This window comes from Sparus aurata, chromosome 3 (assembly GCF_900880675.1).
Source record: "Sparus aurata chromosome 3, fSpaAur1.1, whole genome shotgun sequence".
Taxonomy (NCBI): domain Eukaryota; kingdom Metazoa; phylum Chordata; class Actinopteri; order Spariformes; family Sparidae; genus Sparus; species Sparus aurata.
In genome coordinates, this window is record NC_044189.1 from 15,482,393 (window position 1) to 15,532,942 (window position 50,550).

The following is a 50,550-nucleotide window of genomic DNA, read 5'->3' on the forward strand; positions in this document are numbered from 1 at the left end:
CTGACTCCTTTTTCCTACCTTCACCAACCTTTTTCCCCACTCATTTTAATTCTTTCCTCCTCATGTCCCTCTTTCACATCCCTTTCCTCTAATCAATCTCCCCCTCTCTCTCTTTTACTTACAGGGCAGGAAACACTGAACCATGTTGCTCTGAGTGGTGACCTGTGGTGAAAGGAGGAGGAGGAGGAGGAGGAGGAGGAGGAAGGCACAGGGGGAGGAAGGCACAGGGGGAGGAGGGCACAGGGGGAGGAGGAAGGCACAGGCCGGCAGGCAGACAGGCATCTGCCGCAGCTCCCTTTAGGCGGCCCTTAGTGAGCTTGACACCATGGGCAACACAGCCACCAAGTTCCGCAAGGCCCTGGTGGGTGGCGACGAGGCCCTGGCCTGGCAGCTGTATGAGGGGAACCCTCAGTTCAGGGACGGCCTGGACCCCAACGCATCATACGGAGAGCAGTACCAGCACAACACGCCCCTGCACTACGTCTGCCGCCACGCCATGACACGTTTGCTCAGGTAAAAAAAAAAAGAAAAGGCGGGAAAAAAAACACTTTATTGTTCTACATGGTCTGTTTGTTGGTGGTTGGTTGGTTTGTCTGCAGGATGACCTAACAACTCCAGAACTGATTACCACAAAACTTGGATGGCAGATCAGTGTCAGTCCAGAATAGGCCCCATTAACTTTTGGTGCTGATCCAGGAATTTTTTTCTGACTTTCTTTAACCATCTGACATTTTTGTTAATTTCTCAGGGAATAATGCATGGATCTTGATGAAAAAAATCAGGTGTATTTAGGTTGCTGGTCTTTACGAGACAGTATAAAAGGGGATTGTTGGAACATGGCGGAGGTGTGTGCTCTACTTGGATTTGGTTGAGGATGAAAGAGGTGTTGATTGAATTCTACAGTATTTTTTTGTGGCCGATTGTAATGCCGTTAAGCAGTCGTCCAATACAGTTACAAACGCAGCTTTGCCAGGGAGTCAATTTAAATGGAATAACAATTAGCAGTCTGTCAGCAGCAGCAGATTTCTCAGTGTCAGCATTTTCGACATTTTGTTTGTCAAGGCAAGACTTATTGTAGTCCAACGATGCCAGTCACACAAAAAGGGTGTTATAAGGTAAAAGGTGTCAAATGTCATGTTGACACAGTCACACGTTAAGTGCAGTAGCCATGTGGAACGGAAAATAGGATACGATGAGAACCATACCAACACTGATTAGAAAATCGCAAACTATAGCATCAGAAAAGAAAACAAAGAAAAAACAATTACCTGAGAAACTGAGAGTCTCAACAAAAAAACAAATATAAAAAGGGCACTTGACTGATTTTCACCCGTGAGATTAAGTGTACTCATCATGAGGAGTACTACTCAGCCTGTCTGAACAGCTTAATGATGGTCTTCTGTAGTTCTGGAGGAGGCTCTATAACCTCGATAAACGACCTCTAATGATTTCATCAGCATCATCTCAAACTGGGCTTCAAATGTATATGAAAAATATGCGTGACAAACTTGTTACATAGATCCTGAATGCCTATTATGGAAGCTGAGATAGTCTGAACGCTTATGCTCCCATTGCGAGTCAATCGATAGATACTTCCCTGTGTCCTTTACGTTGGCATGGATGTTAAGCAATGCAACCACTAGAGGCTGCCGCTCAAAGTCAAATTTGTTGCGTATGGTCCTCCATTTTTCCTTCACCAACGTCCAGTCTCCTCCCAGCTGTTCTGTAGTAGCTGTTTGTGTCTGTGCCCGGGTGAAGTAACATCATACAGATGTTTAAAACTTCTTCCTCTTGTCCTGTGGTCGTGTCTCGCTCGAACAATTGGCTAAACTGCTTCACTGCCCCTCATGACTCCGTGAGACACTGCTCTATTGGTCCACATCCCTACAGAAATATGGACGACATGAACACATTATGGACAAAAAGGCCCCAACCGTATCTGTACGTGTATCTAATGTTGACTTTAAATGAGCCCTAACTATAAACACCAGTTGCATTGGAGCTTACTCTGCTAGAGACTGCTGTGTAAATGCAGCGAGTATTCTCTTTTAAACCGAACTTAATGAAAGTAAAATCCTAATTCGCTGCAGTGCACCCTAAAGAGTGACCACAGATTTGAATAAACAGCACGGTTGTTTTGCTTTGAGTTTCCTTGCAAGCTTGAAACAGGTGTCCACACACACCCTCCCTTGGATAATGTCTTAAGAGACGGCAAGTCACTGAGTCTGACACGACCGAAAGAAAAAGGGGTCAAACTGAAAAACATACGGCGAGCAAGACACCAGTGTGCCTTTTTACCCCCAGCAGGGATAATCGGGGTGCTGGCCATGACTGAGTCAGCTGATACATTGACTCAATAGCCGTCTTTACCACCTCCTCCTCCTCCTGCACTTTTCCTCCCTCTTGCCCTTTCTTTCCATGATTAGGGGGGTGAGGGGGTCAGAGGAAGCTGTTTGAAAAGGCCAGTCAATTATCTGTGCATCTGCATGTGTGCACACGTGCATGTGTGCTTTTTTTAGGCGGGTGAAACTGTGACTACACAACTGCTTAAAGTGTCCGAGTCTGTGAATGTAACACAGTGAATCATGGTGTGCTATTTGTGTCCCTTCAGTTCCTACTAACCTATAATGGGCCAGAGAGGCGTGCTGAACGCAGCGCTCTGCTCCTGATAAGTATCAGAGGAAATGCTCCTTTGTTCCAGGAGCTCGATTGGACAGGGGCAGGCAGATAGACGGCAGAGAAATCTCAGACAAAATAAAGACTCGGAGAGGACAAGCGTGGGCTGGTGGATTTTTTTTAGATTATTTTTAACATGTATCTGCTCTCTTCTGGTTGTCTCAGTGGGTCGGTTTGGCTTGTAATCTCTTGATATGTGTGATCTCGCATAGATCTATTACTGGAAAAATGGGTGTAGTTCAGGAAGTGTAACCCTTCCTTCACAACACAGTCTTGGATATATGTAAATAACAAATGTGACCTGGTATGTTTACTGTGAACAATTGACTTCCTGTTGTTTGAAGAAGGCCAAGACATGCAGCAACTTCCCAACTGCTTCCCTTTTAATTTTTGTGTGATATGTTTGGTCCCTTTCCAGTCCCCCACTGCAAACTCGCTCCTAATTTCAGTATGAATTGCACCATTTTAACTCTCCCTGAGGTTTCCCACTCACTGTATGGTTCGAACGTCTTTGTCGCTCGACAAGTTCACCAAAACGTGACTTCCCTCAAGCCTGTTGGTTCTAGTAGACTGATATTATGGCCATCCATCCTGGGCTTTGTGTTTGTAGAGTTAGTGGTGGTGGGGGGAATTGGATTTTAGTTGAGAGGGGAATAATTAGTGATTATTGCTGTGTGGGTGAATTGGCAGTGCACTGTCATTAGGGGGAGGCTGCAGGGGCTTATGGCTGACAGGACAAGAAGGTCAAAAGGGGGAAGAGCAGGGCAGCATTGGAAGAAAAGGCTCCACAAGAAGGAAACATTCAAACACTAATCTAATAGCGGATTCTGCTGCTGGCAATGTCTACATTTGTCTTCCACAGCACAGAAGGAGAGGGTTTGCAACATTTTTTTGCAACTCCAGTGATTGTTTTCTTTATTAAATTGAATTTGTAACACTGAGAAGACAAGTTTAAGTGTAATGGTATTCATGTTCTACCACTGATGTAAAGGAAACAGGGGTTTCTCTACAGTTCAACACACAGCTGCCATGGGATAATATGGAAGAGGATGTCAAATAATAGGATAAAAAAAAAAAAAAGCGATGGAAGTTTTGAAAGTGAGAGAAGAAAGAAGCAGGTGGTGCCAAATGAAGGCGTGGAAAGCTAATCAGTAAATGGAGGTTTAGACAGCAGAAAAAAATACTATTTACTAAACAGAACTGCAACCGCAGCCGGGCTCCGAGTGCAACTGGCACATCCATCACTGTGTGTGTGTGTGTGTGTGTGTGTGTGTGTGTGTGTGTGTGTGTGTGTGTGTGTGTGTGTGTGTGAGTGAGTGCGTGCTCTTCTCAGCCAGCATGTCCATTATCTCTGAGATGTTAAACAGAAATAGTCGATATTCTGACATCTTTACATCTCCTCCATCTATCTGCTGCCCCTCTTACCTACCAACACTCTTCTTACAGTATATCTGCTTATCATATACAATATCCTCATGCGATCTCCTTCCAGGAAGGGGGCATATGTAGGGATGAGCAGAAGTTCCTTCACATAGGCTTTGTGTTTTCCTGTTTCAAGTCGATTCTTTCCTCCCCTTCCACAATTCTGATCACCTCCTCTTCAACTATTGACTGCCTCACATAGGTCCTTCCTGTTCAGTAAAGAGGGGAACCCCAACAAGCGTAATGTACACAATGAGACGTGCCTCCACGTGCTGTGCCAAGGCCCACAGATCCTGCTGCTTGCAGAGGGAGCACTGTCACCGCGACTGGCCCGACCCCAGAGGGACGAGCAGCGTCGTGCTGACTGCCTGCAGGTACAAACTCACTGACAAAGTATAGTTCAGTGTACAAATATTGGCGTGATTGTGTTGAATCATCGCTGTCGACAGCATACAAATAATGTCATGTGCATATTCGTGGTTTCTCTGCTGCCAGATGATCCTGAGCTGGACCGGAGCCAGGCTGGAGGGAGGCCAGTACGAGAAGGCCAATGTCAACGCCACCGACAATCACCACAGCACCTGTCTGCACTATGCTGCCTCTGCGGGTATGAAAAGCTGCGTGGAGGTGAGAGAAACGGCGTGACCCGCTGATCTTGCTGGAGAATGAGCTTTATTTTCTGTGCTGCAGATCTGTCTGTGCTCCATGTGATTGGACCTGACAAAGATTTTATAGCCAGTAAAATGTGTCTGACAGTACTGTGCCAGTCCCTGCAGTCAGGAGCATCTGCTTTGTGTTTCATTACTGTCAGTTCCAAGAAGTACTTCCTTCTTTGTTTTTCCAAGAGCTTTACAGCGTATGAATTACGTGGAAAACCTACTTTCTGTAATGAAAGCAAATTAAGCTCAACTCTGATAGGAAGCCTGGGGAGAAAGAACCCAGATATAATTCTTTAAAGATATAAAGTTTGAACACATTTATTCACCTCTTTTCTAAACTGTGTTTGCTCCCTTTCCCTTTGAACCTTTTCTCTCCCCGTTGTTTTTCTTTTTTCTCTGCCTCTGCCTTTATCTTATTGGCCATTACCCTTTTATTTAAATTTTTTTTCTTCTGTTTTCTACCATCACATCTTTATTTTCTCCATCCCGTTTTCTCTTTGTCTGCTTCACTTGCTGTCGCCTCTCGCTGCCTTTGTTCTCCTTTGTTGCGAGTCCCTTCAATTTCTTCTTCCTCTCCATTATCCACTTCTCTCCTTTTCCTCCCATTCCTTTTGTTCTCTCTTCTCTCCCTCCCTCATAGTTGTTAATCCAGAGCGAGGCGGACCTTTTTGTGGAGGATGAGGACAAGTTGACGCCATGCGACCATGCCGAGCGGCATCACCACACCGAGCTGGCCCTCAGCCTGGAGTCACAGATGGTTTTCTCCTCCTCTTCAGCTCAGCAGTCAAACACAGACGCACATGGTGAAACCAACCTGCTGCAATACAAGGAGGTGAGACCACAGTTACGAGAGCTGGGAGTTTCCTGCTGGCTCATTTTACATAGATTGTGTTGTTTAATACTATTCAAGGTCACAGATTTTAGTAAGTAAGTTTTGGAACTTCAATAAATTTACATCACAGAGAAGAGTGCTTAGTGGCAGTGCTAATACTGGGGATTGTGACCTGTATTTTCCTCAGTAAATACACCACTCTCTTCAGCTGTTGCAGTGTGAATGGCTGGCTGCTGCTCTTCTAGGGTTTTACTTAGCCGAAGACATTAGATTGTTTACTCTGCAGGCACAGGTGGTCCTTAAGTCACCACCGGCAACACAGAAACACCAACTCTGCGTAAAGCCTACATGCAACCATAAACCAGCCTTTACATTTAAGAAGCTGTAACCGGCAAATGTTTGATTTCTGCTTGAACAATTTAACATTTTAATCGATAATCATTAGTTGGCAACACATTTTCTTTGGATTGACTAGTTGTCGTAGTTCTAATGTTCGCCCTTTGTATTGTCGAATAAACTTAACTTAAAACTTTGTCCGGTGCTCGCAGCCTCATCTAGGAAAGGCCAGGTTCTAATTCGATTTAACATTTTTACTTGTATGATCATGGAATGTATCGTAAATAGTTATGACAATGTTGCGTGTGTACATCAGCTTATGTTTACAGGTGTAAATGTGACTAAAATTATCATTGATAAACACAATTAGCAATATTACGTTCTTAGAAATACATACAGAGAAGTAGAAGGAAATATCATGTGAAGATAAACAGGTCCATGGTAACACTTCCCCCCCTCTTCCCAAAAGTGCAATGATTTAGCGAGTGCTTGTAACTTCTAAGGTCAAATATTATAACAGCCAGGGTTTGGGGGTACAGACTGACGACTTTTTTGCAAATCTATGTACATAAGAGCACATCAGAGACTGACTCTGCGATCAGTATTTTGAAAAAAGTTTTGCATTATTCTACGCATTCATCTTCATCCAACATGGAATTTACTTTTGCTGAGTCTAGCCAAAAAATGTGGACCAGTACATTAACCTGAGTGGCAGCTGGTCCAGGCTGTTTTAGTGCTCTGGATGCATCTTAGTGTTTACATTGTTGGTCAGATTAAATCTGCATTTAACAGCTCCATCTTGGCACTCACTTTCAAATTTACCCAAAATGTCTTCTTTTACTGACGAAGTTCTCTTCTCATAGGTCACGGCTTACACCAGCTTTTACAAGTCTAGTAACATAAGTGTTCACTTGCACACACCTCGCCTCGTGTTTCTCAGGGTCCCAGTTGAACAGAGGGCAGCGGCACAGTCTTCTAGCAGCAGCTGCTGCCAACTGATAGCAGTTTGATCTTCCTTCCCGCAGCCAAATCTATGCAAATACATAATCTCTTTTTCCCACCAACCACGCTGTCCCACATCCCCGTCCTTTTCATTTTTTTCTCACACTTATCTTTTTCACTTCTTTAAACATATCTAAATCTCAGACTTTTCTTGTTTTTGTTCAAAAACTTTCTACACACTCTCCTTCCCTTTCTCCCCATCACTTCCTCTGTCTGTCTTTTTCATTTCTCCTTTCTCTTACTTTATTTCTCTTTGCATCTAACATGTCTCCTGCTCTGTCCTTTCAGCCCTACGAGGGACTGAAGCTTCAGGACCTGCGCAGGCTGAAGGACATGCTGATCGTGGAGACGGCAGACATGCTGCAAGCCCCCCTCTTCACTGCTGAGGCCCTGCTCCGAGCACATGGTGCGTGTTTGTCTGTTTAGAGAAAGCTGACATTCATCAGACCTTCACCAACCCGCACAGTATGTCATTCTGATATTCAGAGGAAATTGCATAGATATTCCCTCTAAAACTTTGTATGTAACCTCTCTCAGACTGGGACAGAGAAAAGCTTCTGGAAGCCTGGATGTCGGATGCTGAGGGCTGCTGCCAGCGCTCAGGTGTGGCCATGCCCACCCCACCACCCAGCGGATACAACGCCTGGGACACCCTGCCCTCACCTCGCACCCCCAGGACCCCGCGCTCACCCCTCACACTAACCCTCACATCCCCCACCGACAGCTGCCTCACACCTGGAGAGGAGGGCCTGTCTACGGTGAGTACATTTTTTTTTTTATTATTAACTCTTGAGATGCATCAGATCTTTGGTTTTGTGAAGGCTACTTTTTGTTAAATGAAATTATTGAGTATATTAATGAGGGATTAGGACAGGCTAACTAAAAATCACAATGATACTGCTCATTATTGAGTTTTTTTGAATGATGCTTCAATTGTCTGTCGTCGTATTTTATGACTTCAAAAGAAATCCTCAAGCAAAATCCTAAATTTGACTAAAGTGATTCGTCAGATTAAATGGAGCGCTGAGATCCAATTGAATTTAGATGCATTATATGATCCCTTTTGTAAACGACTTAAGTAATCTGCTGTTGTAATGTTGGGGTGGAAAGAAATTGTTTTGATATTATGCTCATATAAATGTAATAAAGGGTGCTGTTGGAGTAGGCTACATTAAGAGTAAAAAGAATGTATCAAGTAAACACAAAGTTGCTTGAATGATAAACTAAATAACACAAAAATATTTGCCCAAAATTCAGCTGATATTGACACTACTAAATGGCTAGAATGTAAAAAAAAAATAACATTTTGTATTTATTGTATTTATATTTTATTTTGACAATAAATTATTTGTAATTTGTAACAAGATGCTTTTTGATGTATTTGTACCCATTTCCAATTGTGTATTAATACATTTTTATTCCATTAGATTATTAATCGATTAATGATTTATTATAAACATCCCTAGCTGGAAACAATGCTACGCAGCCACAGCTGAAATCTAAATCTACTAATACTACTAATATTACTGTAGACTAATCTTTGTCCGCAACTTTGCAGAAATATCAGATTTGATTTAGATTCAAGTGTCAATATTACAAATGAAGCTTTGAACGTTTGTACTATTCGGTGCAGCCGTACAGCAAAGTTTTCAATCCATCCAATTGTAAAACCTTTTTAAATATCCTCTGTTTTTAAAAATTGCGGCCAAGTGTACATGGACAACATGAATGAGTGGACTGTAATGTGTAAACTGCATACCAAAAAGGGGGACTTCTAGTTGAACATTCGACAGACTCTCAAGTGTTTCATTTGTTTGATTATAGCAGGTTAATGTCTAATCTTACTAGAACAATGGTGGTCACAGTCCGACTTTCTAGCAATGATTCCTCTTCCTGCTCTTTGTGGTTGCACATAAGCATCAGCCTCTTGTCTTCTGTGGCTGATGAAGCAAGTATGATAACACATCCAGTACTTACAGCCTACAAGTTAAACCTCAGCTAGGATTTGCAATGTTCAGACCATAGTATCACAACATGATGGTGATAACATCTAATACAATGATTTAACTGGACATTTTTGCGTCAAAATTGGATCCAATTATCTGTGACACAAATCAAAATCAGAGCAGGAAGTCTTCAATCTCAAGTTAATGGCAATTTAAGTAATTTGTGTCTTCTGTTCCCCTGCAGTGTGGGATCTGTCTCTGCTCTATCTCAGTGTTTGAGGATCCAGTGGACATGTCCTGTGGACACGAGTTCTGCAGAGCGTGCTGGGAAGGGTAGGGCACCTCTCTTTTAATGTGTGTAAATGTTTTTGCATACTTCAGTGTGTTTGAACAGTCGCGTACGCTTGTCTCTCAGGTTTCTCAATGTAAAGATTCAGGAAGGTGACGCACACAATATCTTCTGTCCGGCCTATGAGTGCTACCAGTTGGTGCCTGTGCACGTGATCGAGAGCGTGGTTTCCAGAGAGATGGATCAGCGTTATCTGCAGTTTGACATCAAGGTAGAAAACACAAACACGCACACTAATTTAGCTTTAACTATGAATTTATGTTGTGTGTCTTTGCACATGCACAGGCACTAATTCTTGTCTTGCTGCATATTTGTATGAAATGTTCTTTCTTTTTCTGTGCCCTCTCCTTCCCTGTTGAAGGCGTTTGTTGAGAACAATCCTGCTATCCGCTGGTGTCCCGCAGCACGGTGTGAGCGAGCGGTGCGGCTCACCCGACCAGGCCCCGGGGACAGTGACCCTCAGAGTTTCCCCCTGCTGCCCTCCCCCGCTGTTGATTGTGGCAAGGGTCACCTCTTCTGCTGGTACACATCATGATTTATTTTCTCTGTACACACACAAACACACACACAATGATGCAATTTTCACAGTATGAATACAAATTTACCAAATGTTTTATTGACATTTTTGCAGGCAGCGTTAAGCAAACACGGCTAAAGTTTCTCAGAAACAAATCTCTTTTGTTCTCTCCAGTGTTGTGCTTAAAACCAAACAATTTCCCTTCCAACAGCTGGAAGAAGAAGCCAACGTTATTGTTCACTCAGGGCTTTAACCGATCTTGTTGATAAATATGCTTTAAATGCCAGTTTTCTTAATTACACTGCAGTCTGCCAGTACGTGTAGTCTTTGCCAGGCCAATAAAATACTAATTTCCTTGAGTCACAGGTTGTCACGCTGTTTTAGTCCCGTTGTCTTGTAATCCACCTAATATTCTCTGATTCTCTGTTCATCGCCCTCCCTGTCTGCAGGGAGTGCCTTGGCGAGGCCCATGAGCCCTGCGACTGTCAGATGTGGAGAAACTGGCTCCAGAAAGTCACAGAGATGAAACCTGAGGAGTGTAAGTCTGCCCCTGTGTTGTTTCCAGGATTTTTTTTTTAAGTGTTACTGGGGATCACTTGAAGTGAGCTGGCACCACAGTGAGCCAGATAACTGCAGCTGTCATGACGGCCTACCAGGATGTGTCTCATTTATTTTTATAACCTAGTGGCAGGTGTTCAGGACACTGATATCTGCTGAATGTGTGTGCTGGAGAGGTGTGGCTACAGGGCAGGTGTTGGACAATTGACGTGTTGCTCATGTGAGTGCGTTTGTGTGTTTTCCAAAGTGGCAGGTGTGAGTGAGGCCTACGAGGATGCTGCTAACTGCCTGTGGCTGCTGACCAACTCCAAACCGTGTGCCAACTGCAAGTCGCCCATTCAGAAGAATGAGGGCTGCAACCATATGCAGTGTGCCAAGGTATTAATCTCTCTGTCAGCTGTGTGTCATTGTCTGATAATGGCTTCTGGTCATTGTTATTAATTGTACATTTTTTATTTCAGTATGAACACTGTTCTCTCTGTCTCTCCGTAGTGTAAGTATGACTTCTGCTGGATCTGTCTGGAGGAGTGGAAGAAGCACAGCTCGTCAACAGGAGGCTACTATCGCTGCACTCGCTATGAGGTCATCCAACAGCTAGAGGAGCAGTCCAAGGAGATGACTGTCGAGGTATAAACACACTCAAAACATACAGAATAGGCACTCAGTGAATCTCACACAAGCCCTCGCTGATATGAGCATTCACACAACGTGTCTTTACACAAAATCCATCTGAATGAGTCGAATTTTGTTTACAGGCAGAAAAGAAGCACAAAAGCTTTCAGGAGCTGGACCGTTTCATGCACTACTATACTCGTTTTAAGAACCATGAACACAGCTATAAGGTGAGACTTCCTCGACACGTGGACACACTTTCATGATGGTGAAAAGCTGGCCTCGATTGCTAAAGTGCCTCTTGAGACCTGCGTGATCATGTGTATTGTCTCCTCTCGTCTGTCAGTTGGAGCAGAAACTGCTGAAGACGGCGAAAGAGAAGATGGAGCAGCTGAGCAGAGCCTTCATTTGTCGTAAGTCTCTCTCATACTGAGCTCTGCCTGTCGCTGCAGAGGTATGGAATTGTGTGCTCTTATTCTACAATATATCTGGACAGTCATTTACTGGGGCAAGACGAAAATGTACTGAAGATAATAGCAGCTGTAGTTCAATAATAGCAACAGACCAAACCTCCAACAGACTGACTTATAGATATTGTGACCACTGTTCAAGGGAAGGAGAGAATAACTTTTGGCTTCATCTCCCGCATAACATCTGCATGATACACTGGTGACCAACCATTTGGTTCTGTGTTGTGCTGTATTTTAATGTTTCCTTGAAGAGATTAAATCTAAAAACTAAAAGAATGGAATTTGAGTTATTCAGCAGCAAAGGTATGTTCCTTTCAGCTGATATTAGGAGCATTTTTTTCTAACTAACTACAAACAAGTGCGAGGGTGAAATAGACTGCACCAGTGTCTTACCATTCTATAGAAAACAAGAGTTTAAGATTAACATTGAAATAAAAATATTACAATTCTTTGCTCAGCTGCATTTGTGTGTGTGTGTGTGTGTGTGTGTGTGTGTGTGTGTGCGGGCGCGTGTTTGTGTGTGTGTGTGTCCCAGGTGAAGGCACTTCTCCAGACACGCGGTTCATCGAGGACGGTGTTTGTGAGCTGCTGAAGACGCGACGCGTCCTGAAGTGCTCTTACCCGTACGGCTTCTTCCTGCAGCAAGGCAGCACCCAGAAAGAGATATTTGAGCTCATGCAGGTAGGTCAAAACGTTTATGTGACATTTGTCTGTCCTCTCTGCAAGAACAAGATCAACAACTTCAAAGCAAGTGATCTCTGAAGACAACCACACCAGGCTAAACTGGTTAGAGCAAAGCACAGTTAGGAAATTCCTAATCTGTTCATTTGGGTTTGGATTTCTGAAAAACAAACGCGTGTTTCGGCCTGATGGTGATGCTAGATGGCAGCTCATCCTCTAAGGACAATCAGTATTCATCCAGATATGTAGTTTTTGAAGTGACGTATATTGGAACCACTTTGTCTCTCTTCAGCCTCTTGAACAGGCTTAAAATTGGTCTCCTGTTAGATAAAGAGTACTCAGAATATACTCAGATCATGTCTTATCTGTAGTAGTAGGAGTTAATATGAGTTGTAAATCTCTTTTATAGATTAGACTTTCCTGTCTCTAAGCAGATGTGTTGTCTTCTGTTTCCCCCCAGACGGACCTGGAGATGGTTGTGGAGGATCTGGCCCAGAAGGTCAATCGGCCGTACCTGAGGACGCCCTGCCACAAGATTATCAGCGCCGCCCGTCTTGTGCAGCAGAAGAGGCAAGAATTCCTGGCATCAGTGGCCCGTGGCGTTGCGCCCAACGATTCTCCCGAGCCTCCCCGCAGGAAGTAAGGACAAACACACTATCTGTACATAGTTTTGGTTGCTTCTTCGCCTCTCTGCCGGCAGGGATGAATAAGAAGTAGAAACATCTGATTACAAACATGAATGTTGTACCACTGTTGGCAAACGTTTTTTGTTTGTTTCAGTTACCCTGGAGGATCATGGGACTGGGAGTACCTCGGCTTTGCCTCCCCTGAGGTAAACGGAAACACCTCCTGTAACACTGTAACACTAACGTTTGGCTAATGTTTTGGTTCATGCCCAGCTAATGCTGTTCCCTAAACCTGCACTTAGAGACCTTAGTCATCTAAATGCATGACTGCATCTGACCGAGTTTGCTTGTGTGTTAAGATGGGGAGTCGTCACTCTGTACTGGGAGCAGGTGATCGAGAGAGACAGTCGCAGGTAACGTACCGTAGTTCCTGGCATTATTTCTGTGCGTATGCATGAGCTCAATTCTGTTTTTCTGCGCCTGAGATTTTGAAGCTGCTCCACACAAAATAGACTTACAGCACAGCTTTTAGAGTTAGCGTGGTAATAACCCAGCTTTAATCGCTCTTCGCAGGATTATGCTGACATCCAGTACCGCCGCAGACACAGGCCACGGCGCAGAGGAGACATGCTGAGTCTGCACAACCTCCGCAGCAGCAGCAACACACCAGAGACCAGCAGGAGGAGTGACAACACAGGTCTGCAAATTTTTTAATGTGCAATATATAAAGCTGCACTGCACACGCACCCTTTTGACTTGAGTACCGTATACAATAGAACACATTTTTATAGTAATATACTGGGACAAACTCTGGGTCCTAATCCAGCTCCATTCTTTGCCTCCTTCAATAAATCTAGATATGTCACTACACCAGACAACCAGCAAATGGGATTTAAAGTTATTGCTCCATGAATCTGCTCAGGTCTCAGCACACAGAGGCATCGGCCACTGGGATCAATTTACAATCAAACCTTTCAAATCAGCCCTTGTTTTAATGCGTCATTTTGTGTTCCAGAAGCTCCAGAGAGAGTTGAAGGCCGCAGGAGAGCGCTGGGCTCGCTGGATGAAGACGACCCAAACATCCTGCTGGCCATCCAACTGTCCCTTCAGGAGTCCCGCAGAGAGCGGGGCCTGGAGGGAGGGCTGGAGGGGAGAGTGGATCTGGAGCGTGGACTGGACAGAGGACAGGAGAGAAGGCCGGGTCCTCCCAGCGACCTGGATGATGTCGCTTTGCACTCTCTCAACATGGACGGGCCTCCGGGAGCCAGAGGCTCCTCCTTCCCCGCTTCTCTCCTGGACCCTCCTCGCCCCCCTAACAGGACAGACTCCACTTCCCAGCCTCCCACTTCCAGCTCCATCCCCCTCCCTCCCCCGCCTCCCTCCCTCAGTGCAGAGCTGCTGGAGCTGGGAGATAGCCTTATGAAGCTGGGGAACATAACCACTCCTTACGACCTGGACACACACACACAGGAGCAGCTCTGCTCCCACCACACATACAGCCACAGCACACTCACCGCGCCCTACACCATTGAACCTGCCTACAGCGACTGCAGCCATAGACAAGACCAGAATGCACTGAGCGCTCCATACATGCTTGACCATATCACCATCACAGATTCTCGCTATGACAGCAAAGAGCAGACTTACTGCCACTCTGCTGCTTATTTGGCTGAGGCTGAACACACTGCCTCCTGCGCACTTGAACGCACCCAGAACCCGGCCCATCCTAGTTCATACAACCGGGAACATGCAGCCACGTACGACAGTACCCCAAAACCAGACAGCTCTTACACCCCCTGCCCAGAACACAGTAGCTCTTACACTCAGGAGCGTCCTGCCACCTACGCTCTCGAACGCCCGCCCAAATCAGACCCTCAGCCCCCTGCCCAGTTGTGCCTCCCGTCTCCAGAGCTCGAGCCGGAGCTGCTGCTTTCACCCGTGATCCCTCCTGGGGGCCCTTTTACCCCCAGCGATCCTCAGAGTCTGGAGGCCCTGGACCCCACAGCCAGTGCCCAGCTGCTGGACAACATCATGGCCTGGTTTAACAACAACATCAACCCGCAGAACAACCCCCAGAGCCTGGCCCTCATCCCCTCCCCTCCCACCACAGAAAGCGACTCCTCCCCTGACACACACACTGAGACTGAGTCAGAGAGCCAGACCTCCAGGGACGCGACCCCAGCCCCTATCTGGCAGCCCCTGGAGGGCGAGCCAGAGGAGGACGGAGGGTCCGCTAGCCCTTGTATAGGTGCTGCTCTGCGAACGGAGGGCCCGAAGACGTCAAGGCCCAACACTCTGGACCTGGAAAACAGAGAGGTTGGTGAGGAGGGTGTGGACGCAGGGTGTGTGGCTGACCTGTCGCTGGACGCAGCGCACACACACCCGTGCTCACACTCTCAACACGGAAACAGTCCCGCACACACTGCCCCGGCCACAGAAAGAGACTTAGACCTCATCCTTCAGTTAGAGGAGGACCAATCACCTGAGGAGTGGGAGGAGCAAGTCCACCTGGTGTGACGATGACCGAAGAGAGAGAAGGTCGATCGAGCTGAAATGAAGATAAAGAAACTAAAGAGAAGCACTGGTGGATAACAGTGATGCCTGCAGGTGTTTGGGAGTCGAGTGTTTACTGTGTGTATTATACTGTATCTAGAGAGGACATAAAGCCCTGCGGATTTTGTCCAGTAAAGATGATGTCATACGCAGTTTTTTTTTAAGTGCTTTTGTCTGCTCTAACAACAGACAAACTCTTCTTTAAGACAAAAAGTGTTTAAAACAGTACATCAATGGAAAGCTACTGATATCATAACACATGAAAATGCTGCACATGTTTTTTTTTTGTTTTCCTATTTTATTTATTCCCTGCCTCCTGTATTTGCCTCCTCAGTTTGTCCAGGTTGAGAGTTTTTGGTGCTGATCACGCTGACATCCACACTTGCCTCATACACACACACACGCACATAGGTTTTATCGACACACTGACCCATCCACGAGCCTGTTCAGAGCTCCAAGAGCCAAATATGAGAAAAACTGTAACCTTGAAGCTCGTTCAGCGTACTGTACAATCAGAGGGCCTAATTCTGATTTTTGGACCTTCTCGCACACTGTGCCTGCTTTGTTAGAGAGCTCAACACACTACTGATGTTTCCTTTTGGTAGGCTGTTAAAGAACGACGATATACATGTGTGCTCAGTAAACGTCACACTAGTACGACATGCTTATCTGGACTAAATGATGGTTTTTATTTTGTAATACTCCGCCGGAGAGAAAAGATCGTGTCCCTCTGCACAGACAGGTCAGAGGTCAGTCACAGCGACAGAGCAGCGTCCTTAAGAGTCAGTAGGAAATCGGCATCATTGGTGCTCGATCCAAATAATTCTCTTTGTCAAAGATGAGCCTTCGTTCATATTGCTGTAATTTACAACTGCTGTGGCTCAGTTTTCACAATGTAGTTTCAATGTGCAATAGTCTGAACACAGAATGCTGTACTTAATAATTTTGGCCTCAACATTGATATAGGACACGTCTTAATCAAACTGGGTATCAGAGCATGACAATACTGCCTTCTTCACTGAATTGTAGTTGTCATATTTCTAACAAAAGGGTTCATATCAAATAATCCCGTCAAACAGTAATTCTGGTTAAAACAAAGTATTCAGTGGTCATTTTCTCAGATTATACAGAGAGGAGTGATGAAACAAATGTGCAATTCATGCAGACGTCAGTATGAAAATGGAAATATTATAGGAAACGAATGACATTTGAAAATGTTTTGGTGTCGGTATCATAATTGTCTATATTTCTAAAACTCAAAACAACCCAAAACCAAGATAAACAAGTGATATAATTATGATATTAATATTATCATTATTATTTTATATTATGATGTAATATATGCTGTAAATATAGATAAAGAAGTCGAGAGTCAGATTTCGCACAACAGTAAATCTTATGTTCATACAACTCAAATGATTGTAATTTGGCTGTAGTTGTCATTTGCTGCAGTGTTGCTAGAAAGCATACACATGTTGCATTCGTCCAGTGATCTGTTCGCTAATAAAACTTAAAATCCCGACTGAGTCTTCGTAAAAAAAATTGGAAACTGTTGTGAGAACTGAGCCAAATCGATCAGACAATACAGACCACATTAAATTAGTATTATCATATCTGTTCCACTGCTGAGGGCTAGTACAGTGTCCTGTTGATAGAGGGGAGATTGGTGTTTTTTTTTTTTTAATCTGTAATTTATCCTTTTTTTTTTTTAGAATTCCTTTATGAATTACTATAGAGATGAAATTTCTACAAGTTGAGACCAGAGTTGTTGAGTCTGTGTGCCTTTTTGTTTTTCGATCGTGTGTGTTTATTTGTTGGTATTTATTATTAGTGTCATAACTTTTTAAACACGCTAAACCAAGTCGCTAATTAAAGATAAAGGAGAACACGTCACCATACACTGACGCACGTTAGTATTGTTTGTCCTTACACCCCAGGTGTATCCCTCTTTACCATTATTCCAGAGGAGCAATGCCCACATTTTCAACATTTTACCACTAAAACCGGTTGATGCTTCCTGAACAAGTTGATTTGTCATTTATTTTTTTTTACCATAATTATCAACCAATTTATCTGAAATTTGTTCAGATGTACTGGCCTTTGTTTTTTGTTTTTTTTAAAGGATCTTGAATGTTGATCCTGGGTTGTCATTCAGCATTTATCTTAAAACTATATTGCCCTGCTGTAATGTTTACAAGAGATTTAAACACTGCCTGATGTGTTAAGATACGATTTGATGCTTTGGAGCCTGAAATGATAATGATGATGATGATGATGATGATGGAGTGTTTTAATCATTCAAAAATGCAAAGATATCCCGTGTAAGATCAAATTCCTCACTAGAATTGTCTCCCTTTTCTTTCCAAAGTATCCAGTTATACAGAATGTGATATGCAATCGGAAATGCATTACATTTAAGTGATAGTTTGAGTTTTAAGCTTGAGTTCTGGAGTGCTCCACTGAAGTGATCGAGACTTTAAAGCCTAAAATGACACCTTTTTTCCTCTCTGTATTGAACATTTAACTGTGAAGGTGCATGACAGTCTGGAGGTTGTGGCAAAGACATTTCTGAAGATGTGAGGGGCAGCTGGCGAGGCCCATAACATCTCAGACATTCTTTCCCGAGTAATGGCTTTTTAAACACGACTGCACACATTTATTTTAAGTTGCAGCCCGAATGGAAGCAGCGAGTCCAGGGACCTTTTAATTTGCACAAGCACGCAGTTAATGGGTGAAACTTATCCAGCGGCGTCAGGCGAGATGTGGAGGACTGAAGAGTGACCTTTATTTATTATTACGATTATTATTATTTTCGTTTTCTTGATTTACAGTTGGACTTATGGTTCTGTGCCATTTTGTACCACATATATAGTGTTTATATATTAACAGTCCCTCAAACAACCACTTCAGAATTCAAAACAGTTTAATTGCACTCTCATAGATTATACTTGATACATTCCCAGTCGGTCCATAAGAGAGGTTTGATGTGTGGCCAAAACTGTAAATGAAAGTGTCAGTGCAAAGTTTACTCTCAATAAAAAGAGCTGAAAGTGTGTCGCAATGAGATTGTTCTTCACGCATGTTCTCTGTCAGTGATTTCCAAAGCAGTCTCAACAAGTGGCAAGACTACCTAATAAATGGCTCCTTGTCACCATCTACTGGCAGCCAGTGTGAACTACAACAACAGCAAAGGTGTTTTTCCTCAATGTTACCTTTCAGGAATTCCTATGACTGGATGTCCCACACATCTCACCATACGGAAGAGGATTTAGGGCCACATGTGAATTTTGTGGCCCTAAACCTCTTCCGTATCACCACCTGCACAGTGTTACTGAATATTGTTCTGGAAAATACCAAAGCTCTTGCAGCTACAAAATGACTTGCTGTTGAAGGTTTTTCAGGTGTACACATTTAGACTCCTTTTCGATTCTTTACAGCCAAAGAAGTGAAAGAGATTCACTTAAAACATAACCGTTACTTCTGTACATGCACCATAATCTGAAGTGGAACCGATAGTTTCACTGCAGATATTTTGACATGTTATAGAAGGAACATCAACATACATGTGACTTAAGTCATTTGGTTCAAGTCTCAAACAACTCCCAAGTCAATTTTTCTTGGGCAGGGAAAGTCATCCATCGCTCCCCAGATACTGAAGTCTAACCTGCAGTATCTGGTCTCTATAAGTGAAAAGACAAGATACACATACTAATCTAATGATTATATTTTTGGTCAATGTAGCTTAAATTAGCTCTTAAGGCTCTTAAGGTGTATTTGTATGCAGTTTTCTTATTTCTGCCTACTTTTGAGTAGCCATCCATGGACATGAAGAACCCAGACAAGTGATTTTGGCCATCATGTCTCAAGTCAAGTCATGAGACTCATTTATTTTCAAATATCAAGCAGAGTTCCAAGTTGTCAAAACAGTGACTCCTGTTGCCTTTAGTGTCCGAAAACTAAAGGTGTAAATAATAAAAGAATGGATAAATTCCACCTACATTTTTTTCAGTCATAGTATTTAGCATGCTGTTCACAGTCAGTGTCCACAGCTGGTTGGGAATCTTGAATGCAACAGAGCCATTATTAATGTTATAAGTAACACCTGTCCTTTAACTACAGTATCAAGTCAGGATGTCTGCTGTGAAAAAAGATCTACATTGTATTGTTTTTAATTGCTTGTGCTACAGGAAAGTTTTGACAAGTTTTTAATTTGTAATTTTTAATGAGCTACATGAGTATCTCTCAATACATGGCAAAATTTGTTTCTGCTTTCATATTTTGTTTTTTTTTATATGTACTTGATCACCAATCTGCTATGTGTATTAATTTAGCAGCCTTTTTTCTTTTTTTTCTGATATCTCCAGTTTTGAGTTGTGCTATTCAATTGAAAATAGCGAAATGAAAATAGAACAAAGTTGAAAACATAGACTGTATATAAAGGATTGTGGTATATACAATAAAAGTATATAATGTACAGTATTATTTTTAACTGGACAGCCTTCACTGTACATAATCTGCTGCTCTCTGTTAGCTAGGTACTCCGTCGCTAGGGGGCGATATTGCCATTAATAACGCTTGTTTCTGCTTCCGCTCATTTAATGACGTCGTCATTGCGCGACTCAAACGTTACGCTTACAACAGCGGCCTGTGTTTTCACTTGAGCGCTGTAATTTTTGTCTTTGGTGGAGGATTTGTCTCTACAGTCCGTCACCATGAAACTAGTCAGGTAAGTAGCCGTGAAAAGTCACCGTTTATTAAGTGCTGTGATATGAGATGGTATACATTTTGCGCTGCGGATGGATGGATTAGGATGTAAACGGAGAGGCGGTGATGAGGCGGGAAGCGGTGAATGAAATGAATGGAGGCTACCCGGGGATACAATGGTCGGACACCAGGCTCTGAGAAAACCCCAAAAGATGCATGCACACATGATGTGTTCTTATTACGTGTTCAGTAGTGATTTAAGCCTTAATAAAACGGAGGAATTTTAGTCGCACTGTTTGCTAATTAGCTTCGTCAAACGGTAGCTCACTCGCGGGCCCTGTCTGTTTGGCTATTCTCTGCGAACTTCTGTTAACGTTAGCATTTACCGACATGAGTATTAAAAATTAACTGTATACATAAATATTCCAAATTATCAATTTCTCCTTGCCAAATAAAATTGACATTATTTTACTCTGTGAAGATCTCCTCACCAGTGTACTCTGTTTTGGTGCGGAAAGCTGCACAACCAGTGGCTAACGCTCGCTAGCAAGCTAACTTCAGGCTAGCATCAATTTATACACCGTGTCGTGTTGCTGTGTTTATGTAGAGTTGTAAAATGTTGAGCTCAGAGATAGATGTGTTGATATTGTCATTTTGTTTAATTGTTTATTCAGATTTTTGATGAAACTCAGCCATGAGACAGTTACTATTGAACTGAAGAATGGCACCCAGGTCCATGGAACCATCACAGGTAAGCTGGTGCATTGTTAAAAGGTTTGGCGCCTCCCCTGTGCATGTTAATGGTGAATATACATCTTAATTAGTCGCCAGTTTGTCAGATTCACCCAGATTAAGATAATACAACCGTATGCAACAGTCCTGCAATAAACCGGACAGATATAGTGAGCCAATTGTTATTTGAACTATTTAGTGAGATTTTGATTCAACTTTAAGTTCATTTCAGAAACTGCAGGTTATGGACCCTGGTGTGCGTATCACACCCATTCACCACCAAGAATGCTTCTCTCTGGGTTTCTTCCATTTAATCTTTGGGTTATCAAACCGTAAATCTGTGCTTCAAGCTGCATGTCTTTGAAGGACACAGTCTGGTTAATCAGTGTGAACTACTGACCAGTGCTGAGAATTTAAGTTACACACAGGAGAGACGACGGGAGCTCTGCTGTGATCCTCAGTATTGATATTTAAAATGAGTGATCATAGAGAGGGTTAGAGGCAGCAACGTTTCTTGAAGATTTTCAGATTAGTAGATTAAAAGAATTTTGGCGTTTCCACATTTTCACCTGTTCTGTTTCTTTTCCTCTGTCATTCAGGTGTTGATGTGAGCATGAACACCCACCTGAAGGCAGTGAAAATGACCCTGAAAAACAGGGAGCCCACCCAGCTGGAATCACTGAGTATCCGTGGCAACAATATTCGCTACTTTATCCTCCCCGACAGCCTCCCATTGGACACCTTGCTGGTCGACATTGAGCCAAAGATCAAGTCCAAGAAGAGGGAAGCAGGTGAGATATCTCGAAATATTACAGAGTGGTTTGGCGGACAGATGACCGTAGTACAGCACACAAGGCATAATGTGTGCCGTCCTTGTATTCGAAAGTACATGTTGTGCCAGAACGTTTACGCAGTCTAGTTATGCATGCCTGCTTAATAATGCTTTGGTTGAGTGCATGGGCACCTCATAAATCTGTCTGACAGAACTCACCAGAATTCACCAAGTGTTTGTGTTGGAAAAAGAAAATAGCTGCAGCAGTCAGCCCTCCTGACCTGAGAGTTTAGTGAACCTTCTGCCAGAAAACAGCCTCCCTCCCCTTGAGTGAGAGATTCAGACAGGGTCCAGTTTACTGATGGTGAATATGTTATTTAGAGCGAGAAACTTGACTTTGTCGACTTCGAGAATGTATGATGAGTCAGGATCTCAATCAAAACACATTATAACAGCATCGATATGATTTATAAGGAGGGCACTGGAGGGAGACGCGTTGAAAAACAGGTATACCATTATTGTGACTTCACATCACGCCTGTTTTGGATCCGCGGTGCCAGCTTTCTGTGTGAATTACACCCTGGTGCGTCTTTACACCGGGGCTGCTTGTTTCTGTCTGAACAAACAACGGCAGAGAAATGGCGAACTACCACTGTGACGTTAATGCAGCTTCTTTGTGTGTAACGGCTAGTGTATCCTCCCCCAAACTGTTCTTAGGCTCTGACTTACATCAGTATCACTTTTTTTGTTTGACTTCGGTCCTGTTACTGATGACTGAGTAGTTTTTCTTCATCAGGACACAGAAATTAAACAAATCTTTGCCTTTGGTACACAAACATTTCACTTTTAATTTACTAAAGCTTCTTGAGAAATCTTTTTCTGTACATTATTTAGATGGACATGAAACATTATCATGTATTCATAAAGTAATGAGCGAGATGAAGGTGTTGAAGCTGCTGTGTGTTCTTGTTCCCTGTAGCATTGTTTAGAGATGTTTTCTACTGTTTTCATTGTTAATTTATGGTCGGTGCAGGACTATAAGTGTATCTAATTTTCTTGTCCATCGGGGAAGTACCTTGAATGTTAATTTAAACAATTTTTGTGAGATAGCACTGTGTGACATTCTAAATGTAATCGATTGCTTTTTTTTTGTGAGATAAATTTGCGTGTAAAAGTTCTAATGAGATCATTAGGTTTCGAATTTCAATCAAGTCTTAAATGTTGGATAACTCAATGTTTCCTTTTCTTACCAACTGTGACATTGGCTGGTATTATCACTTTGTGTGTATAATGGCAGTAAGAGGCAGTGGAGACACTTGTTACAGCAGGAACTACCACAGAAGGGGTTTCTGTGTGTGGACAGATTTTGAAAAAGTGGCCTGAAGTCATTATGTCTGCTTATTACAAACATTAAGTCAGTTCTGGGTTTTTAAATTATGGGTTTTTAAATTCTCTCAGCAGGAAAGAAAATCTTTTCACTTTATAAAATCCAACACACTGGGTTGTATTTTGATTGTCTTGTGCAAATTGTTTCCTGGCCTTCATGCCTAGCAAGGGTTTTGTATACTTGAAAATGAATATCAAATCATTTTCATTGGTCTAAATATTGTGTGGCCCATGTGACTACCCTGTAATGCCCAACATGCCAGCCAAAGTTTGATGCATGTTGCTGACCATCACTCATCTGTGTCTTCTCAGTGGCTGGACGGGGACGAGGCAGAGGACGAGGGCGTGGCAGAGGAAGAGGACGAGGCCGGGGTGGCCCAAGAAGATGATCACCAGGCCGCACATTTGTTGGCCACCACCTCACTGTTTGTACAGGATTTTTTTTTTCTTTTTTCTCAAAGGAAACCTTTTGTGAATTTCCATGTGTTTTTGTTCAAGTTTTGTTTTTCTTTTTTGTACAATAAAATCCTTATATAGAGGATAAATTTGACTCTATATTATTGCTCAATTGGTAACAGGGTTTGTGTCATCCATTTTGTTTACATTATGTTTGCATCACATGGTTGAATAAAGAGCTTTGTGTTGATATGTGGATTCCCCAATTGCCAGTAGATATTTTCAACTTGACTGCAAACGTTGCCTTCTTTTTGTGCAGTCTGAAAATGAAATGGTCCAAACATAAGAAGGCAACTGGTATCAGAATCTAAAACATAGAGCAATGTCTTTTTATGACAATGCATACGTTGTTATCTCTATTGGCAATTGAGGAATACACATTTCCACATAAAACTCTTTATTCAAATATGTGAATAAAGATTACAACCAGTTATATCTCAACAGTACAAATTACTATCCACGAGAAAGTTACGAGCATTACAACACCGTTAAATTTTGTTTTTGGTAAATTCTACAATGAATACTTGGAAAACCTCCGGGCTTGAGGATGTTGGGGATTTTTGAATAGGAGCTGAAACAGTTACTCGAGTAACTCGATTACAAAAAAATGGCCGAAGCAAAATCTCTGCCTCCAGGCTTCGTTTAATTCCTATCAACCGCGTCATGTGGCCTGCTTGGCTCAGGGATAATTTTTCCACACGGACTGTTATGGCCGACACACATTCACCATGTGAATCGTGTCGCCAACACAAGGTAACGTAAACATTGATGATAGCTAATTTAACGTAGCCTGGTCATACCGACATCATGCTGCAGCCTGTACAAATACCATATGTTCTAACTAGCGATGCTAGGCTAGCTCGTGTCGGCGATACTTGGTGAGCTGGTGTTGACAGCTGGATTTCGGTTCAGATGTTGAATCATTGTTGACGTGCTGTTGTGGTACGACAGTTCCACTTTGCAGTACACACATTGCACCTCGTTATCTTCTTTTTTAGGTGTAAAATGATCCTAAACTTTGGACATTCTGTCTTTTACGGACAGTTTCTAGACTCTCCGCATCGCGCTAACTCAATTCTGAACTTAGTGGTGTGTGTCCGCCATAACAGTCCGTGTGGAAACATGATTCCTGAGCGAAGCAGGCCACATGACGCGGGTAACGGGAATTAAACGAAGCCTCGGGGCTGAGATTTAGCTTGGACCATTTTTTGTAATCGAATTATTCGGGTTACTCGAGTAATCGTTTCAGCTCAAGTCTGCAAACGACGCTTAGGTAGGTGCTATGTGTCAAAGTAACAGCCACATGGATGGCAGGTCCCAAGGTGTCCCAGCAGAACATTGCCCAAAGCATCGGACCTTCTTCCACCACTGCTCCGTGGTCCAGTTCTGATGCTCATGTGCCCATTGTTGGCGCTTTTAGCGGTGGATAGGGCTATGCAGCCCCATACGCAACAAACTGCGATGCACTGTGTATTCGGGCACCTTTCTATCAGAACCAGCCTTAACTTCTTCAGCAATTTGAGCAACAGTAGTTCGTCTGTCGGATCGGACCACACGGGCCAGGCTTCGCTTCCCACGTGCATCAGTGAGCTTTGGCCGTCCATGACCCTGTCGCCGGTTCATCTTTCTTCCTTTAACTTGACACCCATCTGTGGTTGTAAAACCTTCTTTTTGGTGGGGCCTTGAGTTAAGTTATGTAACAGTTAATAATTGTCCAAAACACAATGTCCCCTTAGTAACGCTTCAGTATTTTAACATGTTTTTAAATTTTTTCCTGCCTCTAACACATTAACTTTGAGGACATCATGTCCACTTGCCGCCTAATATACAGGTGCCATAATGAGTTATTCACTTCACCTGTCAGTGGTCATTATGTTATGCTTGCTCTATGGTGAGAGAAAGAGAGAGGGATTATTCCCTGGGTGTTGCTTTAAATGCCGTCCGGCCAATCAATGCTCCCGCGGCGAGAATAAGACAGCTCCTGAGAGGACTCTGGACGTGGATTGTGGCACGCCAGTGTTCATAGATATGTCTAGGTTTGCTGTGCTCTTACTGTGTATCTCGTCAATCCGGACGGAACCCACCGAAGAATACAGGAACATGACTGCTGCTGCTAATGGCCGCTTCATGTATTTCGCCTTTGGAAGCAACTTGTTGAAGGAAAGGCTGCAGCTGGCGAACCCCTCGGCGATATTCTGCTCTACCGGCAGACTGAAGGTAACCAATTACACCCGGCACCTGTGATATGCGTTATTATCGATGTGACGTTCAGGACATATGGAAACCCGGATAGCAATGAGCTAACAAGCTCCCGTCCGTACAGACCGGCTGTAAATGTATTATTAATTAATTATGTTACACAGTTACATGTTTGAAAATAAAATCCTTTTCAAGTGGAAACCGTTTTTTCAGTCGTTCCCCTTATTTTATTTTACATACTTATACAGCATTGGCTAGCTCACGTAGTTATCTTAATGCCCGTGAATGAAACGCAGTGTTGCTAAGGGAAACTGACTAGCTAGCGTTAACTAACCAGTTGTGACCGCTGTTCGTAGACTATAATATATTGTATTGCTAGTTGTGGTAACACGGCCACGGATTACATTCCGGTATTAAATTTGGGTGACGACCGGTTTTTCTTGGGACAACTCAAAACGGTACAAATAGTAATTTAACTTAAGTCATAACTGGTAATTTCTCATGACCCACCCAACTCTGCCTCTGATTGGCTAGTACTCATTGCCTTCGTTAGTTTGATTGGTTAGATATGCTACGGTGTCATGGTACGCCAATCAGAGGCGGGCCATGCCTTGGCCGACCTGGTAGAAACATATCTCGGTCTGTAGCAGGTGTTTTAGCCTTATTTGGTGCGCCATCACGTCCTGTGACAATACAACCGACGCATATTATTATTATTGTTCAGTCGTATACATGTGCTTCTTGGTGAAGTGGTTTAATGATTCATTGAAATACGTTATTCCATTAATGAAAACATGACTTTGGACCGGGTCCATTATATTCACATACGAGTCCACAGAAATGACCTCACAACCAGCTGCAACAACAGTGGCCCAGGAGGCTCAATGGGGACTCTGCTGGATACACTAACATGACACCCTTTTTTTACGTCACAGTGGAATAAAAGGCATGTTGTTTAAAATACACAGCACCTCTTCACCTTTTGTCTCGCACCCCCATCACCACCCCCTGTATGTTTTGTTTATGTGTGTGTACAGAACTATGCATTGAACTTTGGCCTGTGGGAGAAACATGCACAGAGCACTTGGCATGGTGGAGTGGCCACCATCGAGTCCCATCCAGGCGCAGAAGTATGGGGGGTCATCTGGACTTTGAGCAACGAGCACCTCAATAGCCTAGACAAGTGAGACACATTAACACACCACTGTTTCAGTTCAGTTCAGCAGGTAATATGTTTAATTTTAACCAACACAGTATGGCTCATCTTTCTGTGTCCTCAGCCAGGAAGGGGTGAGCCGGGGAATGTACTCTCCTCTGGAGGTTTCAGTGGAGACTGATAACGGACCGATGCTCTGCAGAACTTACCAGATGAACAACTTCCACGCCTGTCCTCCGTCTCCCCAGTACAAACAGGTGTGTGCGCGTAAACACAGATAACAGGTCCAAATACAACACACTTGGAGCTGTTCTATGGTCATAAGGAAACCACTTCTCAGGTCCAGTGTTTCGTGGCAAAATCAAAATGTCAATTTCAATGTTTCTCTCCCTCTGTGTTTCATACAAGGTGGTGTGTCTGGGTGCAGAGCAGAATGGACTCCCTGCGGAGTACCTGAAGAGGCTTGAGGCCATTCAAACCAACAATTACAGTGGCCCCACGATCCTCGATCAAATTAAACCAGCTATGAAGCAGTAGAGATGAAAAGTTTGCATTACTGACTTTGGGAAAAATCAGTTGATCGAACAGCCACACCACACGTTTCACAGAGAAAAAACAAGATAAAATACTGAAGAGTTACTGAGGGGACCTTGTGTTTAAGACGATTATTATTAGTCACATAACTTAACTCAAGGCCCCGCCAAAAAAGAAGCTTCACAACCACAGATGGGTGACAAGTTAAAGGAACAAAGCGTCCGAATGAGAGTCAGGCCTCCAGGAGCCACGGCATCAATGCTCTTTGCACAGTCCCTCATTCATTTTTACAGTGTGTATTCAATTAGGTTAAGCTTTTAACTAAACTCTAAAAGCTTTTAACACTAAATAAAAGGCTAAAATATTGCTTAAATATGAACACTTTCTTTCCCTCTTTCAATGATTGTTTGTCATGGTTGTTTGTCGATATTTGCCTCGAGCTGGTATCAAAGTGTTTAACTATGCACCTTATCTCTTATAAGCCTAACAAGGGACACAAAGTAGCTATGGCTACAAGTCCTTTATACATTGCATCAGTTGGCATTTAAAACATTTTTTAAGTATATATTTCATCCCTGGCAAATAAACTAATATAATAAAATGTATCTCTTTTGTAAGGCAGTATAACACAGTATAGTATTTAGTATAGCAGATACAAATACTGACATAGAACAGGATCAGAGTCACTAAACAGACCGTAAGATGAAAGTTGATATTATTTGGTGTTGTGATGATAAACCTTGGTGCACTGAAGCATCTGCATTTGATTTCTCTACTCCGTTACTGAGGTTTTTCCTTTAAATTGTCCCATCTGTAGTTTTAGGATGATAAAGACACATTCCCACAATGAAAATTCTGTCATTATCTAGTGACCCTCGTGCTGATGGAACGTCAGATGAAGTGTTGTAGTCCACCAAACAGCATTGCAGCATTCACTTTTTCGCATCAATTCGGGATCTCAGGGCTTCAGGAAAGTTGGATGATGTTGGAAAAGCTGCAGAGACATATTTATTCATTTAATAATTATCCGGCTGTTTTGTCGCTTTCAAGACTGAGAATGTGAGCATTTGAGAATGTTGCAATGCCATTTTGCTGTGAATTAAGAATTAAAAACGTCTGGGTGAACTTATCCTTTTAGGTCAAGGCTGAAGGACTCCTACTCTGATGTGGAAGTGATTTGGCACCTCTGTGTGACCAGAAGTTAGTTGCGCTTAATGATGAGATGTTTCGCTGCACCTGACACACAACTTTTCTCCATATTTTAGAGCTGCTATCAAGCAATTAATTTGAGTTGCTGACAAGTGTGTTAAAGAATCATAACACTGTATGCCAGAATGTATGTGGCAGTTGGGAAATGATTTAATAGATTTTTTTTTTCTCAGGGGAATATTAAACACTGATGAAACACCTGTATGACTTTTATTGAACTGCCTTTATTTTTAATAAGACTTTGACTGCTGATAAAGGAGGATGGTGTGGAGGGAGGTTTTGACTGCCATTCGAGGTCATTCAGTTACACATGAAATAAAACATACCTTGGGGTGCTTTCCGGTGAATCGATTTAAAGGTAAAGTCTTTATTACAAAATGAAAAATAAAAATGAATGAACAGTTTACGTAAAAGGAAACCACTTTATTTTTTACAACACAGTGGCCTTGGACAGAATGAGAATTTGTATCCCTCCTAATATTTTTGATCCTCTAGGAATTATAGAAAATACATGTATAGTACAAAAAAAAAAACACAGCTGTCAGGAGAACAGAAGATATATATGTTGAACACCCAATAACATGTTTATGTTTTGTTGAATCTCTAGGTAAATTTCCACAAGTCTATGCAAATATGTAGACTTCACAATGGCACAAATCATAATTTCAGCTGACAATAGAACAAAGGCTCATGCAAGCGACATGTTCAGAGATTTAGAATAACCTAGTGTTCATTCAGCAGGGAATTCAGCAAACCTGACAACTCAAACATCTGTAAATTCCGAAGAATTTGGCTTCAAGGTTACATTCACCGAAACAGTCTGCAGAAACTGGTGACCAAGAAATATTTCCTCCTTACACTGTTTATATGTTGAGGGATGGAGTGGTTTGAAAAAAACAAAACAAAAAAACAACAACCAAATAACGGGTGACAAGATAAGCAGTGACACACATAGGTCCAAATATGTAAAACGAACACCAATTCATAAAGAAAACCATAATATAATAATAATAATAATATTATTAATAATAATAATAATAATAATAATAATCAAAGTCTATGGTGAAGTTTGCAGACAAGCAATGATGTAGGAGTTGGAATTTTGTACAAAAGGGTTTAAATAAAAAAGGAGCAGGAGAGACAGGAAGCAGCTACACAGAGCAAATCAGTGCTTAAAATGAAGTAAGTGGCCATTGTTGAATGATTGTAACATCTGTATCTAAAGGAGCTTCACAACATGGCTCTTTGTTTTATGTGAACTCAAATGAAGCACTACCAATGAAGGCTACATCAGTTAACCTCCCTCACACAGGTAACTTGTATGTCAGGAAATGCATTTTATGCACTGCAGGATGAACTTCTCTAGTAACTGTTAACACAAAAGGCCATTATAAGGGTCAAAGGTCATTAAAGTATCTGTTTTATTCTGTTTTTAATTCAGGGACATCTGCATTTGAATTATTAACGGTTTTCAATTTGTTCTATTGTCACACATTTCTGAGTTCATTCCATCGGCCCCACCTGTTTTCCGTCTGCAATGTTCTCAGTTCCACTTTCATCCATCGGTTCTGGTCCAGCCTCACTACCTTCCATCTGCTCTGATGAATCAGCGGATGGCTGCTCCGCAGTATCGGCCGCCTGATACTCTGGGATGCGGAGATTGTGCTTGACTTTGCTCAGTTCCATCATGCTGAAGCCGAGGAGGATGGCGGCCTTGTTCCTCTTGAGACTCTTCATGCACTTACTTCGCTTCTTGCTGAAGTGGGCTGCCAGCTCTGCTTTGGTGAGGGACAGCCTCCTGCACAGTTCGTCAGTCTCGGGTTTAGTTGCGTAGGGGTTCACGTTAAAGTATTTGGAAATGAAGTCCCTGCGCTCCTCGCCGCAGCGGCGTTCCACCGTGGTGGGCTCCAACGCCAGCTTCACTGTAGGGTCGCTCTGCACCACAGGCTCCGGTGGGGGCAGCAACTTCTCCTGCTCTCGCTTCTTGCGCATGGCCGCCCGCTGTTCTCGCTCACGTTTGTTCACCTCAATGACCTCCTTCAGTGCAGCTTCTAGCCTCTTCTTAGACTGCATCTCTGCTGCCGTTTCTGAAGGCGCGGCAGGGGGGGCAGCTGGAACCACACGGGCCGGCGCTAAAGCTTGTTTCACGGTCATCCCTTGTGGCACTTGTAGAAAGTAGAGTCCGGATGGCTGACTGAACTGCTGAGCTGGTTTTGGTGGCTGCTGTGGCGGTGGCGGTGGTGGTGGCGGTGGCGGTGGTGGTGCTGTAAGTTTGGGGGGCGGTGGTTGTTTCGGGGAACACCTGCATCGCTGGATGTGGAGCATAACCGCCTGCTGGGTGACCTTTCCCGTGTACACACCATTACAGTATATGCACTTGAAAGCCTCCGTCTTGAGGATGGCGTGAATGGTGGGTGCTACAAAGTGTTTTTGTTTCAGGTGCTCGAGGTGTTTGGATTCATTCTGAAACTTTTCATTGCAGAAAGGACAGTAGGAGCTGTTGACTTTCACAGGGGCTGGGCAGATCTCTGTCTGGTTGCTGGGCTGCAACTTAAAGAAAATCAGGTCGAGGGAATTGGTGACGAGGGCCAGATTGACCTCAGTGTCACCTAAGACCTCTTTCGGTGCTGTGGTGTGAACATCGAAGTAAGGGAAGAGGATTCCTCCAACGCCTTTTGAGTAGACCCTGTACTTCTGTCTCAAAAAGTCACAGTATGCCTTGCTTGAGGGATTGTGGTGCTTCACATGCTCAGCGAGCTGTTTGATTGAAAAGAACAACGCTGAGCAGTACAAACAGTTCAGGCCATGCAGCAGGTGCTGGAAGACACTTTTTTCTGATAGCAGAATTTTGCACGTTAGACATTTGACAGTTTTATCAGGCATTTTCTTTAAAAATGCTGCTCGTGCCGCCACACTTTCTGACTTGGTTGTATTGGATTTTGTCTGGTGAGCGACCTCTGTGTGCATGTCAAAGACATTTGAAGGAAACAGTTCATTGCAGAGAGGACAGGTAATCCATTTCTTAGTTTGAGGTGAGGTGTTACTTGTTTGCTCAACAGTCTTGAGAGGGGTGCTTGTGCTCTGAGAGACGGGCATTGCTACTTGCAGTGGTGCAAAAGTGTATGTGGGCATGCCATTCATCTTGTTGCCAGTGGGGATCAGGTGACTCAACAGAGACTGGGAAGTCAGCATTGTACCTTGCAGGGCCATTTGGTTTGTTGATGCATTTTGCATAACCACATTAGGCTTGGATATAGCTCCAGGTCCAGCTGCCATGTTGGCCTGCAGTCCTGATGGAAAAAGAAACTGCTGCGCTTGTTGAGTCTGTTGTGGTTGAGCAGAAGCTGGAGTTAATGTCACCGGTGCCTGTTTCAGAGACACATTTGACACTGTGGGGAGCTGGACCATGGATGGTCCTTGGGGCAAAGCACTTCGGAGGGATATCGTAGCACCAGGCTGGAGCAAACCTTTAGCCTCAGCACTAGCTAGCTGCACTAGTGCCGATGCCTGAGGGGGAAGGAACGCTTGGTTGGTTCCAGGGGTACAGATGAGAGTAGTACTGTTTGTAGTTCCTTGCAACTGCTGTAATGCCAACAAAGTCCCAGTAGGTTGGCCATTACTTGGCAAAACCAAGGACTTACTGTTGAACATTTGAGGTTGCTGTGGTTTCGGAGCAATATTCGGGAATGTCACAAACAGGCCATTCCCATTGGGTGTTGATTTAATTGTGTAGTTCTTGTTCTCATAAATCATATGCTGCACTTGTGTGCTGACTGAATAGTGTGATGGCTCAACCAGCATGTGATGCAACATCTGGTCTAGGTTTCCAGTGTTCACCCGGCAAACCTTGCAGCAGTAGATCTTTACAGTTGTGGTGCCTTGAAGGTTCAATCTGTAACCAATATACTGCTCTGCCAAACTGTCCAGGTGCTTGAGAATGATGTGCTTCTTCATGGCAAAGATAGAAGAGGTCGGAAATCCGCATCTTCGACACTGGTACCTCTCATTTCCACGATGGGTGGCGAGAGCACTCTCCCTTGGGGGTGCTAAACTGGTGCTGCCGAGTTTGGTGTGGAAGAACAGTATGTGCCTCTTGACGACCTTGGGGTGGCCGATGAAGAGGCACTGAGAGCAGGATGCCAGTGCGCACATTGACTGTACATAGGCATGACAGCGAGAGACGTGGCTCCTGAAGTTGTAGATGTTTTGCGAGGAGTACTTGCACATGGTGCAGCATAGAGATCGAGATCGATAGGGCCACTGAATAGAAAGAAAAAACACTGTTAGGTTGAAAAACACTCCAATAATCTTTTTTATTAAGATGATTTATTAAAAGCTGTCAACAGGAGTTAAGAATCAAATTTACCTTTTTCTGTTGTCTGCTATTATATCCATACGTGAAATCGAACCACTCAGTTTCCTGAAAGGCCTCGTCTTCATCTGTGTTTTTCTCATCTGAGGCTTTCTCGTCCGAGCTTTTCTCGTTTGCCTTTTTTTGCTTGAGATCCTGCACAGTAAACAACACACAAACAAACTCATGTCAAGTATCTGAAGCAGTGGCACGATGTAAAAAAACATTTCAAGTTCAGCATTCCAACTTGCTTCAAAGTAAATAAAGATTAGCAGTAAAATACGCAAGTTTCAAACAAGAGTTGAGTATGAATTTATTATACACTGCCTGGCCAAAGAAAAAGTCACCATCAGGAGTTAACTTAGCAAATATGTCAGAGCCTTCCATTGGATAATTACTGCGGTGGTTAACAAGCTTCAGCAGGCAACAAGTTATTTAAACATAACCGACACCGTGAGCAGCTTGTAACGGCCGTGTCGGAAAACATATCGTGTGGTCGTGGAAAAAACGTAACTCTGTTTCAGAAGATCAAATTATTGGCCTGTATTGGCCAAAGACAACAATTAAGGCGGTTGCTACTACTTAACTACTGAAATGGGATTAAGAACTGTCCCACGCACAGTTGAAATACGGAACAAGGTTGTTGAAAGACATAAATTGGAGAAAGAGACGAAGTACCTGGTACGAATAATAAAATGTTTAAGGATGAAAAAAGGCATTACAGCGGTATATACCATGACCGAATGGGGGCAGCTGCAGAGTTTTGAAAAGTTAAGGGATAAATTAGGACTAGATGAACATGAACAATATCGATACTGACAGATAAGGGATTAATATGAGAAGGAGATAAAAACTGACACTGATAATGAAGTTACTGATGTGTTTTTGAAAGCCTACGAGGGAGAAAAATTTAAAATAATCTCATCCCTATACATAGGTTTGTTGTCATGCAGGAAGACTTCCTGTTTTTATATCAAAGAAAAATGGGAAAAAGAGTTGAAGGAACAAATAACTGAGGAGGAATGCTTTAATATTTGTAAATCGCAGTGCACGGCCACTAGCTCCAGGAGTTGTAGAGAATTCCACCGGAAATATAGTCAGATTTTTTATACTTTCAAACATTAAGAAGGAAACTGTATGTATCCAGCAACCATGCTGGAGACTATGTGGTCACATAAATGTAGCCCATATGCATATTTTTTGTTCTTGCCAAAAGAAAATAGGATATTGGGAAAAAATATGGTGGGGTTTAAGAACAATAATAGGATACAAGATTCTTGTAAGATACTTTATTTGGGAAATTTGACACAAGATATAATACAAATAAAGGATGAGTATCTTGGTAAAGTTCTGCTATTGGCAAGTAAAAAGTAATAACACGGTTATGGTATAAAGCAGAAACACCGACCGTGGAGCAGTGGGTGAGCACTGTGGAAGAAATATTTGTAATGGAAAAAATTACACAGAAACTGCGATTACAAGAGACACAATTTCAGGAAAAATTGACAGATTATAGAACACAGCAAGAGGACACCATCATCACCTTCGGGCAATAAGGACACTGATATGTGAATAATTGCCTTGTGGAGTGTGTAAAACTTGACACTGTAATGGCTGAAAGAAAATTTCAATAAAAAATAAGTTAAAAAAAACAAAAAAAAGAACTGTCCCATGCATTATTAAAACCTGGAAGGAAGAAATGTGGTTGAAAACAAAAATCCACACACACAATGCAAAGAGAACTGAAGAGATTGGGACTAAACAGCTGTGTAGCCTTCAGAAAACCACTTGTCGGTGAGGCTAATCTGAGAAAAAGAAAGGCTTCAATTTGCTAGGGAGGTCAGCTGACTACATAAGTATACTGAATGACCGGGTTTTTCCAGCAATAGATTTATTTTCTTCCTCGATGGCACGGGCATATTCCAAGATGATAATGCCATGATTCATCTGGCTCAAATTGTGAAAGAGTGGTTAAGGGAGCATGAGACATCATTGTCACACATGGATTGGCCACCACAGCGTCCAGACCTTAACCACACTGAAAATCTTTGGGATGTGCCGATGAATACTTTACGCAGCGGTCCGACTCTCCCTTCATCAGTCCAAGATCTTGGCGAAAAATGCATGCAACTCTGGATGCAAATAAATGCCGTGACACTGCATAAACGTATCAAAACAATGCCACGGCGAATGTAGGCTATGGTCAAACCTAAAGGTGGTCCAGCAAAATATTAGAGTGTGTGACCTTTTTTTGGGGGCCGGGCAGTGTATATGCAGCAACAATTTCAGTAACACAAACATGTGGAAGGTAAACAAAGCAACCCGATTTCACTGTTGTTTCTGCAAGAACCTACACAATTGTCTCCATCTACTTCCACCCCTCAAGGAACTGAAGACCCAGAGGATCGACATTATCTGAGATGAAAATACACCCAAAACAACTGGAAAAAGGTCTTGAGTACTAACCCGTTTACTTTGGACTCCTTTCTCAGTGAGGGCTAGCATTGTAAAAAAGCGGAGAAGCTCAAGGATGCATCATTAGTTCAAACTTGGATCCTGTAAGTTTTGCCATTTTTTCGTTTATTGTAGCATGCTGGAGCAATGTTTTTAAGTATTTCTAAACAGTCTAGAGAAACTGTGTTAGAATGATCTGCATTGAGAGATATTTCATTGCGTGTACAGTAAAATTTAAAAGCGCCTCTATGTATGAGGCAACCATATTCAACAGAAGACACAAACTGCAACTCCAGCACCTTCCTAAAACAACTAAATCTTCATTAAGGCTGGATCAACTGCATTATAATTCGGTGGATGTACCCAAGCGACATGTCTCTCTGTCTCGTATCAACTTTGAATCTAAAAAGATTGCAGATATGGCCCTGAGATGAATCATGTCTTAAGAAAAAAAAAAAAAGTCAGGACCAGCTCCTCAACACTGTACGTACTTCATTTTCATCCCTGTGTGCTCATAGATGCAATGAAGCTGAGAAGTAGTGTTTTGATTTTAATCTTTCCACAAGCTGCAACCAGAGTCCAGAGTAAAATCTCAATAAAACAAATCAGTTTTAGTAGTGAGGTACTTCATCTGTCAAAAACAAACCAAGCGCTGCTTTTATCAATGAGCCATCTGTTTCCTCACCTGTTGCTGTTCATAAATATCCAAATATATGAAAATATCTGACAGATCCAGGTACTTCATCACGTTGATGGATGAAATCCTGCAAATCCAACGTGGCCATAAGGCAGTCCTGCTCACTGATTTGCAACTTTCCCCCAATATCATGGAAAATCAGCACATAATCTGATTAACGTGACCATCATCATAGCACATTCAAATCTGATTTAATGTGTTTTAAAGATGGCTGTATTGAAATGTTTACACCCCAGATTTTAACAAACGTAATCAACCATAAACTGAATTATATTAATTTGAATCAACAATTCGATCAACAGCTGTTAATGTAATGCAGGTTGGACTATTAGCATTTGATCAAGCAAAGAGTTGAAACTTTTGGACAGAAACACTGATTATATTCATAAGTCATCAGGAAGCGTACGTGCATATGCAACAAAACGAGCATAATGCTTTCTTGACTTTTTGAGCTATCCTGAAAAAAAAGTGACCCGCCTTTGAGAACCAAAACAGAGAGTGGATGATTAAGACGGTGGGTCTATTTCAAGCCAACCTATTTTAAGTGAAGTGTGAATTACACTTCTGCATCATCAGTAATTCTCCCGGTTAAAACGTACCTGCAGAAATGTTTGGCAGTCTTCCAGGCCGATCTCACTCAAGATGTTTTTCACTGCCTTGCGTGCCTTTCGGATCTTCTCAATATTTCCAACTGGGAGCTGATACATTCTTCCACACAATCCTCGAAAAAGCAAAGCGAGCAAAAATGAGTTAAATGTAACGGAGCAGAAGCGCAAGCGTTTCTTTTTCAAAACATACAGAAAATACACAAAGTAACTACTGTTTGAGTGAAATACTTTGCAAGCCTGGCGCATGAAATAGAATTCCTTTTAAATTGTCGGTGTTATCTGACCCTTTTGACAGAATAGAACAAATATTATTATTATCATTGCAGTGGACTGTCACTCTAGCACATTAGGAGATATTATATGATATGCAATATTATCCATTCTTTTTGGTTAAAAATCTGGCTTAATTACATAAATTACACCAATACATGTGTGTACAATGGCTTGGGGTATAACAATAAAAACCCCTTTCTCATTTCTACTTATTGAATATACTTTTCATGTATCTGCATATAGGTCTCTGAATCAGATTTATAATATCCAGATCAAATGTCATCAAATCAAAAATAAGGACGGAAGATAGAAATGGCACGTCATTGGTATCTGCCAATAAAAGCCTTAAAAAAAAAATTAACACTGGCATAGACGAACATTGTTGCCATATAACAAGTCAATTGCATGTACTTTTGAATGAGCGTTGTACACCTGCATCCGCCGGTGGGCCATGATGATAGGAGTAGGCATAACAACGTCAAGTCAAGTACGGGAGAGACTAAAAAATGTGTAAAACTACCCAAATTTCCACTCTAAATGTCTTGAAGAATTACAATTGACCCTTCAGTTTGGTTCAGTTAAATAAATTGAAGCGTGTATGACATTAAAAACTATTAAACCATGACAAACTGTACAATGAGTAAGGGATTTACAGATTCAAATTACCTACGGTGTCATATTTGACGCCCGCTTCCTCAAATCATACTAATGACAATACAAGTGTCGGCCCTGCCATAACTTTCTCAAAATATGGATAATAGGTGGGTCAGCAGCAGATTGGCAAGACATGTGAGTCTCAACCAGGAAGCAGCCATTTTAAAATTTGGTGAGTAAGGACAGCCTCCTGCAGTGCACTATGAATCCACTAGAGGAGAATTAGCATGTGCCAGATTCTAGGCCATACATTGTTGTTTTGCTTTTTAACAGTAGGTCTTTCCAGGTAACTGTTGATCATGTGGGAGATGTAGAGATCTCAGAAACTCCTGGGTTTTCTCGATAGGAGAGAAACGGTGCTGGATTAATGGCCTCTTTTTTTCTTTTTACTGCAGCCCAAAATACAGTTGCTTGGTGAAAAGAGTATTTAAATGAAGAAAAGCAAACAGGAAATAGCACATACTGAGAAGAAAGGATGAGGAGGGGGGTGCCTTCTTTTCATTCTTCCCAGTATCTGCCATTTTCAATCACTGCACTTAACTGTGGTAAATTAATGAGTGCTGGATGTAGACCAACAAGCCTGTCATCTGAATCTGTGTAGCAACTGAGTTATTAAACGCCTCAGGTGTCCCATTTTATAATCTAATACTACCAACCCAAACACAACTTGCATGAAGGTTGAATGATGAACTTACTACAGTAAGAACAACGTGGTAACGTGAGTAAACTGCAGCACGGAGATAACATCACTGGATCTCATTATACGCATCATTACATTGTGTCAGGTAATATTTGCAATCCAATTTACATGACCTGACGTGATGAAAGCAGCAGTGTGGATATTATGTCTACTAGCATTGTTGATACACACACAACAACAACAAAATAACAACAACCGTGCAACAGCTGATTTCACTCTGAGTGTCTGACAGTGTGGAGGTCTCCGTATAAATAACACATCGTTTCTAGTCATTTACCAAAGTGAGGAAAACTTTGCTAGTTTAAAGCGTCCATTTTGATTTTTAACCAACCAACTACCGTTGCAAACTAAAACCTGTCCCTTAACTAGCCATCCGTACTGACACTGCTGTGTGTGCAGCGCACACTGGAGTGGTTAAAAAGCCCCGGGTAGCACGCTGACAGCGACAAGCCGGGTTCCCTAATCTGGCCACGCCGCTTCTTCCTACTCGAGGATGCCCGCAGCTTCCTCACAGACATTTACCTCGTCCGATTTTCACCGTGGGTTAACGTTAGTTGTCGCTGTGCCACCTCCGTCAGGGCTAACGCTCCCCACTTCCACCGGCCCTCAACTGTGTGTCGGTAAGCTGCGTCTGCTCCCGGCGCTGCACGCAGATACTCATCCGAGCAGCATCCTCCGTACACACGCACCGCGCTACGAAAACTGTAGTCAAATATGAAGGGTGGTGTTTGCAAACCTCTACCAGAGATAAGTTATTTTTGGTCCAGCTTTTGTCCCTTTCTTCCCCTATTGAGGAAAAAATGGCGCTCAAGTTCAGGATCTGACGTAGCAGCCCTCATTTGCATTTTGCACAAACTGACCAATGGGAGGCCTCTCAGCCTAAAATCTGAAAAACTTTTTATCCTCTCAGCAAGACGATCAGCCATCGCTCCAGAGTGCCCAGGTGATGGCTTTTATAATTGTGTTCCTGAATGTCATGTAATAACTGACTTGTTAATTGGACTTCTGGATTCTACAACAAATAGCTAGGTATGTGGGCGTGGCTACTGCGACCCCCACTGGCAGTCACGTGGTACATGACAGACACTAACCAATGGGCTGTCGAGAAAATGAGCTAAATGGGTGGTCCTTGCGCTGTGACGTCATATCATGCTACTTTTTGAAGCCAATTAAATCGAGGCACCATTTGGATAGGAGAGACAGTGAAACAGATAGGTCAGATGTCTTTTAGCTAGCATAGCATAAAGTTATAACACTGTTTAATATGTTTGACAATGATATTAACTTGAGCGGTTAGCTGCTTCCGCAAAGTAATTTATGACAATTTAGCGAAACGGGAGTTAATGTTTTTGTGCTTATCGATAACTATTTATTTATGAAAAAAAACCAATTTGTTTGGCCTTTCCAACAACAGACATCGTGCTCATGTTTACGCACAATATGTTAACGCACAAGATTTGCAAAATCCTAGCCACCTGTATGAATTACTACCAGTTAATTAACCTCTACGCACTAAGGACATTTTGTTTTGAGAAGAATCGACAGTTCGTCAAAGTGACGATGTGATGTTACTCGTAAAGCTTCTTCGTTGTGACCTTGTGACTTAATATTTTTTGCGTTGCCAATTAACGGTTCCATTTTTTGACCACTGGGACATTCGATTAACTACTACACAGTACCACAAGCGCAGCTGTAAATACACTCCTCACAAACCCACAAAATGTATGCTGTTATCAGCCATTACCAATCCCTCACATAATACACCGTTTTCATATTGGAACTTAACCGCTGGGGAAGTTCAAAGAAATTCTGTCGCAAGATGAAGTTGGATGTTAGATGACTAAACAACGTTGTTGAAAATTTGACTAGCGAGATCCCATCTACCATGTGCCCCTTGGTCCTGCAATGCAAATCAGGATGGACATGATTTTCTGGGCAAACATAGGAGAGTAAAAGTGTCAACATCCATGATGGCTGATGGCTGCGCAGCTGAGTGCACTACAACACTTTTAACCATGGCAGAGCAGTCATAACCTAAAGGTAAGACTGCTAAAGGACTGCCGAGTTGGTTACAACATCTCTAAACTCAAGGGGAGTAGAAAGTGAAGGGGAATTTCTACATTGTGAGATTCCTTTTTAACATAAAGAATACAAGGTCATTCAGATTGAGCAATCAGTGAGCCACCAATCAGAATCAACCACTTCAGTTAACTTCAACTCTCCAGTGCCATTTTCCAATCCACCACGTCAGTGTTGTAAACCCTGTAATCACAAGGTCTATTTGTGCGTGCCGTGGTGTGTTGTATGTTCAGAAGTGTGCGCTTTGCTCCTGGCAGACTCATAGGTTGTCTGCAAGTGTATGTTATCATCATTGCCATCGCTATCAAACACGCCGCGACCATCTCTTCTATCTAACACACCATGCTGTGTGGCAAATGAAAGTGAGTGAATGCTCCACACATCTACCAGTCTTATTGTGAATCACCTCAATTAAATGCTTTACATAAGAGACTTAATTGGAGTAATGTTTCCCTGTCCTCCCCAGGTGGTCTCCTCTCTCACATACAGCACCAAAGACAAGTTTCAGTGGCTGTAATCCATTGTGAAGCAGGGGAACTCAGAGGCTTCACATTGAATATGTTTACATTCCTTTCGGCTTGAGGTTTTAATGATGTTGGGGCTCATGGCTAAAGCTAATTGCTACAATATTTGCCTTTTTGTAAAATATAAATATCAGTACTTAAAAATAAATAAATACAAGCTTAAACAAGCTTCTGAGTGTCTTGTTTCGGGACACACTGATTTTAGTCTCCAGCAAACAGGCCAACCTCGCAACCTGATCTTAATCTTTACCCCTACATTTCTTTACTTAGAGAATTCCAAGATGTGTGGTTAGTTTGAAAGGTGCTCTGGGGAATAGAAAGGGATGGCCATCTGTATTATCAGTATTCCATTTTAAAGGAAAGCAGCAGGAAATCTTAAGTTTTTCTTCCTCCAGCTCAAATTATGTTATGGATGCAAGAATACAATTTTTTTCTTGAACAATTGTTTTGGAAATCATCAAGTGAAACATATGGACTCTAATGTACAGTGGTAAGAGGGTGGCGAGGACACACTGTACATGCTGAGCTCATTACTGATTAGGTAAGTGTTTAGCGTGTATTGTATTTGTCATCAAATTCCAGATCATGCTGGGATTGATTACAAAACAGAGGCGCCTGATTTCAATGATCAAAGCCTCTTTTCTGGCTGAGAATGAAGCTATAATGCTCTGCTGTATACATCTAAACTGAGTATTACAATTTAGATTTAATTTTCTCTCTGGGACACCAAATTCTGTCAACAGAGCATAATTAATCACTGAAATTAATAGATTCATTCATAGGCATCACTGAATTAAAAGCCTTAGCAATTGTGCATCTGAGGTTTCAGCTCATTTCTGCGTTGAGGAGAGCTTTTAAATAAAGTTATGTGGTGGTGTCTGAACATGACGTCTACTGTTTTCAATGGTTACAGCAGGATCTCATTCCTGGCAGCCCTAAATCTGGATTACAGATTGTTTCCAGGACACTGAACTACTGTATAACTAGAGCAAACTCTAGACTCAAAGCAGATCAGATACAAATGGGTTTTAACTCTGTTGGCCGACAGTGAAGATTTTATCAAGAACATGTGTAAGAGTACAAACTGTTCCAAAGATCACACAAACAAAAGAGAGATGATTTCAATCAGAAATGTATTAAATTAATCACTTTCATTACTTTAACAAGCACAATTTACAGTCAAAAACAGGCTATGGTCCATTAGTGCCTTAGACAAGCAAGTAATTAATACATTAGTCATTTGTAACACACGAGGGCAGGATTCTTTAAAACTGCAGTGAAGTCAGGTCATCTTTAATATTATCAGACATGAGACATTTAGCTGTACATGAGATTGTGCATCATTTCCCTCACAACTAAAAAGAGGCATGAGAAAAAGTCTAGCATGTTATTTGTAATCTGCACCGCCTCAGAGAGGTCCGTGTACAAATAACATGTCTTTCACTTGATAGACACAGACATGTAAGTCCACATCTGACAATACAGATCATTTATGTTCGAGCACATTTAGAAAATGCTGGTTTTTCAGATCCCCGCAGAAAAAGGACCAATCCTTTGGTAAGAAACAAACAGGGATCTGAAAAATCAGGGCTGCTTTGATAAATCTCACAGTATTTCTTTATCCTACAAAAGATTTTGTGCATTTTAAACCAGATTAACCTCTTTCTAACAGAGGCAAGGAGTGCATTTGGGTGTATCATGCCTTTTCGAGTAAAGGGAAACCACTGAGGTCACAAATGGCAATCACAGCACACTTAATCCATGTAGCGTTAAAAAACACATCAATATCTTATCAGGAAAACACTGTTAGACGGGCCACAGCATAATACCTGGGCAAAACACACTTAAAGGTGGAGCTTTAAATATGCCCCAGTAATATCTGAATCCAATAAATAAAAATGCATTGAGGTGAGCTGCAGAGAGAGGTTACGTCATTGTCATAATTTCAATCTAAACTATGCAAAGTGAGGGGTCCGAAGTGCAGAATCTGCATGAGGCACTGATTCCTTTTAACACTTCAAAAATCATCTACAGACAAAATGTATTGGTGTTGAACAGACACACGATTTAAACAACTGTCTACAGGTGATTCATAAAGAACATGATTTAAATCAATTGTACAATTTGTAAACTGGATTTGATTAAGGAAACAAACCACCACAAACGTGTTGGGGGGGTCCCATCTCCAAAGAGTCGTCCATTTTGTTGCATAATTTCATTTGAGCTTGGGCTGGAGTTCTTTTGGCTGACAGATCCATCGGCGGGAGGAGCAAAAATGAAGATTTTCCAGATGAAATTTTGAAGACAGTTGAGGTATCAGATAACCAATTTTTCCAAATTTTGAGAGGTAAAAAAAACAGTCAAATTCCTGGAAGAAAAAAGAGGACACTGCATTTCCCAAGGTGGCTGGAATGTTGACCACATTTAGCCCCTTGTCCCAAATACCTCACTGACCCCTCCTCTCACATGGTGAAAGCAGAGGCTAAGGAGGATCTGTGCAATATACTACGGGACAGGGACAGAGGGTAGTTACGCACTGTACTGGACCATGCAGAAATTCTTCATGTCACTGTCCAGTGCCACACCAGCCTCCTGCATTTCGTACCTGTGGGCAACACCAAGCACCGGTGTCAGTTTGACTCTACATGCATCAGATTCTTGTAACATCTGCATTGCTGGCTAACCGTCACTCCATACTCACCAGTCAGAGGTGGAGACAGTGTAGTAGACAGGCAGCTGGGAGGAGTTGAACTCGTCCAGGCCGCACGCTCCCATGTTGGAGAAGAGAAGCCAGTCTCCCACACTGAGCTCAGGCAGCAGGCAGCGCTCCACTACATGGTCCAGCTGGTCCAGTGAAGGGCCCCACAGGCTGCTGGGATACACCGCCTCCTCAGCACACAGGTCATGCTGCAGAGAGGAAACATTGTCATTAAAACATTGATTAGAAATGTCACTGACTGCTCTTACTTCGATCATCCTTCTCCGCTGCACATTAGAATTTGTATTCTGCATGTGAAATGCAAAATAGGAAGACCGATATCAAAAGGATTATAGCCTGCAACTACAGAAGTGATGCACAGTAAAATTAACTGATACATAACCATAATAACACTATATACCTGTGGTTTCTAAAGATGGTACAATTGATACCCCTACCTCGATTACTTATTAGCTAGCAAGCAACCTAAAACTGGCTATCAACTAATATATCTCATCACTACAGGTGTGGACACATCAAAAAAGCCTTGGAAAAGCACATTGCCTGGGCCAAGTATGATACCTCCTATGCGATTTGCACTCAAAAGTTAGGAAAATTTTAACTTTTATGCCAACTGTGACAACTTGTGTATTGCTGGTGACCCATTTCTAACAACTGATAGTTTGTTAGTACCATGAGTCTGTGGTGCACAGAAGGACTTACAACAGCCCTGTTTCAAGTCCTTTCAATATCACTGGCCATCTTTGTTCATTTCCCCTGACCGTCTATAACCGATTGACACATTAGTTAACTACACTTCCAGTCTTACTTAATGTTGTGAAGTTTGTGTCACTTTGAGTTATTTTAAGGTCATGAAGAACCAAACAGTGAAAGAGGAAATGCAACATTAACTACAGCTGGATAGCAAACAACAGGGTTTCTGCAGGCTTGAACAAGTCAAATTTAAGACTTTTTAAGACCTTTTTAAGACCACTTTCAACAATATTTAAGACCTACACGAAGTACGAAAAAGCAAGGAAAAATAAAGTCCCCGAATTACTTTCAAAAATAACATCTATTGCCATTCACAGAGCAACTCAAGCAATTAAGAATGGAGTGTGTCAGTTATTATAGTTTTCAAATTTCATTAATTTTTATTTAGTTTTTTCAGTTTGCTTTTTATTTCAGTTAGTTTGAATTAGTTTAACAAGTGATTAAGTAGCTTTAGTTTAGTCTTTATCTGGGAATTTAATTTATTAACTATAATAACCCTGGTTTTTTCTTTATATATTTATTCATTATTTATTTTGTACACAAACACCAGGATTATTATATGTGCGCGTGCGCACACAAACAAACACACACAAAAACTGTACACACACACGGTGTTCAAGATCCAAAGCACTTCCGATTTCAACGTCAGAGTTGAGATGAAGAAGGGTTGAATGTCACTTGACTACGAGACGTCAGAGTTCGGGTCGAGCAGAAGTGGACGAACTTAGACCGGGAACTGGTGACAAAGGCATACAGAAGTGTGTGATAGTGTGACTTCGCTGGAGACTTTTAGAAGCTAACCGGTGTTTTTCCGATTTTGTGTGGGATACCAGCGCTTTCACACCGAGTGTGCCCAATTTGAGGGTCCTCTTGCAGAGTGTGCACTGCGCTTCAGATTCATTATTAAGTACGGCTTTTAACCAGCTAAATTCTGGATGTTAAAGCCAACACTTTCACGTAGTTGTAGCAGATTCCGCAGTCGAAGTCTTTCCAGAACTGGTGAAGTGTACGGCGATAAATTCTGACCGGACTGTTGGCAAAATGCCACTTACGTTCCTGATACTTCAGACAGAAGTACAACACACGGAGCCGACTGTGAATCTCACCAACACATTTCCCCGAAACAAAAACAAAAAAACAAAAAAAGGCGATGACGGAAGCAGTAAATGTATGTACATATTTAAGACCTAACTAAATGTAATTTAAGACCTATGTGCAAAATATGGATGTATTTAAGACTTTTTAAGGCCTAAAATTGAGATTTTCAAATTTTGGACTTTAAGACTTTTTAAAGACCCCGCGGAAACCCTGAAACAAGTGCTGTGAATACCATTAACCCTTTTGACTACTGTCACACCTTAAGACAACTATGTTGAAATATGTCAGCCTTCTATGAAAACAGCCTTTTTATAGGATACGATTCATTACCTAAAGCAATCCTGATCCTGCTTCCATGATCATAATGCATGTCCCTTTTTCCCTACTGAACTACAGCTGCTATCAGATGCATCATTCAGTCCAAAATGGGGTTGACTCTCTTGGGTGGAGGCCTACTAACCTTGTGCACCGACGGGGCAGCGATGGAGTTTCCCAGAAGCTTGCGGCTGAATGGGCCATAAACACCCTCATTCATGTAGTACAGGAACTCGGTATCTTCATTGTTCTCACCTGTGTAAATACAGTGGGTGACCATGTCAGATATAAAAGCGTACTGGGGACTGGAAATGGGACTTGACCTCTGATGGTTTTGTTATGATTATGCAACACATGAGTAAATAACATGAAACAAATATGACATCATGAACCAGTCTGTCTTTACTAAGACTGCATACAAATATCTGCACATATTCACAGTCAGGGTGCAGAGGCAAAAGGTATTAGTCAGATTTTACTGGACTGCTTATGACAAGAGAACCTTAGAGAATTAAGTATCTCACCTTGAGTCAGGCTGTCCCAGTGGCGGGTCACCACCTTTTTGCCAATCACATTAACAGCCAGGTTGAAAGCTGAGGCCACGTAGAAGCAGCCGGGCTGGGCCAACACTTGCACACCGGACAACGGGCTGAAGTAAGCATCCAACAGCGGCCTGACTGCAGACTCAACCTGCACACACACGGTTACAACAAACATGCATTCAGAGGGCGTTTTCCAGATAAAAGCAAAGATTTGAACTAGTGGTTTATGACCTACCTGTTTGAGCTGAAACTCTGATCCAGTAAATCCACCACCAATATCCAGGATGTTCATGTTAAAGCCCAAATCCACCTGAACAGAAACAGAAAACAGTCAAATGTCACCCTCAATAATGAGGAGAGTATCAAAAAATTAAAAAGGCATGCAAGACAGAAAAACGCTGACTTTAATCTACTAATTTCTAACAATATCATGTAATAATGAAAGCCATTTTCCTACCGCCATCTCAAACACACAGCTGGCATCTGACAGTGCATGGGTGTAGGCCTCTTGCAAGTCTTGGCAGGAGCTAGGGATGTGGAAGGTCACCCCCACCACCTGGACTCCAAGCTCCTTCGCTGCTTCCAACATATGCCGGCAGTTTTTCAGAGAGAAACCGAAGGCCATGCTGGTCTCAGCTGCATGGGCCTGGGTGGTCAACTGCAGCAGCAACCTAGAGAGGTGAATCAAAGCACGAATGAAACATTCATCTAAGTTTGCCATTAACAAAGCCTTTCTTATTTGCCCAAGACGAAAATAATGTACTTAACTATCAAAGGACTAAATGTACCTAAGGAAAACATTTCGCTGCTTAGTTTGATCTCTTACTTTGCATTGGGGTGCAGGCGGGAAATCTTTGACAACTCTGCCTCATTTTCGCACACAAGATGCTGGATGTTGTTCTTGGCAGCGTGCTTGATGTGTGCCAGCTGCTTGCAAACACCAGACAGAATGATGTTTTCTGGTGCCACGCCATGCTCCAACACCAGGCTCACTTCAGCCTAAGGAAAAAGGACACACACACACACACACCACAGAAATCGTGATTTTAAAGTCTAAAAGCCCTCTCAAAACAATCAAAAAGGTGCTAAGTGTGTTGCATAAATAGAAAGGATACCAGTCATCAGATGACTAGTAATCAACTAAGTGCTTGTAATGTAACTGCCCCAAAATTTCAGGTGTTTTCACAAGAGAATGAAGCCCTGTGCAGTTTAAAAGATAAAACAAAGCTACCTGGTTTTTATTCTGTGAAGTTTAAAGCTCACCTTGTTGGCACATACGAAGCCCAGGCCCAAGGAGGCCAGGACCTCGATGACTGCAGGGCTGCTGTTGCTCTTGACTGGGTAGTAGGGTTGCAGCTGTGGCACTGTGTTCTGCCAGCATGCATGCTGACGCATCAGGGCACCGAGGTCTCCCACCACAAACGCCCTCTTCTCCACCTGGGAAGACAAAAGGGGCTGTCAACTGCGTCACCGAGTACTCAAACACCTGATCAAACCACTATGGCTGGCAGTCTATAGGAAAAAATTGCTGATGACACTGTCATCACAGCTATTTGAAGCATTTGGGAAAATTATCCACTGCAACCAGAGGGTGTTTAGAGGCCGGCAAGCTGAACTAACCAGAGCCTGTTCGCAGATGTGTCCATCAATGACATCTTCAAGGGTCACTCCTCCCTCCAGGAGTTCGATAATGTAGCTGGGTTTGTCAGCGAGTCCTTTCATCTCAACCGTATTCCGCTAATCCGACAATCATAAAGAACAGATAAACAAGTCAAGGGGTCACGACTGAGCCAATGGGTTCCTGCCGGTATGCAACAAACTGGAAAAGAAGATGGAGAAAAAAGAAAAGACTGTTAATATCACCACGATGAGTGTTGTTCTTTTTTTAATTACAGCAATTTAACTACACAAATTTAAATACATTGGGTCTTTTTACCGGGGAAAATCAACAGCTACATATGTTTGAATGTAGTCTCTGTGTAGGACACATATCATATTCTGTTTCATGAAACACAGAACTTGAAATGTCTCCATTAATTCATAATCGAAGACAAACGTCTTCTTATTGCTTGTATTAGGATAAGTGTAAACTCCATACACCTCACTTCAGTTTTTATTTAATTCTATTAACTGCCTGTGAAGGTAAAGCCTTACCCAATACAAACATGTTTCAGTTACACCACGCTTTGTATGCCAAGGTCTATCCAGACTTTAATGATCCTGGACTTTGCTACAGTTGTGTTTGTGCAAGTGAGCATGCGTCTTTCTGTGTACAATCAGCCACTTACATGGACAAGTCAGGAGATGGACCTGTCCCGCTATCAGCTAGGATCCCAAGGCGGCTCAGCGTTGAAGTCAAAGTGCTCCCGGTAAAGAGCCGCCCCTAGGCCCCCTGGGTAGCGCTCATACACCTTTACAGAGATCGGGGAGCCCTAAGAGACAAACACACATAAGATCGAATATGAACACAGAAGAAAGGCACCATAAAAAGGAAGAGATGTACCGTGTGTCACAAGTGAGGTCACATGAAATGTTGCGTCTATGGCTGAGCTTGTCAGCCACTTTGATTTGTATGTCAAAGTTTACCCCCATTATCTATGGATTCACATTTATTGACACTTTTATCGAAATTTCACCGACACAATCGATACGTTGAGCCAGTTTACGGGGCTTGTTTACTTTTTGACCCGGAAAAAACCCATTACATAATTTGACTACACTTTAAACACTTGTTCCATATTAGGGGTAGGGGGTTTCACACAAGGTAAAAAAAAACAAACATGATGGGATAGCGAGTAGCGTCACAAGTTGACAAATGAGATATAATTATTGCGATGCGTCACCACAACAAAACAAGAATGCCCTTACCACATAAATGTAATACGGCTCCATTTTATACTAAACATTTAAAAACACTAAAGACAAGCTACATTGCCTACAGGCAACGCCATTGCGAGGAAACGCTCTGCTAAAGAGATTCCTGGCAATGAGAGCTGCTAACGTTGAGCTGGCTGCCGACTGCACGTCGAAGGAAGAAGCTTCTGTTAGCTCTGTATTCTGTTAATATCAGACCAACTAGCCTAAACAATGACACAACACACGAATCAACACCAGACAAAAGCGTTTATATAAACTACTATGTTACCAATACCGTTAGATTTACCATAAGGACATGTCAAAAACACAGAATTCATTGAATCGGTCTGTCATGTGCGGCAAGAAGGCAGAAAGACCAGCCCGCCATGTTACGTCCGCTTGCTGAATCCAAGGAACTCAAACCGAAGTATTTCGCTGTACTTACGTGAGATAACGGCCAGAATGATTTGGAAAATCGTCTTCTCTTTTTCGGCGGAATTTTTAAAGAGTAGTGGGCACAACGATATAAGAAAGAAAGAGGACTGTTTGGGCCATATGTTTAGATGACGGACGAGCGTCGGTTGAGTAGCGTCTTCTCTCTCGGCCGATGGGTGGAGAACTACTGGAGCCGCGCAGGGGAAGTGGAATAGGTAATCAACGGCCAATGGGCGGGGCCTAACGTTCAGTTCCACCAATGATCTTTCCGCATTTTTGAGAACATACCAAATATGTATTTCCGAATATCACAGGCCGCAGTAGAGCTGTGATGTTACATAAGTAGAAACTTTCCGTAGATGGCCACTCGTTTACAGCAAACCAGGCCGGTGCCTCCACTGCTAATGTTTACATGGGTCACACATCTCGTTGTGCGGCTCCAGCTGCTCTGATTTATGTATAGGAGATAGACTCCTTTGCCAAAACACTCACTTTACACAGAGTTGAGTTCCAGCTATACTTAGGCTGCAGTAGCCAGAAGATGTAAAAAAGTACCCAAAAGTCATACATGAGTAACTGCAACAATGTAATGTTGAAACATCACTTCGAAAGTGAAAATTACACAGAGAAGTAGTACTTGAGAAAATGTCTTAAAGTATCTGATATTAAATTAATTACTTAAGAAGAAAAGAGTAATTTTCTAGCAATAAATGTAGTTGAATGTACAAGTAAAGTAAAAAAAAAAAAACCCACATATATTTACATGTAGGTATATACTTTAAAGTATAGGTTTAGCCATGAGGTCTTACATTCAGCATTTTTCTAATTATCAGAATCAGTGTTCTTTTAATCTGATTGCCAGTGTTATAAATCGCGTTAAAAATTCAAATCCACAATCCGCAAAGTAACATGTATTGTGTAAAGTTACACAATACATGGAGTGGAGAGAGAAGTACAGTGTTTCCCTTTGAAATGAAGGGGAGTGGAAGCCTAAAGTAGCACAAAATGGATGTGCCAAAGTAAAGTACAAGTAATTCAAAATCGTACAGTTCTTGAGTAAATGTATTTAGTTAAGATGTCATGTCTGTAACCAGTGGATTAGAAA

General features: G+C 42.3%; 5 protein-coding genes across 6 annotated transcripts; 3 read left to right on the plus strand and 2 right to left on the minus strand.

Annotated features, from left to right (window-relative positions):
• Nucleotides 1–228: 228 nt before the first annotated feature.
• On the plus strand, nt 229–18,303 carry LOC115578872 (ankyrin repeat and IBR domain-containing protein 1-like). Of its 2 annotated transcripts, none has more exons than XM_030412171.1 (20): nt 229–513; nt 4,301–4,472; nt 4,594–4,725; nt 5,398–5,589; nt 7,216–7,333; nt 7,465–7,685; nt 9,118–9,206; nt 9,289–9,433; nt 9,584–9,744; nt 10,189–10,277; nt 10,545–10,675; nt 10,790–10,924; nt 11,053–11,139; nt 11,256–11,322; nt 11,915–12,060; nt 12,521–12,699; nt 12,841–12,892; nt 13,046–13,099; nt 13,260–13,383; nt 13,702–18,303. In XM_030412171.1, exons 1-20 carry the CDS (start codon nt 326–328, stop codon nt 15,201–15,203), a joined length of 3,984 nt encoding a protein of 1,327 aa, XP_030268031.1. In that variant the 5' UTR covers nt 229–325; the 3' UTR covers nt 15,204–18,303. The 2 variants fall into 2 exon arrangements, with proteins under 2 accessions (XP_030268031.1, XP_030268032.1); XM_030412172.1 differs by having other exon boundaries at nt 10,551–10,675.
• A 1,514-nt stretch (nt 18,304–19,817) lies between these two features.
• Nucleotides 19,818–23,337, plus strand: snrpd1 (small nuclear ribonucleoprotein D1 polypeptide). Its single transcript, XM_030411844.1, has 4 exons — nt 19,818–19,965; nt 20,618–20,694; nt 21,275–21,466; nt 23,146–23,337. Exons 1-4 carry the CDS (start codon nt 19,952–19,954, stop codon nt 23,220–23,222), a joined length of 360 nt encoding a protein of 119 aa, XP_030267704.1. The 5' UTR covers nt 19,818–19,951; the 3' UTR covers nt 23,223–23,337.
• Nucleotides 23,338–24,218: 881 nt separating this feature from the next.
• On the plus strand, nt 24,219–28,587 carry LOC115578732 (gamma-glutamylcyclotransferase-like). Its single transcript, XM_030411843.1, has 4 exons — nt 24,219–25,506; nt 26,526–26,671; nt 26,769–26,901; nt 27,053–28,587. The coding sequence occupies exons 1-4, from the start codon at nt 25,129–25,131 to the stop codon at nt 27,179–27,181; spliced, it is 786 nt and encodes a 261-aa protein (XP_030267703.1). The 5' UTR covers nt 24,219–25,128; the 3' UTR covers nt 27,182–28,587.
• A 147-nt stretch (nt 28,588–28,734) lies between these two features.
• adnp2b (ADNP homeobox 2b) lies at nt 28,735–38,957 on the minus strand. The gene is made up of 4 exons (XM_030411842.1): nt 38,647–38,957; nt 36,489–36,610; nt 32,754–32,894; nt 28,735–32,647 (listed from the first exon to the last, which is right to left on the minus strand). The coding sequence occupies exons 2-4, from the start codon at nt 36,594–36,596 to the stop codon at nt 29,891–29,893; spliced, it is 3,006 nt and encodes a 1,001-aa protein (XP_030267702.1). The 5' UTR covers nt 36,597–36,610; nt 38,647–38,957; the 3' UTR covers nt 28,735–29,890.
• A 2,886-nt stretch (nt 38,958–41,843) lies between these two features.
• azin1b (antizyme inhibitor 1b) lies at nt 41,844–49,645 on the minus strand. Its single transcript, XM_030412376.1, has 11 exons — nt 49,456–49,645; nt 48,443–48,586; nt 47,775–47,973; nt 47,418–47,591; nt 46,981–47,153; nt 46,612–46,825; nt 46,390–46,464; nt 46,137–46,302; nt 45,758–45,867; nt 43,429–43,634; nt 41,844–43,332 (listed from the first exon to the last, which is right to left on the minus strand). Exons 3-11 carry the CDS (start codon nt 47,874–47,876, stop codon nt 43,257–43,259), a joined length of 1,296 nt encoding a protein of 431 aa, XP_030268236.1. The 5' UTR covers nt 47,877–47,973; nt 48,443–48,586; nt 49,456–49,645; the 3' UTR covers nt 41,844–43,256.
• Between the last annotated feature and the right edge of the window lie 905 nt (nt 49,646–50,550).

Coding starts and splice junctions, on each gene's coding strand:
- LOC115578872 (XM_030412171.1), top strand. CDS start 326: ATGGGCAACACAGCCACCAAGTTCCGCAAGGCCCTGGTGGGTGGCGAC. Junction 7,334..7,464: donor GGCCCTGCTCCGAGCACATG/GTGCGTGTTTGT, acceptor AACCTCTCTCAG/ACTGGGACAGAGAAAAGCTT. Junction 9,434..9,583: donor ATCTGCAGTTTGACATCAAG/GTAGAAAACACA, acceptor TCCCTGTTGAAG/GCGTTTGTTGAGAACAATCC.
- snrpd1 (XM_030411844.1), top strand. Junction 20,695..21,274: donor GGTCCATGGAACCATCACAG/GTAAGCTGGTGC, acceptor TCTGTCATTCAG/GTGTTGATGTGAGCATGAAC. Junction 21,467..23,145: donor GTCCAAGAAGAGGGAAGCAG/GTGAGATATCTC, acceptor GTGTCTTCTCAG/TGGCTGGACGGGGACGAGGC.
- LOC115578732 (XM_030411843.1), top strand. CDS start 25,129: ATGAGTTATTCACTTCACCTGTCAGTGGTCATTATGTTATGCTTGCTC. Junction 25,507..26,525: donor GCTCTACCGGCAGACTGAAG/GTAACCAATTAC, acceptor GTGTGTGTACAG/AACTATGCATTGAACTTTGG. Junction 26,672..26,768: donor CACCTCAATAGCCTAGACAA/GTGAGACACATT, acceptor CTGTGTCCTCAG/CCAGGAAGGGGTGAGCCGGG.
- adnp2b (XM_030411842.1), bottom strand. CDS start 36,596: ATGTATCAGCTCCCAGTTGGAAATATTGAGAAGATCCGAAAGGCACGC. Junction 32,895..36,488: donor ACTGCCAAACATTTCTGCAG/GTACGTTTTAAC, acceptor TTTACTGTGCAG/GATCTCAAGCAAAAAAAGGC. Junction 32,648..32,753: donor ATAGCAGACAACAGAAAAAG/GTAAATTTGATT, acceptor CTTTCTATTCAG/TGGCCCTATCGATCTCGATC.
- azin1b (XM_030412376.1), bottom strand. CDS start 47,876: ATGAAAGGACTCGCTGACAAACCCAGCTACATTATCGAACTCCTGGAG. Junction 47,154..47,417: donor GCTTCGTATGTGCCAACAAG/GTGAGCTTTAAA, acceptor CTTTTTCCTTAG/GCTGAAGTGAGCCTGGTGTT. Junction 45,868..46,136: donor CTGGGACAGCCTGACTCAAG/GTGAGATACTTA, acceptor GTATTTACACAG/GTGAGAACAATGAAGATACC.